A 72,089-nucleotide genomic window follows, 5' to 3' on the forward strand; every position below is an offset into this window, starting at 1 on the left:
GCTGAAAAGCTCTGTCGATTCAGGCCCTCTCTCATGTCCCCTGCTCCGTCCACAGGAAAGCCACAACGGCCCCAGTAGGGCTCAGCTACAAATTCCCATCAGACCTGCGGCGGTTTAGAGGCCAGCATGAAGGTCCGGGTGACAATGGCACTCACCCCCCAATCTGAGCCACACGGCCTTGTATTCCAGGGTGGGTGGGTGAATCTACTGTGCTCACTTACCTTCTTCGATATGCACGGGCTGTGCACAGTGTTGCCAGTATGGCTGGTCCTCCAGTTAATGGTGGTGGATGCATCCCTCAGTATCTGGATCACTCAGGACAGGGTCTTTATGATGTGATAAATTGCGCATACACAATCAGGAATGTTGGGACGTCAGGGCAACACACAAGAAGGAATGATGCGATTTCACAAGATGATGCCACAATGAGCAGCAAGGGAACATTTCGCCTGGGAGCCCGAGCAGGCGGCACTGCCATCAGGCCTGCATTTAAATCACTGGCAACCGCACAGAGTGCAAACTTTTGAAGGTGCTAAATATTAAGGCCAGACAGGGAGCCTGCTTCTGCTTGCATTAGGGCCATGTGCTAGCACAGCTTCAAAGGGTTTGCCACCGTGGGACTCTGCCTATGGGTACCAAAAATCTGGCCCCGCGTGCCATCGAATTTGTGGCTGTCCTCTGGATCATCACAAATAAAAACAGCTACCTGCTGCCAACTAACCAACTTCAGTCCATCATGAGACCATGGCAGACTCACTAATGTCGACAAAAAGATGAATTACTGCTGCTGAATTAGCTCATTTATAGCCAAGGGTCAGGGGAAAGTGAGTACACAACGTTTAGCGACTTCACAATGCTGGAGTTTATAACAGTGTTGGGAGGGAGGTGTCCCCCACGCTACTGGAATTTATAACCGAGTGTCCCAGGAGGTGAGCCAACAGTGCTAACCATGGCTGATTGTACTGGTGGAGGTCTGAGGACTGGGAAGAATCCGCTGGAGTAGGACCCTGGATGGGGCTGACGAGTTGGAGAGAATGGGGAGGAAGTAGGTGGCCCCATGCAGACTGTCCGTGTAACAACAGAGGTGGCAATTCCTTCCTGGTACTCACACACCAACAGCAGCTGCAGGTAAGGAAGGGACGTGAGACGCTGAAAGGAAATTCTGCTGCCAGGGAGACACAGTGGTGCAGGGTCCCCCTTAAGCACAGAGCCCAGGCCAACTGCCCTCATTCTACCATACCCCACCTCTATCTCCATGACAGCCTTGGCACTGAGATTTATAACGGAGTCTCAGGGAGAGGTGACCCACACGTTGCTGGGGTTTAACGGAGTCTCAGGGAGAGGTGACCACACGGCGCTGGGATTTAACGGAGTCTCAGGGAGAAGTGACCACACGGCGCTGGGATTTAACGGAGTCTCAGGGAGAAGTGACCACACGGCGCTGGGGTTTAACAGAGTCTCAGGGAGAGGTGACCACACGGCGCTGGGGTTTAACGGAGTCTCAGGAAGAGGTGACCACACGGCGCTGGGGTTTAACGGAGTCTCAGGGAGAAGTGACCACACGGCGCTGGGGTTTAGCGGAGTCTCAGGGAGAAGTGACCACACGGCGCTGGGGTTTAACGGAGTCTCAGGGAAAAGTGACCACACGGCGCTGGGGTTTAACGGAGTCTCAGGGAAAAGTGACCACACGGCGCTGGGGTTTAACGGAGTCTCAGGGAGAGATGACCACACGGCTCTGGGGTTTAACGGAGTCTCAGGGAGAAGTGACCACACGGCTCTGGAGTATATAATGGAGCTTTATGAGGTCACTATGCAGTGCTAGAGTTATAATAGTGTATTGGAGCGGGGTGACTATGCAGTGCTTGGATTTCTAAGTGCCAGGAAAGGTGATTGCACAGCCATAAGATTTAGAACGGAGCATTGAGCACTGGGTACCCTACTGGTGTTTATAACGGAGTGGTGGGAGGTGCTGGGTTTCATGTTAGGAGCTGGTGACCCCATGACACTGGAGTTTCTGAGTGCTCTTGAGGGGGGAGGTGAGCCCACAGTGCTGGGGTTTATTACTTAGTGTCAGCACTGGGATGGGGTTCCCAGTGTAAGTGGGTGATGATGACTGCACGTCCTGGGTTTCAGAGCTGAGTGTTGGGAGGTGGTGACCCTACCATGTTGAGGTTTCTAGTGGTATTTGCAGGGGAGGTGACAACACAAGAACAGCACTGTGATTTTCTAGAGGTTGTCTGCAGTCACATTCCTACGTCTTTCTCGCCAATGGGGATTGCATTGAAGAGAAGCTCAAAATCCTTGCCAGCAGAAATCAGTTCTGGATGCTATAAAAAGTTTTCCAGATGCATAGATAAAAGATTAAAATACTTGTTCATGCAATATAGAAATCGCGCTCTTGTTCATCGCAGCTGTGCAGTCCCTTTGCACTCCAGACCTGGGGGGTTCACCGCTCAGACGCTGCAGCGCCTGCTCTGAAGAGGACGGTGTTTTTTTTAAGTCAGGCTTCCAAATCCATCAACCCAAGACTGGGTTTAAACCCGAGCCGCGCTTCTTCAGGATCTCGGGGCTGCGGCTCAGGGAGGGAGAGGCGCGGCCTCCTCCCCCCTCCCAGGCTACGCGTCGTTGCTGTAGAACCCCAGCTTCGCCACCGACATTTCCTGCCGCAGTCGCATGATTTCCCAAAACATTAGCTCCACTGCAAGGGAACGCGGAGAGGGAAGGATTAATCAGATGCCCGTCAAGGAAAACGGGAGGAGAAGGATTACTCAAACGCTCTCAGGAAAAGGGGAGAGGGAAGGATTAAGGAGATGCACGCTGAAAGGCTGCAAGACTGAAATTTAGCAAATAAACTGAAGGAACTCAGGGGTGTGTTTAGCGTGCAGTAAACACCTATCCATATAAGCATTCCCCCTCCACCCCCCACCCCGATTACCATACTTGCATGCAAAGCACCTCATTTCTAGGTAATACTATGCAAATAAAAGCTCGGCTTTCCTAAAAAAAATCACAAGCCACTTTACAAGTACAACTCTGGACCTGTAGCTTAACTTTCCTTAGGGAGCATCGGGTCGCTCCCGAGACAGTGTTAAAGGGCCAGAGTGGCCTGAACTCTCATCTCCCCCTTCCCCCCAACAAAGTGTAAAAAAAAAAAAAAATCCCCCGGTGGTCTTGTGAGAGGCCCCATCCCCCTCCCCCCAGAAAAAAAAACCCCCATAAAAACTCTTTTTATAAAGGAAGGACCTGGGGCACTTCTTCACCCATTCAGACTGGCAGAGAACAGTGAGAGCCACAGAGACTCGGGTTGCGATTCCCACTTCCACTCTTCTCTACGCTACCTGCAAGCTTCCTAACCTGCTTTGGGGCAGGAACTTTATAATCGCAGCACTTAGTCTGAGGACTGAAGGATACCCTAAGAAAGTCCCTTACAAATTAACGCCATCATAATTATCTCCAAAACCTTTCAAAAAAAAAAAACCAAAGACGAGAAGCCCCTCCGCCCTGCTCAAATGCCTCGGATCGCGCAGCGTCCTTACCGTCCTGCCTGACCAGACCCTGCTGGATGTACCGAACGTAGGTGAAGAAGTTACACACTGCTGTGATCTAAAAAAAAAATCAGAGAGACAGAGAGAGAGAGAGAGAGAGAGAGAGAGGCTGTAAAGCAAGCCATCTGCAAACCAGATAAAAGTACCAGCGCCTTTGGTTCGCAAGCAGACCCTCAACTTCCTCTTAGTTGCTGATGTCCTTGAAGTCTTTCTATCAGGTTTCCCTTGCACCTTTCTGGCCAGATTTACACCTCTTCCCCCACCCTCCCGATCCTTCACCGTCCTGGTTCTCTCGGATCCTCTTTGGTTGATCACCAAACTCTGCTCTCATGCTTTGGGGGTTTCTGGCTTCGTCCTCGCTCAGTTTGCAGCCTTAGGAGAAATGGCCTAGTGGTTAGAGCAGCAGGCTGAGAACCTGGGAAGCCAGTGAGCAAATCTCACTGAGAGATTGGGACAGCTTCATTGGCCTAAACAATTTCACATGCACTGCCAAAGCAATACATGGGGAGCCCGGTGTTCAAATGCTACCATAATCCCGGGGAAATAAGATGGACATATCTGGCTAAGTGGCAGCCCCTGAAAGCCCAGCTACCAGCTGAATAAATCACTTACCCGGGTTAAGGAGGTAGCCGAATGAGTTGTGGGCGGATCAGGTTGGCGCCACTTATCCAGCTAACTTGCCCAATAAGTAGTGATAGTCCTACTTATCCGGTTAGGTTAATCAGATAAGTGAGACGTGCCCCATAAAGCAGGTTCAGCTTATCCAGCTAAGCAGTGCCAATTACGAGGATATTCAGCAGCATGGGCCATGCTACTGAATATCCCATGTAAGTTAGCCAGATAAGTCTTATCTGGCCACCTCCAGAGTGGCAGAGGGGACAGGGGGGGGGGGGGATCTACACAGACCCCTGAGGTGGTGTTTTCTTAATTTCATAGGAGGAAGCGGTGACTCAAGGCCGAGCGACCCCTTTAAGCGATGTCGGTCCCACAGTCCCGATGCTGCTAGAACACATTCTTGGGGGTATTTTTCCTGGTGACATTTTACCAGCAGAAGAAATACAGCAGGATTTACAAAGCGGTAGGATAAAAATACTGCGGCTTAGTGACTGAGCCCCTTAGAGACTGTAAGCCCTCTGGGGAAGGGACATGCTGCTATACTGTAACGTAACTTGCCTTGAGCTAGCAATAAAAAGGTACAAGCTAAATCTAAAAAAAAAAAAACAAAAAAAAAAACCCCCAAACACACAAACACATGGTTTTGTTCCTTCAAAGTCCTTGTCAGTACCGGTCCCTTCCTCAGTTTCTAACCATCTTCCTCCAAGCTGTTGTTCCAGGCCTACTTCTGTTCTCCAAGCATACCGTCAGTTTGGAGGATTCACCCAGGCGCTCTTCTCTTCCTAGTCCTCTCCCCTGGTATCAGCTCCACTTTTTTCCTGTTTCTCTGCTAATCAAACCGACTGTGCTCTCGCCTCCTCCTCCTCCGAGCTCTCGTGGTGTCTTATCTGGGCTACCGTAACCCTTGGCTGGTCTCCCTGCTTCATCTTTGCGCGCTGCTTTCATCACCGAGCGCACCTCTTGCCTCCTTTCACTGGCTCCCCGTTAACAGTCCCTCTGGCTTCTGAAACTGCTGGGGGGGTCATCGTTCAACGCATCAATGGTTTAGCACTGCCTGTCTTTTTTTGATCTTGTTCAACCTTTGCTCCCAATCAGCATTGCCCAGAACCTCCAGGTAGCCTCTTCCTTTATTCCTGCTTCACACCTATGGGATAATCTCCCTTATAACATATTTCTTCAAATGGCTTTCTTAGATGCTTTTGGCGTGCATTACTTGCCCCTACATCTCCAGTGACTGACACAGCAGCAGGTATGTGCCGCTGACTGGCTCCTCCTGCTGGCGGGAGGACATTCTGCAGGCAGGTGTAGGGGGAAGGATTCATGGAAAGCAGGGCTTCCCAACCACTAAACCATGGCTGGAGCCCAGGTGGGCAGCAAAAGTTTTCCTCCAGCTAGCCAGAGCTCAAAGGGAGGAAGAACTGAAGCAGCCCTGACTCTCCATTATTGGCAACAGCAAAATCTTCCATTTATCCTTCCCCCAACGCCTGCTGAATATCCTTCTGCCAGCAGGGGGAGCCGGCAAGCAGAACATGTACCTGGTGCTGCCGCCGCTGCTTCCTCTGCCAGTCATGCAGGGCCCTGCAGTCTTGCACGACCCGTTGGCCCCACACAGTTCTGATAACACGAAGTGAAGCCAACGGAGAGGAGGAAACAGCAGCAGCAGGTAAGTGCTGCCCACCAACATCTGCCAGTCGCAGGTTATGGGGGTGCTGGAGGGGGGAGAGAAGCTGATGATGCTAGGGGAATTGGTGAGAGGGAAGAAAAGGTAATAATGTCAGGGAAGTGGGGGGAGAGGGAAGGTGATGGGGTGCCATAATAAAGTAAACCCTGTGCCAGGCCCTGGGGTCAAGGCGCCATTGAAAAACCAAAATTATCTTAACAGCCTCTATGTAGTTAATGAGTTACATTTATGTGTTGGTCACAGGGGTGGACTGCAGGAAAATATCGGCTGCCGCCCTCATGCACTTTCCCTGCAGCACATGTGTCAACAGCTCCTAAAAACATGCCAAGTCTAACCTGGAACCCGGCAGAACTGACACACAATATCTCCATCTTTCCTAATCAACTAAGAAGTTGAGCACATTCTAGGCCAGGGGTGAGCAGAGCTTGCAGGCCCCTGTGCCATCCATGCAAATTAGTTGGATCCCCTCCCTCCTACACATCTGCTTATATCTCTTAGAGAGAGAGAACCTGGATTCCCGGTCTGACTCTTGAACCAGTTGCAAGTAATGACGCTGCCAGCCAGCGTCAGACACACCCACAGTCACAAACAGAGTTTATAGATAGTATGTACTGATAAAGTTTCTACAAACACCCACAAAGACACACACTCTTTTTCTCAGACACACCCACACACTGAGAGTGAGTGTGTGTCTGTGTCAGAGAGAAAGATACCTACACACACACTCAATCTCTCTCACAGCCAAAGCATGCATGGGTGTGTGTCTCTCACTCTCTCTGACACAGACACACCCGCACTCTCTCTGACATGCTACTTCTGTACTGCTTACACAGTAAGCGCCCCCAGTCCAGCACTGCTGCATCATGGTGTAAAGTTCCTGCTTGCTGCTAACCCTTCCCCATTCTGCAGCAGCCCCCTCCCTTTCCCAATCCACAGCCAGCTGCTTCTCTCAGAGCTCAGTACAGTCACCTCAGAAGCCTCCCCAGCACTGCATAGGCTCTTCCTCCTGGCTTACCCCCTCCCTTCCTGTGCCTGTAGCTTGCCTCCATTTCTCCACAAGCTTCCCACACTTTGCTGCTTTTATGGTTCCCCAAGCTGTGCTCTGCCTACTGAGTCCAGGGAAGAGGGGACCGGAAGTGATCCATACGGTTCCCTAGGCTTATAAAAAGAGAAAATTAAGCCCTGGCCAAGACTGAGGAGAGCCACTAACCAGCAAATGGAATCCTGCTTTCTCTCGTGGAGCCAGTGCAAGGGTATTAGGTGTCATGGGTGAACCTTACAGCCTTGCACACACTCCTGGACCCACCTTTCCCAGAAATAATTTTAAAAATATGCATTTATAGTAACAGATTTTAATGAAAAATAATATTCAAAGGTAAAAATATCACTTAAAAAGTGTATTATTTACATGCAGTGCTGTGGTACCAACCAGAAAACTCTGCAAAAAAGACACTTACAGTCATGTGGTATTGGGACTATCGTAAAGTATGTCTGCCCTCAGAAAGTTTTAAGTAAACTTAATTAGAAAATAGTAAACCTCCCATACAAAAACAGCACTAACTGCCAGCACTCAAACACTAACAACCCTACCTATGAAAAGGCAATACTGCAAATATTACACCAGGCCCTAAAACATCAATACACCTGATATTAGGAAAACAGAACAAGCCAAGCTGTTAGAGATCCCTACACAGAAACTACATGCTAGCAAAATACCTCACCTCAGTCACACATGCAGACCCTCACCAAATACAGAATAAAGAGACAGTAAAACATAACTAGAAACATGCAGACAAAAAATGAATTGGAAATTGTAACAAGACAAACTATGTATGCAGTGCAACAATGGAAAAACAGAAACATCACCATTCCTCAAACATCAAACAATAAAATCAAGATATAAAAACCAATCATAATAGTAAAACCATAATCATAAAAAGAATAATTATTTCAAAACAGCTGATGAAAAGAATAGCCAACCATTTTTTAAATTATTCACAAATACCATTAAAAGCAGACTATAAACCAAATAAATAAACACAATATTTAAAAACATAATACAGCAAATAACACCCAATTATTAAAACTAATAAGGATAAAAAAAATCCCCTGCTCTCCATACCTGAAAACGTTTTGATTTCTAGTCTCCCTGAGATTATCATGGATTAGTCCGGGAAGGGAGTGGTACAACTTTCTCCTCTCTCTCTCTCACATTCCCATATTCTCTCTGGACTAAAATGATGAAGGTAAGTAATTCTGAAATTGCTAAGTTACTTTTGCCTCCCACTTGCATGCCGCATTATACCAGTGGTTCTCAATAATTCTGTGTAAGAAGGGGTTTAGTAATCCAGTTAGAATTTTGCCACTCTGCATGCAGGGACTTGTAGTTCAGATTCCCTTAAGAAAGGGACCAGGACTAGCTCAGCTTGTCCTGTCTCACAAAGAATTGTGGGCAACTCTATTCTCAACTACTGTCCAAACAGGTCTGCTTTTCAGGATAATCAAAATATGCAAATTAATAAGGGTACCATCATATGTTTAAGATCCTTCAAGAAGGTATTAAAAACATTTTTATTTTCACAGGCCTTCCAACTGAACTCCTAGATTGGCGTCCTTTGACTATAAATATTGACCTGAGTATGATTTGATGTCCATGGAGGCAGTGTCCACATTTTACATGTCTGTTTATTATTGTGAATATAATCCCCCTTTAAACTCTGCTTTGTAAATCAGAGGTATGCAAATTATGTAATGCGCATTCATGGAGTACATCCAGAGAATCATCAAATCTGCTTGGTGACTGCACGTAGCAGCATTGAGAATCGACATACTTTGGGCAGCAGATTCTTTAACTCAGGGCTTCCCAAACTATGGGGGTCAGAAAATCTTCAGCTGGGGTCACAAGAGCCTCAAACGGCAGTACTGTTTAAGCAGCAGCATTAGTAGAAGAAGGCAGCGTGGGGCCTATGAGCCAGGGGCACTCACAGTCCCTGCAGTGGCCCTGCCCTTACATAAGTAGCTGTGGTAACAGGAAGCCCTGTGCAAGGAGGGATTGTGGTCACTACAGGGCCTGTGATCACCACTGGCTTATAGGCCCTGTGCCCACTTTCATTACTAACGCTGCTGTTGCTTGCAGGTCACCTTCAGGCTTAGGACCAGCCATGAGAAGAGAAAAGGGCCGAGTGTGCATGGGCCAGTGGAGACTGCCATGCCTCACTCACCTCACCAACCACTGAATGCTGCCCCTGTCATTAGCCTGTCCTCTCTTCTCACCAGCTTTCATCAGCCTTTGGACCGGGAGCGGGGGGATGTGTACAGAAGGAGCTATTTGAGGGAGGGATCAGCTGTACAGGAAGATGAAAGAAGTTTGTCTGGCCATGTACTAGGAGAGCTGGAGGGTGCGAGGGGATGTAAGAGAAGGGTGGGAGGGGAAGCTGGGAGGTGAGAGGATAGGGTGAGAGGGAAATGACGACAGGATCAAGTTGCGGGAGTGAGAGAGGATCAGCTGGGGATACAAAGAGGGCCAGAGGAGGTGAGAGGGAGTGGGCTGGAAAGGTGAAAGCTGCTGGGGGAATTAAGAGGGCATCAGCTGGAGGGGCGGAGGCTGAGAAAGAGGGAGGGTGGAGGGGAAGGTGGAGATTGAAGGAGGGGGTGGAGTTTGAGAGAAAGGATTGACAAGAGAAGGTGGAGGCTGAGAGAGGAAATCAAGGGGAGGGTGGAGAGGGTGAGAATGGAGTGCTAGTTGATGGGGGACCACGCCCCTGCTAACTTGGTCATCCTCTGGGGTCACTGTGAATTTTCAAATACTAAAATGAGGTCACCTTGGCTAAGAGATATCTGAAATGGAAGTGGAACAGATGCTAAAAACTGTAAACCCCGCCCCACACAAAATTGACACAATACCTACAATTGAACTGAAGAAGTCAGCTAACATAGTCGCCCATACGCTGACTAAAATCATAAACCTATCCCTAGAAGAAGGAATAATGCCAGATACACTGAAAGGAGCAATAATAAAACCAATAATTAAGAAAAAAAAACAGTGATCCCCTTATCCTAAACAACTACAGACCAGTATCAAATCTTCCTTTAATAGCTAAACTAATAGAGAAAACAGTACAGAAACAGTTAGCTGAATACCTGGACAACAACAACATACTGTACCCATCTCAACACGGATTTCGAAAACACTACAGCACTGAGACTCTGCTCCTCTCTCTAACAGATAACATTCTAAAAGGCTTTGATAGGGTAAACACTACATTCTACTAATGCTTGACCTATCGGCAGCCTTTGACACAGTAAACCATAAAATACTACTAAATAGACTGGAGGAAATCGGATTACACGGTCTAACATTAAAATGGTTCAGTTCATATCTAGAAAACAGATTTTTCCAAGTTCAGATCAACAACACATTATCAGAAAAAATTAATCTCAAAACAGGAGTTCCACAGGGATCAGCCCTATCAGCGACCCTTTTTAATATATACATGCTGCCATTATGCCACTTACTTGCAGGGCTAGGAATTATACACTACATTTACGCCGACGACATCCAACCAATTCTACCCATAGAGGACACTTTAGAGAAAACATTAAACCTAGTCAGCATGTACCTAAGCATTATAAAACAACTACTGACACAAATGGAACTTGTAATTAATATTGATAAAACAGAATTTCTACACTTAGAACGAAAAAATTCTGAAATCAGTCAAACCTCAATAACACTCAAAGACAACCAGAAAATTGAACTAACTGGAAAAGTATGTAACCTGGGAATAATTATAGATCCTGAATTCAATCTGAAACAACACATATCACTAAAAGTAAAGGAAGGTTATGCAAAGCTCATGGTACTCAGAAAACTTAAACCACTACTAACTCAAAATGACTTCCGAACAATTCTACAGGCACTAATTTTCTCCAGCACGGACTACTGCAATGCCCTTATGCTAGGACTACCTAATACGACATTAAGACCCCTGCAAATACTTCAGAACACAGCAGCTCGAATACTAACCGGAAAAAGAAGGAGGGATCATATAACTGAAACCCTAGCAGAGTTACATTGGCTACCAATTGAACACAGAATTAAATACAAAACTCTATGTATCATTCACAAACTAATTTATGATGAGAAATCAGATTGGCTGAACACAGCATTACAGGTACACACGCCACACAGGAATCTCCGATCAGCAAATAAAGCACTCCTAACCATTCCATCAGTTAAAACAGCAAGACTGACCCAAGTGAGAGAGAGAGCCCTATCACTAGCAGGACCCATAATCTGGAAGACAATGCCTCCAGAGATCAGACTACAAAGTGATCTCAAGGCATTCAAGAAAAGTTTAAACACATGGCTTTTTAAACAAGCATTTTACAAAGAGACAAAAGAATAGAGAGAAATTACTCAGGAAAAAACAGAAAGGCACAGACACACAGTAAGTAGAACTTTACAATAGATTAATCTATGAACTCTACACCACAATAAGCATAACTATAATACTAGGTGTGATAAAACTACCGGTGTAAGTACCTTGGTACAATTAGTCATGAACTACTTCACTAAATGACTATGTCTAATGATATATTGTAACCGAACCTTTGATGGCACCTGTTAGAATGTACTATAGTACACTTTTACCTACATTAAATATGTGCCTACATGTAAACCATTGCGATGGTATTTAACTTGGCAACGGTATAGAAAAGTTTTTAAATAAATAAATAAATGTTTGGGAAGCCCTAGAAGTGCATGCTGTGAACGTGGAAGACTCACCCTGGCCCTGCAGGATGGTGAGATGAAGTAGTAGGTCCCCGAGTCGCCCAGCTTGATGCGATGCTTGCAGGCTCGCGACATACCGCTCAGAGCACACTTCCTGCCAAGAGATGAAGAGACACGGGCTTCAGACAATGGCAGCCCAGAGATGGAAGGACAAGATCTGTTCAACCACGGGTCTGAGGGAAGGAAAAGGAGGAGAGCTCCAAGGGACCCCACCCCCCTCCCCTCCCTCTCCCAGCTCTTAGCTCTCTCCTGCTGATAGCACGCACTTCAAAACCCATCAGGCAGAGGTGGACGTTTGGAAAGATCATCGCAAGGCAGCTCAGGGTCATCCAGGAGGAGTAAAGGAAACCATTGCAAGGAAAAGTTGGAAATTAAAATATAAAGACATAATCCAAGACACTGAAGCAGCTGCTCGTCTACCAGAGGGTCTCATCGGGGAACATGGGAGTGCCAGCAATAGAGCGCACTGGGGAAGAGAAGGACCCTCAGTATGAAGAAAGGAAAAGGACATGCTGGCAGTTCTGGGATTGTACATGTTGCATTTATTTCCCCAGGGCATTCTGGGACTTCTAATCCTGCTTTCCTATGAGAGGAAGTGGCCTGGGATGCTTGGTGGGGGGGGGGGTGGGGGCGGTGGCAGAATTTCCAACAGCAAGATAATGCCAAGCCTCCCTGAGACGTGCCCGCAGCATTCCCGTGCCGGCAGTACCAGGCGGCATCTTCTGCTGGCTCAGCAGCAGCAGGGAAAGCATCTGGTGTCAGTTTTCCAGATTAAACGAATTATTTGGGTCACTGCAGGCTCAATCTTGTTAATAAATCATTCACAGCTCAGGAATCACTGACACTACAGTCTGCACCCAACACAACACTAAGGGAGAAAGAGAAAGAGTTCGGTAAAGCCTTGGGTGCTGGGACCCAGCTCAGCTCGTGGTCTGATTGGAAGGCGGGGAAAAGATAACCCCCGCTGCAGCTAATATCAAGATTTCATGTCTGGCTGGTGATGCCAGCTGGATCAAGGTCAACCTTGCCAGGTTGATGCAGCCCTTCTTCTATTGACCCTCTCCCGCTGCATTCTGGGAGCTGTACTGTTAAAGAGAGAGCAGAATATCCCCGAATGCAACAAAATGTGCTGTATGGAAGCCAGAACTAGCGTGGTCTAGCGGGGCTGAAGGGTGGGCACCCTCTTCCTGGCTCTTTCATGCCGCTGCTCTGACGCCAAATGATGGAATCGTGTAATTGCTGTACTGCTGCAGACTGAGGCTCCTTCATGCTCTAACCTCTGCTGATTTTATAATCAAGTTGTTAATAGGGAAGATAAATAAAATGGACAAAGAAAGACTGACTAAATGGGCATATCTTGCGAGTGTATACATTGGTATATTAGAATGCTCTAGCTGTTGTTTATGTTATGACTTTGTTTAATAAAGATTTAATAAAAAAAACATATCAAGTTGTCTCTAGTGGGGGGAGGGAATTTCCCTTTCTTTTTAAATTGAGACGTGGGCTCTGGTACTGGAAACCAGTTCAGTACGAGCTGAGCTGCCTGGCGGTAAGGTGGGTGTGACCCGCTGCAGTGCCCTAGTGAAGGACAAATCCTACCAGCGATGTGCAGATATGCAACGCTGGGAAGAGTTTTCAGGGAGGGAGGGATGTGCGAGATATGGGGAAGAGATCCGTACTTGGGCCCGCCGCATTCGATGGCCGACATCTTCACCACAGGAAGGGTCTGCGAGGCTACGGGTTCCACGGTCAACGTGTTATTCTCCACCGCAGCTTGCACCAGCTCCGCTAGCTGCAGACAAACAGAGGCCAAAGGTACCAGTTATTCCAGAAGATTCACCCCCACTCACCGTCATATAATCAGAGATTTGCCCCAGTGAAAAATCAGCGATCCTCACATCATCCTAAGAGATCTGCCCGCTCCCCGAGGGCGGCAGGATCATCCACCTACCCAATTTAGGTTCAAGGGGCATCTCCATCCAGTAACCCAACATCTATACCCAGGGTCCAGGAACCAATGGCACCCAGATACCCTGCCAGTCCGCCCATCTTCCCTAACCCACTGCGGTGCTACAGAGCCCTGCCTACAGCTTTACCTGCACGTCCCCACCAGTGAAAGCCGCCTCCTCTCATGCCATCCCGAGTTCCCCAGGCGCGGTTTTCTAGCGCAACAGCTGCCCCGCGTTTCCTTTCCGCTAGCGGAGGAGCCCAATAATGCTCTTCTGTTCAGTTTGTTAAGGCTGGTCATTTAATCATACCCCGTGCAGAGGCTTTTCACTTTACGAACACTCGCCCTGACTGTGGTGTTCCTGTGCTCCTGTGCTTTCAAACCCTCGGAATAATCAATACAGCAGAGTCAGCAAGCGATCCAGTTTCTGGAGGGAGACGTCAATCCAGTCCTAGTTTTCTAACAACCTCCTTCTCCCAATGCATTATGGTACCTGCAGGGCTGATTTCAAATGGTAGAGGCGGGGACTACAAACACCACAATTCATTGGCATGGAAATTTAAAAAAAAGAACAAACTAGGACAGGACAAAAGTCCCCATCCAGAAACCATATCTTTGCATGGCTTTCAATATCGTCTTTCTGCTGATGATTCCCAGAATTACCTCTCTACATCCGAAACTTTCTTCAGGAATCCAGCCTCAAATCTCAGCCTGCTTGCCTGACATTGCTGCCTGGATATCCCACTGCCACGCAGCATGGCCAAGACAGAGCTTATCTTTCACCCCTAAAGCCCGCTTCTCCTCTTCCTCCTCCTCTCTCCATCTCAGGGGATAACACTGCAATCCTCCCAGATCCCATAGCCCGTAACCTTGGGGGTCATCTTCAACTGCTTCTCCACATACATCCAAGATACTGCTAAAATCTATACATTTCTCTCTCTATATCAGCAAAATCCATCCCTCACTTTCTGAACATACAGCCAGAACCCTTATCCATTCTCTCATCATCTCCCACTTAGACTTCTGCAATCGCTCCTCACAGGTCTCCCACTGAACCATCTCGCTTCACGATAATCCATACAAAATTCAGCTGCGTGACTTCAAAGTCATTACACCCACATAACCCCTCTTCTCAAGTCACTTACACTGGCTCCCTATCCATTTCCACATACAGTTCAAGCTCCTCTTACCTTTCCTCTTTATTTCTCTCTACATTCCTTTACTTGAACTCTGCTCATCAGGCAAGTCACTCCTATCTAGGCCCTTCTCCTCTACTGACAATTTCTAAATTCCGTGCTTTCCACCTGGCTGCACTGTATGCTTGTAATACACTCCCTGAGTTAGTGTGTCAATCCTTATTTAAATCCAGTCTAAAAACCCCACTTATTTAAGGCTTCTCCTAAATCTTAACCCCCGATTATCCCACGTACAGCCTTATTGATTTTAACCATCTTCTTATTAAATGAAATTAGTTCTTACATAATTTCCTTTCCTTGAGTTCACTCAGACCAGTCCAAATGGGTTATGCTCTCTGACCAGCAGATGGAGACAGAGGTCAATAGATTCGCTGATGTCACCCCTTATATGCATCTGTGCTGATCTCAACCTGCCAGTATTATCTGTAATAAGCTAAGTGTGGACAACTTCAATACCAAACAATTAACAGCATGCACATTTCTTTTTTTTTTTTTAAACTACCAGAGCACTTCCAGAAAGACCAAGGAAGTTGGAGAAAAAGACGACATCATAAACAAACATGAAACCACTCACTTGCATAGAAACATAAAACTGCAGCTCTTTTATACCACTGCCAATTAAGACTGAAGAGATACGCAAGTTGTCAGCACAAGAAGGTTCTGAACTGGTCTGACTGGACTCAGAGAAAGGAATTTATCAGGTAAGAACTAATTTCATCTTCCTCTTCATACAGTCAGACCTGTCCAGACAAACGGAATATACCAAATCTACTCCTGGATAGGGCGGGATGTTGCCAAACAACTACACTACGCACCTTGGAGGTGAAAGGAAGCTCCTCTCTGACACAGACATCTATGCAGAAATGCTTCGACAGGGAATGCAAGAAAGACTTAACTTGCTGCCTTGCAAACCCCACAAAGCAGGTACTAACCTAAGCCCTGCCCAAGAAGCAGCATACGCCTTTCTCACACTATACAGCACAAGGGGATAACCGGACAGAGCCAGGAGAATGTTCAAATATTGACCATAAAGGAATCATCTTCCTCTCTGCAATATCAAACGGCACGAAGTGACCGGGAAATTAAGGATTCACGTTATCCCATTTTCCCAAGTAAAGAATCCTTGCAGGCTACCTGCAAAGAGCCTCGAGTCCGTCCACCAGCCAGGCAAGGCGGCATGAAAGGAGTCCTGGGCCTTTTCCTTCTCCAACTCCTCTTCCATCCCCTGAAGTCCCAATATGGCCGCTGATGCAGTCACAGCACTGCCTTCCCAGCTGGAACCCACAAATTTAACTCTCAGACGCGGCTCCCCCAACCGAAGCCTCAAAATCGTCGTCCTGCTGACTGCCGCCCAATTCCAAACAAGAGCAGAAGATGTTGCAGATCTCCGCTCCTGGGAGCTGTTTTCAGAGCAGGATCCTTTCCCCCCCGCGGTCTGCAGCAGCCGCCGTGCAGTCCCTGCCCTGCCGCACCAAATTCTCACCGCTGTGGCCGGCACTGATGAGGAGCCCAAATCAACTCACTCGACTCAATCAAAAAAATAGAGCGCTGTTGTTCCTGACCACATCCTCTGCTCCTCCGTCTTGGCCTTTTTTTTTTTTTTTTTTTTTAACTTTATTGCCACCAAGCTAATAGTCCCTTTCTTTCTTCTGAAACTAAAGAACAAGGTCTTCTGCTCCTTCTGTTGGGGAGGGGAAAGAGAGGAGGAGCACCAAATGCCAAGGAAAACTGGTAGCCTCCAGCTGAGCTCTACCAAGGGAGGGAGCCTAGACTTTCAGCTCAGGAGCTGCCGACTCAAAACTCTAGGTCCTTAGATCAGGGCTATACTCCACTGAGGGAGGGAGAATACATCTTTCACCTCGGGAGCCACCAAGAATTCCAGTTCATCCGGCCTAACCAGGCCCTAGCTCCCAGCACTGGATGCTCATCTACCATCTGCTGGAATCAGAATAGTAACCGGCGGAGGTCAGCACGGATGCAGGTAAGGGGCTGCCATCAGAGGACCCGTTGATCTCTGTCTCCATCTGCTGGTCGGTGAGCATAACCCATTCATCTGGACTGGTCTGACTAGATGAAGACGTCAATGTTTGTCATGATTAGATTGTAAGCTCTAGTAAGCGTGGGCTCGCATGTTTTTGTACAGCAGTACAGAAGTGATAAGTATCAGTAAGAGTAACTGGGTCACTTGGTGGTCTTGCTCGCCGAATCCTGGGAGGTCAGTTTGCAAAGGAATCTAAGTAAAGTCTTAACCTGCAGGATCAAAACTTCTGAAAATCTGGTAGGCTGAGGGGCTAAATTTAGCCACTCAAAATCTGGGCCTGGGTTAGTGCATGGGAAGAAAATGTTACCAAGTTAGTGCTGATTTTCAGTGCTAGCCGCCTAAATTGGACAGGCAAATAGAAGGCCTAAATTTGGCCGGCCAGATTCCCCCTTCCTGCCGCCGATATCAGAAAGTTGGCAATGGGGGTCCCGACAGCCCCCTGCAGCATCTCCCTCCCCATTGCTGAATTTTGGTGGGGGCTGCCAATCCCCTTACCCCCACCCAATCCTCCTCCTTGTCACCAAATTTAAAATGTTTATTGAGGGGGGGGGGGCCGGCAGCCCTCCCCCCTCCCTCTCTCTCCCAGCCCAAAGTAAATCCCACATATATGGTGGAAATACACCCCCCCCCCCCCACCTCCTTCTGCTCGCCCCGCCCATATTATAAAAATATGTTCTGCTAATCCCCCCTCCCTAACATTTAAATAAAAGCCATAATGGATCTGGGCCCCCTCCCAACCCTGTCTAGGAGGCAGCGCGGGCTCAGCACCCTCCCAGCATCCAAGTCTCGCTGCCACTGGTGCTGCAGTCACAGCGTCGCTGGGCACCGGGAGGACAGCAAGCCCGAGGGGGGGGGGGGGGAGGGTTGGGAGGGGGCTCTGCGGCCACTTCTGCCCTTATTTCAATAAATCGGCGAGAAGAGGGGGAACTGGGGCAGAAAACTTTTTTTGTAACATCAGACGGAGAGGGGAGAGACCCAGTAGCAGACATTTGGGCTTTATTTTTGGCCAGGAGGGAGGGGAGGATCCTGTGAGGGTCTACTGGCCCCTCACACACAACTTTCTGTTGGAGGAGGGAGGGACGGAGAGCAGAATGGGGGATGGACCTGGCATCTCACACGGGGTTTTTTTTCCCCATCTTGGTCGGAGGGGGGGGGGAGGGGGAGAGAAAGTAGCTGTCAAGTCTTCTCCCCCCCCCAAACGTACTTGCTTAGTGCCAGCAAGATTTAGGCTTTAAGTCCAGCCGAATATTTCCCTAAAGGCAGCCAATTATTTTATCTGCTCAGTGGGTTTCATTTCTCATCAGGAGTAAACAACAAGTACATCCAGTGAGCTCCCAAATCAGCAGACTCCAGCTAATCCTCATTCCTGGAGGTGAAGGATTTCCCTCGGGCTTTAGTGCGACAGCTCAGCCGGAAGCTGCGGCCCACTCTCCCCCCCCCCCCCCCTTACCTCACATTTGGCAAAATCCAGACAAGGCCTGATGTCTTCCTGATAAATTCTCTCCAGGAAGGGGCAGGATCGGTCAAGTGACGGGGACTCCTTCCAAGTCTGAAACTCGCTAAACAAGACGGCCTCGATCTGTGGGGGCAACGGTGGGCAAAAAAAAAACAAGGAAAGGAGCAAGGTGACGTGGGGGAAGAGCACAGAACGAAATGAAAGGATGAAAGCAATGGAAGGAAAGCATTGGGGACGTGAGAAAGAAATATAGAAACATCACACAGAGAAGGAGGGGAGAGGGGGAGAGAGACCACACACACAGGGAGGAAATTAATAATATGGTTTTCCACAAGGAATGTATCTTCAATAGTTAAACATTTCAAACCCATAGACAGCCCAAACCCAGTGAGAAGCAGTGAAGAGCTCAGAAGAAGCCGAGTCGGCCCCAAAGGAACCGGGCGGGCGCCTCCAGTCTTTCTGCTCAAACCAGGCCTCACGTTTCCACATGAAAATACAGGAAGGGGGACCGGTTTAAAACCTTCCAGCCCATGCACACGTGGAGCGGCTACAAATCCAGCGAGCGGATCAAGGTCCTGAGCCACCACAGAGGGCGCTGGATTGGGGGGGGGGGGGGGGGGGGGAAGAATGCAAACCCTGCAAAATTCCTGACTTGCTAACCAGGCTCCTGTCCAGCTTGCGCTCTGTTATTTTTTTTACCGACTATCCCAAGAGCAATGCTCGAGTCTGAACCTCCAAGCACACAGCACAGCAGCCAAACAGTAAGAGCAGAAAAACTGACTGCACTCCATAACGAGAGGGAAAAACATAAAAATCGCTGTTATTCCTGCACAGTGCGTTGCCTTCAGCAAAGACAGCTCCATGTCACAAGGGATAGGCTGGGCCAGTCCTGGTTTTACACCCCCCCCCCCCCCCGGCTTGTCATTCCATTCGCTAATAAAAGCCGGAGGACAGGTCCACAGAAGTGAAAGGGGTAAAACCAGGTCTGAATCCGTCTGTCCTTGGAATGAAGGGAAACTGGGAAGGACAGCATTGGTGGAATAGTGAGAGAAAGGCCCTCGGGAGCGGATAAAGGGGCCTCGCCGAGAAGCGTGAGGACCTGGTGAGGGCTATGTTTTAAGGATCCTTTAATAACCAAAAGGCTGGGCCTCAATGTGCAGTTCAGCTGTCGGGATGCACGTTAAAATAAAAGCAAAGAAACGATGCATTGGAAAATAAATGCCGAACACAATGCCCCGTCCTACCCAGCACTCATCTTAGCACCCAAAGCCCAACTGCTGCGCACGGGACCGCAGACAGCGTCAGCAAAAGCAAAGAACTGAAAAAAACAGAAAGGGGGGGAGGGGAACACAAGACCCGAGCCCTGCCTCCCCCGCCCCGTACTCCCAAAGCGCAGACAGTAATACCTGCCATGAGGAAGAGGAGGGGCGGCAGGGAGAGTCCGCTCCCAGGACCTGCCAACCTGGCTCGTAGGCGATTTGGATGGCCTTCCCAGGGACGATACAGAGCATCAAGGAGAGGAGAGCGGGGACCCCTGTCTACCGGGGGGGGGGGGGGGGGTCAGGGTGATCAGAGAGAAAACAAAGGCAAGGATGAGAAGGAGAGAGAAAGCATCAGGAAAAGACAGCAAAAGGGAAAGAAACGAGGGAAGAGAAAAGCAGACAGAGTATTAGCTAAAGCTGCAGATGTTTACCAGAAAAAGATCCACCAAGAGCGGTCCCTCCTATCATAATCACAACCCAAAGAGACAGACAAATGCCTCTGCCAGCCCTCCTGCAGCTGGCATCCGGCGCACAGGCCCCTGTGCCACCCAGCCTGAACTCCAGAGCTGGCTGCATCATCTTCTCCAGCACCGGGAGTACAAAATACAGCGGGGTCCTGTCTGGGGAAAACTGGCTTTCAAACTCTGACCGACGGTCAGGCACCCGTGCTCGGGGTCCAGTACTTCATGCAGGCGCCAGCTCCGCCGGCTGGACTCAGCGAGTCTTCTTGTAACAGCAGAGTGACAAGACCATGCCGGGTGCCTGCGGCTGCAGATGGAGGCACAGAGTATCCAGGGTGGGGGGAAATCAGATATAATGAGGCAGGAGACTCGCCTCCGCTCTTGGGGAAATGTGGCGCCTCGAGAGCTGCCGCACCACTAACAGTCCCAGCCTGAAAGGGAGCCCCCGTCTGCCCCCTCACATGAGACCAGAGCTCCCCCTTTCAGCTATAACTCCTCAACCATCTGGTTCGGGCAGGATTTTAGGTCAAATTATTCCATCCATCCAATCTGGAAATATTTTCAGTTTAATGAACTACAAAGTCCGATGCCGGAAGGAAAATGTTTCATCTTTTAGGCCTCTGACACTACCATTTTCTTCTCTTTGGAAGAATTTACCCCCAACTGTTTGGAGGTCAGAATGAGATTTCCTGAATCTGCAGGTGGGCCTGTAGTGCCTGATGGATAGGATCCCTGGGACCTGCGCAGCGGATGACAGGGCCCTGGCAGAGGTGACCCCCCCACCCCTCTGCGTCATTACATAAAGCAGAAATGTTAACAAGACCAATCGGCGTGCACCGCTCTCGTCCCACCTCTCTGTTCTCCTTGCAGACCGGTTCTGGTGGAGGGTTCTGGTTGCTTGGAGCAACGATGGCGCTGCTGGTGCTCTGGTTACGTGCGTGCCCTTTCCTGAAGACCATTTTCGAGGGGCTCTGCAGCTGAGGATGAAGCTCCCGGTTTGGTGAAGAGGGGGTCGATGTGATCACGAGGGTCTTCAGTGCCGTGACTTCAGCCTGCAGCATGTCAATCTGACCAACAGGAGACAGGAAAAATGTTACAAAACCTGCTCCCCCCCCCATACCCAAACACTGCTGAGGCACTCAGCAGTCTAGAGAAAAGCAAACAGAAAACAATAAAGGCGGTCTTTATCTGGAGCAGGCTGTCAGAATGCACTAGGACTTAAAAATACCAAAGTATCAACTTAGTGCCTGAGGGATTAGCGACATGTGCTGCTGGCTGGGAGACTCAGGCTCAACTCCCAGCTCCAGCTCTTCCTCCTTCTAGGCGCCGGGAGTGCTGCTAAGGCACAGCCCTTAGGAAGAAAGATCTTCTGACACCCCTTCCCCAGCCCCACCGAGTGATCACAAAGCAAACCAGAGATAGCTCTTACTTACTGGAGCAACATCCTGTTGCCTTGGTATGCTGAAATTAAACTTACCTGCTGAAGGGCCGGATTTAGGCATAGGCAACACAGGCAAGTGCCTAGGGCACCAGATTTTGAAGGCACCCAAAAACTGGGATTCTTGCTGATAGTTTTTGATTTTTAGGGTGAAGTGAAACCCGTCCATTCATATTTATTTATTTATTTATGGTTTTTATATACCGATCTTCTTACATTATATGTAAATCAAATCAGTTTACAGAGAACAGTTGAATAAGCTTGCTGGTGGGCAATTACATATAACAAAGAAATATTTCTCTGCCTATGGGCGCCATAATCATAGACCTGTTGCTGATTAATTTCCTTTCCTTTAGTCCTGCCAAACCAGTTTAGACAAGTGAGTTACTGCTTCCTGCCAGCAGATGGAGACAAAGAAAAAAGCTCAAGGCTGGCTTTACTTCCCTTATAAAGGTGTGGTACTGCCTTCTACTCTTCAGTATCTGATATCAAAGCTAAGATAGCCGAAGGAATTGTTTTTATTATTTCTAAGATACCATTACAACCAAAGCCGGATACAGACCAACAAACTTCATTTCATGGTTACTAAACCAGCAATAAGAATCCTTATAAGAAGCTCACAATTAGGTCCGCTACCTTTAACGAGAGCAACAACATATTTTCTTGTTAGATTTCTGATCTTATCAGACTAGTCCTTGATTCTGTGGCTTCCTTGGGTGAGTTCTGGACTGGTCTGGCAGAACTAAAGGAAAGGAAATTAACCAGCAAAAAATAAATTTAAATTTCACCTTCCTTATTTGTCCTTGCCAGACTAATCCAGACAAGTGGGATGAAGCAAAGCTCCACCCAGACCAGGCAGAATGAAACCATGACAGCTCTTAGAACTCCTGCATCTAAGGCATAGTCTCTCCCTGCTTGTATTCCCAACCTGAGGTGCTCCAAGCAGGGATGCAATGGGGGTAAGGGCACTTCCTTTTCATTATCTTCTGGGAAGACAGATTTTTTTTTTTTTAATAATTCAATGTTTTACTAATTTTTTCAAACATGCAATTAGCGTATCATTTACCAATCGAATAGAACAGTACAAATGAGTTTGACAAAAAGCAGATACACAACATAATGGGGATTGTAATATGTACATTATGTATAAACCTCCACCCCCCTTGTCACCCCAAAGCAAAATGGTTATAAAAAATAAACCATAACAAGACATGATATGTCAGGTGAAATCCAATTAAGGTGCAGTAAATCACATGTAGACAAGGTAAGTCATATCAAGGGGAATAAGCATCACACGCCATATTAAGACAATAGGATCCCTTTGGAAGCTGGCCCCCAGTAATTTCCACAATCAATCATTCTGACACCTGCCAGAAGTTGCGAACTGAAAGGCATTCCCACCATATGTGAAAGGAGGAGTCCCGCCAGCCCACAGCCACACCAACAAAGATTAGATGCAGTGGGTTAGATCTTAGACAGTTTATCCGGCATGAGGTACCAATGAAAGAGAACTCTGTACCCATTTTCTATCAGTAGGGAGGAAACTGAGCTCCTACCTATTGCCAAAAAACATTAGGACCATATGGTCTCCTCTCCCAGGCCAGGATATGTTTAGGTTTAGATTTCAGTTCCACATTCAATATAGCATAAAGTTTAGTAATAAGTTGGGTGGCAGCATTTGCTCTGTTCAAAATAAGTCCTTCCTTTTAGAAGGTCAGCTTTAAGACCTTCATGCTTGAGAAAATGGGAGACCTGAACGTACTGAAATCTATCACAATCAGCTAAAAGAAATTTGTCTTTCAGGGTCTCAAAAGGAATTAGGTTTTGCCCATCCCACAACCGCTCTATTCGCATTAGTCCCTTTCCCTGCCAACAAATCAAATTGCCTGGGGAGAGCCCGGGGGTAAATCTCTATTGTAAAGGAGCTATATGATTTAAAACAGTACTCAAGTCCCAACCAAAGACCTCTTCCATTTATCACAAAGCTTCAAAGAAAAAACTCACTATAAGGAAAAGAACAAGGTAAGAGCAACATGCCCTTTTAGAGATCCAAAGAAAGCTAGACAATGGAACACCAGCTAAAATGTTTTGTTCACTTCGTATACATGGTTTAATTTCCACAGTTTTATGTCAGTCAATAATGGACCTCAATTGCAATACCACTGAAGGTTAAAGTACCCTGGAAAGAAAATTCTTGCAGGAGTGAGCCAACATGCCCCTCTCCTTTATTACTCCTGAAATTGCTGCCTTAGAACACATTAACAGACCAATCTGAGAATAAACTGGTCACCTACACAGATCCCAAAGGTGGCCTACAATGGACGACCCATCCCAGATCATCTGACTTTCTCACCCTTGCTAATGAGAAAAACATGACTGCAACAGTAGCGAAAACACTACCCACTGAAAAGGAGCATTATTGGGCACAGAGCTATTCTTTCCTTTAGAATTACCAAGGAGACTGAATTTCCAAACTGAGGCCACCTCCCTCGACTTGTGATTTAGAAATTTTGGAAGAAAACCAACTGTTCAAGCTCCTTATAACCTCCCTAGAAAGAGGGAATCTGGACCACCAAATATCACCCTGAAAGGTGAGTGAATTGAGTGAGACACTCACAGCTCTGTACCTACGATACCATCTTCAGGTCCCTTGGCTGTAGAGCCTAGGAGCTGCAGAAAAGACAATGCTGGGGCAGATGTGGTACAGGAGGAATGGAAATTGAGAGTGAGGCCTTGAGCCCATGACCTCCAAAGCCATAAAATCAAAATTTCCTCTTCAGAGACACGAGGGCTTCCTTATACCTCCCCATCAGCGTAGGGTTTCCGCCCCTGTCTAATCCTGGGTTTTCCTGATTCACATCAGCTCTGAATTAGTCAGATGCCTGATTAAAGGAGAAACAAGATTCTCTCCTTGACCAAGAGGTATCTGGAGACCTGGTTAGCACAAAAGAGAGTCTTGGACCTGCCCATCGGGCATCCAGGAGAAAACGTCTGAGAGACATCTGGTCATAACTACTGGAGGGAATAAGCACGAGTGCCCCTGGGGAACCACCTAACAAAAGGTCTGCCACTCTCCACGGGGATATGATTAGGAGAACACATCAACTCTACTACGAGACCTGAAATACCACTACACGCCAGAGCTCCTTTCAAGAATGAGGCAAAGCCCCAAAACCTATGACTGACCACACCATCCTAAAACCTTTGTCCCCCGAGGCCTACACTGAGGGAACATAGCAGTCCCCTATTGGTGTTCCACCACCCAGTGCAGGAAACTTCAAGTGTTTCTGTGAAGGAGCACAGTGGTCCGCTCCAAGGCAGTGACTGTCCCAGTCAGATCCAAAGTCCTGGAGTACAGCCCTGAGGGGTGGGGAGACAGCTGACTGAGCGTATTGCTTTTAGCCTCTGAACTTTGATCCTTAAACTTCCTGAAGCATTCCACAAGACAGTTTTCTTACAGAGGACAAAACCGTACAGCAAGGCCAGGGCTGCAATGGCCGTCACACCGTGGAGGAGGTCCTGTGAGGCATGGCTGCAGACCCTGTGGCCCCATCTTGAATTAGCACTGAGTGGGCCAGATGTATTTATTTAATTTATATTCTGCCTTTCAGGCACTTCAAAGCAGATTGCATTCAGGAACATTAGGTACTTACAATCTAGGTTTGTAGCAGAGGCAATGGAGGATGTAGGTTTGAGAACCCTGGTTTTCCTGATTCGCAGCCCGCCGGATGGGGAGTGTCATGAAAAAGAACTCTCAGCATTACTTACCTCCAACTTTGCAAGACTCACCGGTAGTGAATCTGTCCGGATCCCTGAGGCCTCCCCCTCTGTACATCATTACCTGCAGGCACAGGTACCAAAACCTCTACTGAGAGATGTGGGAACCAATGCAGGCAGATCTGAGTCACAAAGTTACTGCACATGGTAGCCTAGGGGAGAGGGACTATAGAGGAATAAGAAAAAGGAAAGAAAGACTTTTATCGGAGCCTCACTCTTTCCATCACGGGAAACCTTGAGAATTTTGCTTTTACCCCATCTCCTGTGGTCTTAAAAGCTGAGGGCAACTCCACCCTTGTTTGAATCAGGTGTCCCACCCTAGAGATTCTTCCATGTGCAAACCTGAATAGCATTGGAGGAGGAATCCAGGGCTGCCAGACAAGCAGCAGTCATTTTCAGTAGCACAGGCTTCATTTGGACTTGCAGCGCCTTTGGGCAAATCTCCTTTGTATAGGGGGGAGGACAGCCAGCTCCCTCAGGCTATTGCCGGGATCGCTCCATTAGCAGAGAGAGGAAGTCCAACCTGCTTGGATGCCACCTGCTGCAACAACAACAACTCCAAAGCAAATTGGAGCTATACAAAGTCCACCTTGGCTAAAGGTGATCTTCCAATGCGCTTCTCCATTCTACTGTCAGAGGGAAGAACGAGGTAAAGAGTCTGACCTGCTTGCCTAATACGAACAAAGAACCTGATCTGCTTATGTGCAAAAGCATCAATATAAAAAGATGCCAACCCTGCCAAAAATGGGTACCGCCTGTTTGGTCTTCACAGTGTGCCCGATATGTTTCTTACCACCTGTCCCAATATGCACTTTTTGGCAATGGTTCTTCTCCACAGGGACTGTAAAGGAAAAACTGCCTTATTTTTGGTCCCTTTGACTCCAAGCAGACTGTGATACATTACAGGAGGACCTTGCCAGACTGGAAGATTGGGCATCCAAATGGCAGATGAAATTTAATGTGGACAAGTGCAAGGAGATGGTTTAATGGAACAAAGTCAGCATGGCTTTACCCAGGGCAAGTCTTGCCTCACAAATCTGCTTCACGTTTTTGAAGGAGTTAATAAACATGTGGATAAAGGTGAACCGGTAGATGTAGTATACTTGGATTTTCAGAAGGTGTTTGACAAAGTTCCTCATGAGAGGCTTCTAGGAAAAGTAAAAAGTCATGGGATAGGTGGTGATGTCCTTTCGTGGATTGCAAACTGGCTAAAAGACAGGAAACAGAGAGTAGGATTAAATGGACAATTTTCTCAGTGGAAGGGAGTGGGCAGTGGAGTGCCTCAGGGATCTGTATTGGGACCCTTACTGTTCAATATATTTATAAATGATCTGGAAAGAAATACGACGAGTGAGATAATCAAATTTGCAGATGACACAAAATTGTTCAGAGTAGTTAAATCACAAGCAGATTGTGATAAATTGCAGGAAGACCTTGTGAGACTGGAAAATTGGGCATCCAAATGGCAGATGAAATTTAATGTGGATAAGTGCAAGGTGATGCATATAGGGAAAAATAACCCATGCTATAATTACACGATGTTGGGTTCCATATTAGGTGCTACAACCCAAGAAAGAGATCTAGGTGTCATAGTGGATAACACATTGAAATCGTCGGTTCAGTGTGCTGCGGCAGTCAAAAAAGCAAACAGAATGTTGGGAATTATTAGAAAAGGAATGATGAATAAAACGGAAAATGTCATAATGCCTCTGTATCGCTCCATGGTGAGACCACACCTTGAATACTGTGTACAATTCTGGTCGCCGCATCTCAAAAAAGATATAGCTGCGATGGAGAAGGTACAGAGAAGGGCTACCAAAATGATAAAGGGGATGGAACAGCTCCCCTATGAGGAAAGGCTGAAGAGGTTAGGGCTGTTCAGCTTGGAGAGGAGATGGCTGAGGGGGGATATGATAGAGGTGTTTAAAATCATGAGAGGTCTTGAATGAGTAGATGTGACTCAGTTATTTACACTTTCGAATAATAGAAGGACTAGGGGGCATTCCATGAAGTTAGCAAGTAGCACATTTAAGACTAATCGGAGAAAATTCTTTTTCACTCAACGCACAATAAAGCTCTGGAATTTGTTGCCAGAGGATGTAGTTTGTGCAGTTAGTGTAGCTGGGTTCAAAAAAGGTTTGGATAAGTTCTTGGAGGAGAAGTCCATTAACAGCTATTAATCAAGTTTACATAGGGAATAACCACTGCTATTAATTGCATCAGTAGCATGGGATCTTCTTAGTGTTTGGGAACTTGTCAGGTTCTTATGGCCTGGATTGGCCACTTGGAAACAGGATGCTGGGCTTGATGGACCCTTGGTCTGACCCAGCATGGCAATTTCTTATGTTCTTAAGCAGTCTGGGACAGTCTTTTGCTTGGAGGGATTTTTAGTTATTTTATTTATTTAAAAACATTTGATATTCCACTTTTTGCCAGGGATGGACTCAAAGCAGATTACAGTCAAAAAAGTTACCAAGCCCATTAATGAAAGTACTAGTCAGCATTGTGTGCCATTATAATTACATAAAATCTAGGGGTAGAGAGAAATGTAGTCTTCCTGGTTAGCCAATTGAGCGAAGGCCTGACTGAAATGGTTCTCAGCAAGCCATCTGCTCCTCATGTATATTAAACGCCTGAGAAAGGCATCCTAGAAACTCGGCAGAGCTGTGACAGTTCCAGAATTTGTCCAATTAATTACGGAGTCCATCTGCTTACCTGGAGCTGGCTCAAAGTGTTACCAGGCTGTTTGCCGAGACAGCACACCGAGCAGGACCTGGTTCATGTGTACCACAGCTCTGCCTTCCCTCATCACGTCCAGGGCTTTGAACTGGGGAACCCACCCAGTTTTGCTTGCGGTAGGGGTACCAATGCCTGTTCCACCAGGGAAATCAGTCCAAAGATCGTTATCCATTCTAGCAAGCAAATCAATCCAAAGACTGTTGTCCTGTCAAGCATGACCAGGGAAATCAGTCTGAAGATTGTTGACCAAGGAATCTTCTCCACCAGGGAAATCAGCCCGAAGACTGTTGCCCTAGAAGCCCTGTTGGGCCTATTCCAAGCTGTTGCACCAGTCCACACATCTGCACCATTTGCTGGAGACAGAGAAACACTAAAGAGCAGAAGGCAGCACCATGTCTTTATAGAAGTGAAATCAGCTTTGAGCTTTTTTTTCTCTGTCTCCATCTGCTGGCAGGAGGAGATAACCCACTTGTCTTGACTGGTCTGGCATGGAAGATAAACAAGTAACTCTTATGCTTGAGCTCATGTATAAAAAACAAACAAATACTGGAGACTGTGCACCAAGTCTCCTCAGGTGGGGGTTCTTGGTTGAGATGTGGCAGGGTCCCTTCTGTATCCAACTAGTAGCATCTGTTTCTTTAGCTCTTGTTGTAACAAGGTAGACTGTGTGACTTTTCAGACAGAAAGGTGTAGCGTTGTAGCTGCAGTGGACAACCCGTTATTTGTGAGGCACCTGACAGTGATACCACCAAAGTCCATGGAGGCAAATCATGTTGTCAAGAGGGTTACTGGGAGGACTCTTTCCTGGGTCTCGTTCGGTTGGGACATATTTGTGGGGAACAAGTCAGTGAGACTGGGCACAAATACAGAGTCTCCCCACATCATGAACCCACACCCTTGCATACTAATTGGAAATTCTCACAAGGAGGTGAGATCTGCCCCGTCTGCTGGTAGAAAGGAGACGTCCGACACCACCACCACCAGAGCAGCATGCCCAGTCGGCACCCAGTTCCTTAGAGGAAATGGCGCCAGCAGAGGCCTTCAGTCTTTAACCAGGGGAGCACACGCCAAAGCCCGGCCTTCCTCTGGGCCTCGTGGCGCCATCGGCTGCACTGGGCCCACAGCTGCCAGCTGGGTTCTTCCTGGTACTGCAGAGAGCCATGTAGGGAGAGAGAGATGTACTAGAAAGCAGGCTGGCTTGAGGAGGAAGAGGCAAATCGGCTTGGAAATAGACAAAGGAGAGAGTCAGCCTTGAGGAGGAAGGGAAGAGGGAACAAAAACCAGAAAGAGGAGCGAGAATAAGAAGGTTAAAGGAAAGGTTGGAAAAAAAAAAGAAGCAGCGACTGGGGAGAGTCAGAGAGAGGAAAGCATGAAACTCAATTTTTCTGCTTTTCTTACCTCTACACTCCCTGTCACACAGCAAACACCTGCTCTGACCGCCGACAACCGCAGCCTATTTCCCTGTAGACCCCCCCCAGTCGCTCCACTCGTTCCTGCTGCAGACCTCCAAACTGAGGTGTCAGCCTCCCCATCTCGGACATTATCAGAGGCTAAGATTTAACCCCAAGAGAGCTGGGCAGCAGGAAGGAAACATGGGCGGAGGCGCGAGTGGCAAGGGAGGAAAAAAATAAACTGAAAATAAACCAGGCTCAGCGCAGCAGGGAGCTGTGTGACATGTCCGTGCCTAGCAGGCCCCTTCTTTTCTATGCATAACGGCTGCTGAGGAGAAGAAGGACATAGGAAGTGCGGATGAGGAGAAAAGCAGACATAGCGCAGGTGACGCAAACAAACAAAAAAAAAATACAGGAAGTGCTTTAAAGAACACAGATTTCCTATCGCCTGCAAGCTGTCGTGACCACCCAGTAGCAGGAGTCTGCAAAAAAACCAGAGCCTGAAGCCACAGCCGTCATTCTGCCTTAACCTTGAACCTGCTGAGAGACCAAGGGATAGATACACAGCAGACAGGGGGCCTGTGCTGGGCTCAGAAGCAGGAAGAGGGGGGGGGGACAAACAGACACAACCGTCCTGGGCCTCACACTGTGATGATAGCCCTGTCCCCGACACTATGATTTCAGCACTCCAGGGCCCCAGCACCCTCCTAAGGTAGCAAGGACAGCTCTTTCCTGCAGGTGGCGCTGGAGGGAAGGACAACCTGAAAGGAAAGCCCCCCCCCCCTCCTCTAGGCCCATGAGCTCTTCACCTTGCCACGTGCCTCCCGCAGCTGCTTCTCCGATGCCGCCTGTTTCACGTTCGCCTCTCGAACCATCTTGTGAGCCTCCTGCAAGGGGAGAAAAGCACAGGAGTGGGCCACAGTTAGGGGGAACCTCGGACGTGTTCAATGATGTTTTATCCATCTGCACTGGGGTGTTATGGGGTGAGGCCGCCCTGGATAAACTCCCCAGGCGGCTCCAGGTCATCAGGGACAGGCTGAGCCAGAACTGCTTTTATTCCCCTGTCTTCTTTCAAGCTTGTAGTTCCCTTGTCTGTAAGGACAGCCAGACTACAGATGCAATGAGGCAAAAACCAGGATTGCCTCAGCCTGTCCCTGATTTTGGAATTTAATTATTCGCCTTCCCAAATGCAAGTTAAACATTCAGGTACAGGCCTAGAGAGCTCACAATCTAAATTTATAGATTTCTGCAATGTAAGGTGAAGGGTATCGCCCAAGGTCACAAGGAGCATCAGTGGGAGAGGCGGGATTTGAACCCTCCCTTCCCCCGGGGGGCTCAGGCCCACTGCTCCAACCACTAGGACCCTCCTCCACTCGTGATGAGCCAGAGCTATTGAGTCACTCTAAGCTTTGGGTCTTGACCCATGAAAGGAGCAGTACTAAACATCTCTTTAATAATTCAGTCGGTGGGTAGAACAAATGAAATCACTTAGGGCTCTACCTTTTCCTTCTGATTTTTAGTTGGTGGCGAAATCAAATTAACACATTTGAAGTTTTTGATAGCTTCTCCTCCAAAAGATACTCCCTTTGCTACTCGTTGCGCTGCGTGGCATCAAAAGACCACAACGGTGGCTCTACCCTTATATTAACACGACTGAAAAGCAACTTCAGGCCAAACAAAGCAAGCCTAGCAAAGCAGGTAAGCGTCAGGCAACTCAATACTCTGAACACGAGGGGCTGCCGTAGCTCTGCCAAGAATTCTTTGGAGGCCAAACAGCAAATTGTCCCCTTGCAATGGAAGAGGTCTTAGGAAGGAGAAAAAAATATTTCCTATGCGAGGAGGGGATCAGACATTGCAAAGGGCACAGGAGATCCCAAGCATGGGAGGTCCTCTGTCTACAGCTGATAATCTACAGAACCTGCTCCAACAACAGACCTTTGTACTCCGCTTAGCATCCAGCCCGAATACTGGGCTCCCTTCTCTATAGCCAACAGATTGGCAGCCAAACTCTTTGGTAACTGATCCTAGGGATTGGTCTAGCAGAATCTGACCCAAACACAACCCCGCATTTCAGTGCAGCATCAACACAAACGTTTCTCATATTGCTCTTGTTAATATAAAATAGTTTATAACTTAGTTTAAAAGTCGTTTCTTTTAGAACAAAAATAATTTCGGTTGTCCTACAACAGCTCCGGTTTTGCTATAAAACATTTTAAGATCTGACTTGACTGTGGATTGTTCTGTTTATCTATACAATTGTTCCCTTTTCCCTTGAAGATGTATTGTGGGTGTACACAGACACTGCCACCTTTCACTCCTTCCACCCGGGATGTTTGGCAGTGGAGACGCTCAGTACACCAACCCATATTATCCATGGTTTAGCATTCGTTCAATATACCGAATTATAAAATAAAGCAAGGCCACATGTCAGAACATGTGGACTTTGATCATTTATTACTTAGTTATCCAGGCCCATATGGCAAGGGCATACACACCCAATACATATATATCTCAGCTCCTAGGACAGGACACACAAGCCTAGTGATCAGACATAACAGCATTGATAAAGTCATTATTGAAACAATGACGCAGCATGTGCTTTCCTTTTACAATGGAAAATTAATCGGACATCTTTTTTCCCAGCTCAGCTCTCATTCCCCAGCTGGAGAAATTCCTGAAATCGGAATGATAAGCGAGGGGGAGGAAGTGAAGTCACGCGGGCGAATGGCTGCCTGAGACCAGGGTTCCCAACACTGATAATTTGAATCCCCCCCCATCTGCACTGCAATCGGGAAGATCCAGAAGGTTGGCGTTCACTTTTCTGTATCCCCAATCATCCAGGATGTCAGCGCATAAAAAAAAAAAAAAAAAATCAATCGACTCGAAGCACTTTTTCTTTTGCTCCAAACACAGCAAAAAAAACCAAACAAACAAAAAAAAACCCCAAGGGCCCGGTGGAAGAGGAGGAAGGAGAAAATGGCGACAGTGCAACTTCACATCCTGCGGGGGTGGCCTTCCGACGCAGCAATACTAAAGCCAGAAATGCCTCTCTCTTGGGGAGATTTTGAAAATTGGTTCAGCAAACCGAGAGAGGAAATTGGCTCGCTGAAGAAGGAGATCAAATCCATAGCTGGTGAGCCGAGACTAGAATGTGCTGAGTTAGGGGATCGAGTGGATGCCATTGAGCACAGACTGGATGAACAGGAGAGTGCATGTGAGAGCAATCGGCAAGTGCTGAAACAATTACAAGAAGATAATTCTATGCTTAAAGACTGGGTGGAAGACCTGGAGAATCGATCTCAAAGAGGGGAGCCTGCGTTTCAGTGCTGGCCCTGAAGAAGCTGCTCACTCTGACTGCACACAGGTGGTCTCCAGTATTTGTGCCCTAATTTTGAAAAATGCTGAGGGCCTGGAGGAGTCACCTAAAAAAAAGTGTTGGATAGAGCACACAGACCTCTTGCCCATCCAAGGGGAAATCTGTCCAGAGATATCATGGTGTGCTTTCATGAGTATGCTGTAAAGGAAAAGCGATGAACCAGGTGAGAAAACTAAAAGATGCTCAATGGCAAGGAAACAAAGTGGAAGCTTTCCAAGATCTTTCTCCAATTACGATCACGAAAAGAAGAGACTTCAGGGAAGTGCTTCAGGTTTTGAGACATGGAAATTATTGCTACAAATGGCTGGTCCCTTTCGGATTACAATTTACTGTCAATGCTGTGACTTCAAGTTAAATCTGTGGAGTCGTCGATGAAGATACTTCAAGTAAAGAAAATGGATCCCAGCACGGGGTCTTCACCCTCTATGTCCAGCAGAGAGTACGGTTCAAGATGGCAGATTGCACAACAGAAGGGAAGCGCCTGAGAAGGGATTTGGGAGGATCGTCGACTTCCAGAGACGCAGTGACCTGAAAGATGATCCGGAACAATATGGTATTGGTGAGTCCTACGGGATTAAATAATCTCTAGCAAGTTTGAACTTTATGGACATTTTAGGCCTGAGTTTTTTATCTTGATTCCAAATGGGCAAATAAACCAGGTTGCTCTTGAAAGATATTGCTGGATGAAGGATAATTAAGGCAATTTTTCTAGAAGACCGTTGGTGGGAGTTTTGTGAGAGGTGATGAGGAGCAGAGTATCGTCATTCCTTGAAGAGGGGGCTGGAGTGATAAAGGAGGGGATGGAGGAGGGGGGAACTTGGGAAAGGAGATTGGGTGACCATCAGTGGGATAAGGAGAAATGTGGGAAACAGATCCTGGGGTGAATACCAGTCCCCAGGTGTCAGATTAGTGACGAAAATGGAGTAATTGTGGGGAAGGGGACCAGGTTGTAATCCTTATGAGGTTAGGTGGGTGTTATGGAGAGTTTTAAGTTTTCTTGAATAATGGGGGCATTAAAGCTTGTGTCTTGGAATGTTAAGGGGCTAAATACATTCACGAAGAGGAAACAGCTGTTGCAGGATGCAATTAACATGAAGGTTGACTTCTTGTTAGGCCAGGAGACCCATTTGAGAAAGAAATATGAAAGGTTGTTAGCATCCAATCATTTTTCACAATTTTTTTGCATCAGTGACAGCAACTCACAAGTATAGTGGGTGGAAATCCTTTTTTCTAAAAATGTGGCGGTAGATATGATCTCTATTATGAAGGATTTGGAGGGAAGGTAGATCGTTGTAAAATTCAAGATGGGTAATGTTCTTAACAACATAAGAATTGACGTTGGTGTAGTTGCCAAATAAGGCTAGAATTTTGCCCGAGACCATTTCCCCGAGCACAGCCCTCACCTTGAAGGTTTGGGATAGGTGGAAGAACTTTCTGGTAGGAGATAGGGGCTCTATAAAAATATCTCCTATTTTTCTGAATAAGGAATTTATCCCTGGCTGCTCCATAGCATTAGCAAAGCGACGGGCGGAGAAGGGATGCTGTAGGCTGGAGCACATCTGGAATGTTCCGCGGCCGCTGGCATCCCGAGAGGCGACGCACATCTTTAACCTTGCGCCTTCGGATTATCATCATCATCTGCAAGTGGGTGATTTTATTAACCAGAGGCGAGTAACAGAGGCCCTTGGGTAAGGGGAAGTCTGTTTTTGAAGGATTTTGTGATAAGGCCAATCGGGTGACGAGGGGGGGGGGGATCTCAAGAGCCTACAGTTTACTGAATGAGGATCTTAAAAATCGCCCCCTTCACGTATTGTGGGCTGGGAGAAGGGTTTGTAAAGTGTATTGGCATTTATGTTTCCTACACACTAATCTCCACCTCGACAGCTGAGAATGGTTATAAAATACTATACCGTCGGCACCTTACTCCTTTTATAGCCAGGTTTGGGAGACCCTTGCTGGCGGAAGTGCGGAATGTCAGGCACTTTTATTCAGATGTGGTGTAATTGCCCAAAGATTGCTTTATTTTGATATTTGATATAACAGGGGAGTGGATCCCCAGAGATCCGTTATTTTTCCTTTTACAGAAACTGACAATGAAGCTGTATTTCTGTCACAACAAGTAATCCTTGCAGCAAGGGGGGGGGGGGGAAAGATTGCATATTTTCAGAGGAAGGTCTCAGTCCCTCCCTTAAAAATAATAATCCAAAAGGTTGGATAAGGTTTATTATACGAATAAACTAACTGCGGTTAAGTGGAAACAACTGGGCACATTTGAGAGATTGCGGCATAAAACTATAGAGGGGAAGCGGAGGATGATGGGGGAACAACTGGTGCCACTAGAGAATGGGGGGTGGTTAACATTAGGTGGTGGAGGGGGCTGGGAGGAAGGTTGGGATATATGTAATGCAGTAGTGTCGTAAAAATGTACAAGTCTGTGTTTAATTAATCTGGGAGATGTATCGTGTAAAGTGTTCGTTCTGGGATGCTTTATTTATTTATTTAAAAACTTTTCTATACCGTCGCTAAGTTATATTCCATCGCAACGGTTTACAAATAGGCACATAGACTAAGGCAAGTAAATGTAGGATATCTTACATTCTAACAGGTGCCAATAAAGTTCGGTTACAATTTCATAAATAAAATCATTATTTGAGTAATGTTGGTCAAGTCCAGGTATATTATGGAATTACTATCGCTTTGAAATATTACTTCTTAAATGTAGGATTGATTAAATTCATTCTCATCTGCATTACACTGTACTTTCATTCTCTACCCTCCACACTCTTTAGTGAAGGCTTTTTTAAAGAGCCATGTTTTTAGATTTTTCTTAAAAGTTTTGAGATTATTCTGTAATCTGAGTTCGGGGGGCATCGTGTTCCATAGTATGGGCCCAGCCAATGATAAAGCCCTTTCTCTCACTTGGGTTAATTTTGCTGACTTTACTGAAGAGATTGTTAGTAGTGCTTTGTTTGCTGAGCGGAGGTTTCTTTGTGGAACGTGTACTCGTAAGGCTGTGTTTAGCCAGTCTGCTTCTTTATCATATATTAGTTTGTGTATGGTACATAAGGCCTTGTATTTTATCCTGTATTCGATGGGTAACCAATGTAAGTGTGCTAGAGTTTCGGTTATATGGTCCCTCCTCTTTTTTCCCCGTCAGTATTCTGGTGCAGTATTTTGATGATGATGCTGTATTAAGGGGGAATAGGAAATAATGAGGGGCTCGGGGGGGTAGACAAACGTTTGGGTAAAAGAATTGTGGTTTTTGGATTGTTCTGTTATATGAATGTGCTTTGCTTGTTATTTCCACAATAAAATCTTAAACTTAAAAAAAAAAAAAAAAGGATAAGAGAGTCTCGGATGAGGCTAAGAACAAAACCAGAAATCAAACGTTGGAAAGCAAAGGTTGAAGATGGATGTGCACGGCGAGCGAGTGCATGAGGGGGGAAGGGAGGGAGGCCGTACCTCAAACAGACTGGCTGTCAATTCCTCCAGTTCCTGCTCCAGCTGGGCTCTGACCTTGGACAGTCGCTCACATTCCTCATCCTTCAGCTTCAGCTCCTGAGAAGGGAAATAAAATGAAAACAATTTATACAAGACTAGAAAGAAAACAAGAACCCACACATTCACAAACACAACCTAGGTGGCATAAGCGTGTGTGTCCCCCCCCCGGAACAAGCTTTCCCCAATGCATGCTGGGCTGCACACCAAACCCAGTACCAGGAGCTCTCTATAAAAGCACTGACTGCTCCACACTGTAATTATTCCCCACAGCGGGGGGAAAGCCAAGGTTTCAGGCAGCAAAAGCTCTGAGCTTCACTTTTTCTTATATTCCTCACTCCTCTGTGAAGCTGTTGGTCTCCAGCTCTCTCCAATCTCCTCCAAACACCGTGCCTGTCCCCAGCTGGTGTCACGCTGCAGTGTTCTCCTGGTCTCAGCACCAAGGCCCCCAAACCCAAGCAGTGTTCCTAAAACCAGGCTTGCACTGTAGACATCGTACATAACACTCACCCTCCTTTGTTTCCAGGCTTCAGTGGGATCACTCTCTTAAACGGCTCTCTCCCCACATCATTCACCGGCATCACCCTCTTAAATATCCTGCGCTAGTGGCTCAGCAGGTAGAAGCCCAGAGGGTGACGGAGCCAGCTCGGATGTGTAAGTCTTCTATTGTGTCTTAATCCTCCATCTCATGGACATTGCCAGGATATATTTTAGACATGATTCTGTGAGGAGGCCTAGATACTGGTTTACACAGAGGTGCCTTCTGATACATACTGTGCGTCAGGATCCTAAACGGGGGGTCACCAGTGACGCAAACGACAGCGTGCGTCATGCCTGACGCACGCTGTTGTGCTGCTGATGCCTCAGCAGCAGCATTAACAATGGAAGTCAGCATGGGGCCTGCGAGCCAGCATGGACTCAAAGGCACTGCAGTGACACTGCCCTTGCATGAGTTTCTGTGATAACAGGAGACACTGGGGGTCGCTGCAGGGCCTATGAGACTGAACCAGACCTCAGGCCCTATGTTGACTTCCATTTCTAACGCTGCTGTGGATCAGTCAAGGCTTTGGACCAGCCACAAGGAGGGGAGGGCCGAGTATGCGGGGTCCGGTGGAAACTCCCCTGCTCCTCTCTCAACTACCACTGAACCTTCCCCCAAGAGAAAAATGTTGCCCCCCCAGTCATCAACCTGCCCTCTCTTCCCAACAGAGGTCATCCAACTTTGGCCCAAGGCCTAAAGGAAAATGTTGCTGCTGACCCTGGCCAGGGGGGATGTGTGGAAGAGAAGCTGTTTAAGGGTTGGATTAGGTGGGGAGAGATTGGCTGTGGATGGTGAGAGAAAGGGAATGACAGAAGATCGACTGGAGGATATAAGAGAGGAGCTGCGGGGGGGAGGGTTGGAGGGCAGAAGGTTAGAGAGGGGGATGGGAAATGAGAGTGAGGAGAGAAGGGCTTGGGGGTGAGAGAGGATCAGCTGGGAGGGGTGGAGGGGGATGAGAGAAGGGACGGGTGGCAGTCGAGAGGGGGAATCCGCTGGATGGAAGGAGGTCAGGAAAGGAAGTCCTCTGGATGGGGTGGAGGCTGATCAGCTGAGGTTTGGGAAGGGTGAGGGAGCCACGTTTGTTAATCTGTTTTGGTCACTCTCTGGGGTCATGTGAGACTTTTGAAGTGCTAAAATGGGGTCACTCAGTCTAAACGTTGGGAAGCCCTGCCGACAGAACACTTTATGGACAATTCTGGAAAACCGCACTTTAGCTGAGCAAATGGTTAACTGACGGAAATGCTTTCCAGGTCTTAACTCTCTTACACATTTATCACTTTGTCAGTCATTTGAAGCACGCTCCAGCCCCGGGTGACCCGTGTGCATCTGCAGCAGGGGGTGGGGGGGTCAGACGGCAGCCAAGTGCAGAGCACCCAGAAGAAAGCTGCAAGCCATACACAAAAGAAAGTATTTTCTACACCTTTCAGGAAGTTTTGCAGCTTTCTGGCTCCGGGTGCTCATTTCACGGGACTCAGCAGACCGTGGCAGATTTAGATTTGCGCCGCCTCGTTGCCGTTACACTCCCCTCTCCCTTCCTGGAAAGGCAACGCAGGGCTCACACTGGGATAACCCGACAGCGCCTGGTGTCACAGCCTCCAGCACAGACAGAAAGCGGACCGATACCACCAAGAACCTCCCCTGGCGCTGCGCCCCCCCCCCCTCAATGGGACGAACGGCGGTGCCATCGAACAGAGCAGGTGACGGGAACTTCACCGCTCTCAGGATTTTCTCAGCCGGGGCACAGACCCAGTAGCTCTGGGCAGAAATCAAGACACCACTGAGGAGCCAGCCATTTTGGAGTAAGGTGGCTGACTTTGCCGGACTGTTTCAGAAAGGAGAACGAGTGATTTTCTCGAGGTGCAAGGCGGAGAACATAAAAGCTTTTTTTTTGTTTTGTTCGGAACAGGCCCATCTTAAGTGAAACAGGTGGCGCACTCAGCAGCCACTCCAGTCCCCGCGACTTCTCTACCTTTTGGGCTCTGAGCAGCTCTTCCTTGAGGATCTCCGAGCCCTTCTCCCGGATCTCCACGGACGAGCTCCGCAGGCGGGAGACATCGTAGCAAGGTGGCTCGCAGTGCTGGCTCTCGTCTATGCCTGGGGACCCTCTGGATCCGGATTCCGGCAGTTGGGGGTCGCCTCTGCCTGGCGGGGCGGCTGAGGCCTTCCACGCGGTCACCGCTAGCGGCTTGTGGAGCTGCGGGCTTCCTCCCTTCAGGGCAGGCTGGCTGCAAAGAGACACACAAGCTTTCGTGAGAACCGACACCACCACCCTCCCCTCTCCTGCTCCCAGCACAGCAGCACAACCCGCGTACATCCCTGACCACCAAGCAGAGCCAAACAAGGAGGGGCCCCTCAGAAGCTTTAGAGTTAATCTGTGGAATTCAATGCCACCGAACACTACGGAGGAAAATAGCATAACCAGGTTAAACAAAAAATTATGAATGAAACAATTTTATGGCAGGCAAGTCAGAAACCCATGAAATTCACATTTTGCTTAGTTTGAATGGTGAGCTGGCATCAAGTCTCAGTCAATCAACACAACTAAATTGAAACGTGACAGCAGAAAATGACCATATGGCCTACCTGGGCTGTCCATCCACTCAACTAGTTCAGCTTTACAATCCCTATCACTTCCCTCACAGATTCCCCTGTGCTTATCCCATGCTTTCTTGAATTAGGATATTGTTCCCGTTTCCATCACCTCCACTGGGGAGGCTGTTCCATGAATCCATCACCCTCTCTGTACAGAAATATTTCCTAAGATTACTCCTGAATCTACTCCCTTTCACCCTCATCCCATGACCCCCTCTTTCTAGAGCCTCTATTCCTTAGAAAGAGGCCCATCTCCCTTGGAGGTGTTTAAATGTCTCAGTCATAGCTCCCCTATCCCGCCTTTCCTCTAGGGCGTACATGTTTACATCTTTAGGTCCATCCCCATCTGCTTTAGAATCAAGACCACTGACTACTTTAGCAGCCGCCCTCTGGCCTGACTCCATCCTGTTTATATCTTATTGAAGGTGCGGTCTCCAGAACTGTACACGGTATTTCAAGTGAGGTCTCACCAGAGATCTATACAGGGCAATATCGCCTCCCTTTTTCTGCTGATCATTCCTCTCCCTATGCAGCCAAGCATCTTTCTGGCCTTCACCGTCACTCTGTTCACCTGTTTGGCCACCTTAAGATCATCAGATACATCCATCCCCAAATCCAGCTCTTCTTTCACGCTTACAAGAATTTCACCTCCTATACTGTACCTTTCCCTTGTGTTTTTGCAGCCTAAATGCATTACTCTATACTTTTTAGCATTAAATCTTAAATGCCAGATCCTAGACCATTCCTTGAGCTTTGCTAGATTCCTCCTCATGTTTTCCACACCTTCCTGGCTGTCTACCTCGTTGCAGATTTTGGTATCAACGAAACACCTCTCCCCCCTGCATAAGTCGGGGATGTTCAGGGGGGGGGGGGGGGGGGGAGGGGTTAGCCACATAAGTTATATGGCTAACTCCAATATTCAGAGTTAGCTGCATAACTCATGCAGCTGGCTCTGGTCATGCCATGGGCCTATCCTAAAGTTTGCCAGATATTTATACTCGCCAATCTCTCTACCATAATCTTAGCTATAAGCTTTGTATCAAAATTTAGCAGAGAAGGTTATGGGGGCTGCAAAATGGCGCCGAAGAGAGAGGATGCATTTGTTTAAGCTCCCGATCCGTTACATTTGAAGCTATTTCTATTTGCCTGCAAACAGATATGCCACATACGAAAAGAAAGGGGAAGGTAAGGGAGGGAACCTCGACCCCCCTTGGACCTAACCCTGCTCAAACGAGGATTCAGGAATTCTTCAGCGCTGTGGGGGAATCTCCAGGAGAGTCGGCTGGGATACTGGAGCAGGAGCGGACTTCAGTGTCCATCGACGAACTATCTTTGAGCCCTGGAGCTCCGGCTACCCCTTCCCACCCTGCCCGTGAAGGCGCCCTGGAGCCGGTGGATCCTTTGCTGCTGGAGTTGCAGCAAATGGAGGGAACGTTCGAGGTAGGCTCTGCAGCAGGAGCGACCGGGCAGCCTCAGGGCGAGAGGACCCTAGCCGCCCTGAGAGAGCTGAACATCGGCGTGTTGAGCGGTGCAGGCAGTTCTCTGCCGTTGATCACCGCCTCTGGAAGGACTCGGACGGACCTGGATGGATTGGGACAACCACTGAAAAATACCCTGGTAAATCCTATAGAGATTAAGCTCCTAAACAAGCCTGAAAATGTAACGTTAGATTCTTCATGGAATGGAATAGCTACGCTTGAAAGTGCCATTATTTCACTAACAGTGATGGTAAAAGGATTTCAAGAACAGTTTAACGTAGTGAATCCTGTTGTGTTATCCAATTCAACTAAAATACAAGAAATGGATCTACAAATAAATCAAATTAGGCAGATTCAAACAGATTTAATTCAAGGAGACTCTAGGCTAGAGAAAAGAATGGAATCTCTGGAAAACAATCTTAGATACAACAATCTAAGATTAATTAATTTTCAAAAATGCAAATTAATCTCACCCAAAGAGCAACTTAAGAAATTTTTTTCAGGAATCATTGTCCATTTCCAGTGGAGAATTACCTAAATTTCATAAGGCTTATTTTACAACTGGGCCACAGAAAAGAAACAATGCTGGAGAGACGGGGGGACAGTGAAGATCGAGGTCGGCGTCCGGAGTCTTCCTCACCACTGGAAGATCTGACGGGATCTCTTGAGGCAACTCAAGAAGAGCAAATTGAGAAAAGAGGGATACTCTTAGTGAAATTTGCAATGTCCGAGGAAAGAGACACGATATTAAAAAGTTTCTTTACAAACAGAAGTAAGCTCTATCTTGGAGGAAAAAATCTGGATTTTTCCAGATATTACAAAGGTAACCCAAGTGCGCAGGAAGAAATTTCTTCTCCTATGTCCTAGAGCTCGCCAAATAGGCACTAAAATAATGATAACATTTCCTTGTAAATGCATTCTAAATTTCGAAAATAATAGGTATGCTTTTTATGGAGCCAGATCAATTAGAAATGTTCCTAAATTCTAAAAATGAATCCATACCAGATCCGTCTAGTAGTACCGGAACAGATTAAGTAAACCCATTACTCTCTTTTTCAGATTTCGTTTATTGTTTAAGACTTGTAATTCTGCTCCTATAAATTTCAATTTTGCTCTCCCAAAATTGCATAGTAAAATCAGATAGATAAGAGAGGAATTTGTATTAACACATATTTAGATTGAATACTTATGGATAACATCTAAATATCTTTTTGGATGTTTCTTGTATGTTTGTTTTTTTTTCTTTTATATGTTTTGTTAATATTTTCATTGCCTACAGGAATGTAAAGCTCTATCTGAAATGTATGGCATGTATTACTGCTTACGTTTAATTTGAAACTTAATAAAGAGAAAATTAAAAAAAAAAAAAAAATTAGCAGAGAAATGGGATGGTATGACTCAGATAAGACCAGGTTCTTATTAGGCTTCAATAAGAGCGTAATAGTTGCTTGGTTTTTAGACAAAAGATAATACTCCTTTAACGTCATATTGACAGGCATTTTCATCTAACAGCAGCACAATCTTTTACAATATTCTGTGGGGAGATCATCAGGTCCTGGTGGCCAATATCAATTGTGCCTGCTGAATTGTTTGCTGGATGTCCTGTAACCGAATGGGATGGCTCAATGTAGACGACTGCTCTTCAGTTAACCTAGGCAACTTAACAGATGCCAAGTGCGCCCTAATTCTCCCCATATTGGTAGGTTCAGCAGTGTATAATTCTCGATAGTAATTCTAAAATAGCTCACTAATGCCTTTATCAGAATTTACTGAATTCCCAGCCTTGTCCCTCAGAGTTCTAATAAAATGTGGGCCTATCCTCCCTGTTTTATTACCATACAGAAAATCTTTACATTAGCAATATAACAGTCTCTTCTTTGCCCTTTGATGCAGGAGTGCGATAAGAGCGGTCTGCACCGTCATGTACTGTGTTCTATGTGCAAGTAGGATATTTTGTTCATATGCTTTCTTAGTTTCTCTAAGCTGGGATTCCAAATTCACAATTTCTTTAGCTAAAGTTTTCCTCTCGGCACTCGTACAGGAAATGATTTCCCCAAATAGTACTGATTTTGCTGCCTCCTAAAACAAAATCGGGTGGCATTGATTATTGCCTTGGTAATCCTCCCACTTTTTCAGCAAAAAACTTTTCTGAACTCCATATCATGGTACAAGTGCTTAGGGAATCACTACACTCACCGAGACCCAGAGGGACAGAAAGTCTCCAGATCAATCCACACCACTGAGTAGTCAGAAATGGCCACAAACCCAATTTCAAATGTGGTTACCTTAGAAAACAATTCCCTCTGTAAAAGCAAATAATCAACGTGCGAGCAAGTGTTATGTTCTCTGGACAGATGCATATACGTTTTCTCCAGCGGGCATAGCATCTGCCATACATCTTCTAGCTCCAATGCTTGACAAAGATATGAAACTCCCTTCATTCTGCGTGGAGGTGGAGGAGGATCTATCCAGGTTTGGATCTTGTACACAATTCCAGTCACCCCCAACTAAAGATAAGAATTTCTCATATTCTGCCAAAAGATTAATAATGTCAATGAAAAATGCATGGCCATACATGTTCCGTGCATACACGTCACACAACACCCAGCGCTGTCAAAAGAGAATGCCTTCCACCAATAGAAATCTCCCTTCAGGATCATCAATTATTTTCTTAACCTCAAAAGGTATCATTTTTCCAAGTAATATCGCCAACCCAGTACTCCTGACTGTGAGGGAAAAACCTCCCCCAGCCACTGCTGTTTTAACTTCTGATGTACAAAGTCATAGCAATGTGTGTCTATGCCCTCTGTATGACGCTTGAGTACAGAATTTTGCCTGGCACATTCCAAGTTGTACAGCAAATACCTGATACACCCATTTAACTTGTAGTTGGGATAAGAATAAATTGAGAACGACACTTCATTCCTTTTCTCACTGATGAAGACCGAGCTTCCCAGCCTAAAGCTCAATGAGCTGTAATTTTAAATTCAAATCTGTTTTTATTGATAATAAAACAAGGTAACATAGCATTCAATTGTTCCTTTTATACGCCATCAAGCTAAAAGGCAATATAGACTAAAGTACAGGCAACCATAATCAATAATAAACCAACCCTCTGCTTCCCCTTCCCACCTAAACTGTATACACTAAAAGTAACCTTGTGCTCTCACATCCCTTCCAAATGAATTAAACTGCTCGTCCCATGAAAGTATGAGCTGCAAATAGCCAAATCAGCAGTTAAAAGTTCCATAAGAAGATGAATATGCACTTCACTCCTCCACTCTGTGACTAATGGCGCCTCTTCTTTGCTAAAAGGAAGGACCTGGCACCCATCTCTTCTTCCACTTAATACCTGGAGGAAAACACGAGAGATCTCCCAACAAAGCAGAGTCAGCGGGAAATCGTATCCGAAGAGCCAGAACCCGCTCCAGGGAATGAAACACTCCTTTCCAGAATCTTGGTACAATTTTTTTTTAATTATTTTTTTTTTTTTTTTTTTTTTTAGAAAGAACAACCCAAAGAACCCACAGCTTTACCACACTTAATACGCCAACTCAGGTGATGCATTCTTACCAGGCACGCTCGTCTTTCTGACAAATAAGATCTTGTCAAAAACGCGTATTACGCTTCTCAATGCCACGTTCGTTCAACGTAATAATATTAATAGGAGTAAAGCATGCGGGTCCTGCGTCCATTTTTAAAAAAAAAAAAGACCCTATAATCCCACTTCATCTCCAAAGATAAGAGCGATTTATGCAAAGCAGAAAGTTTTTTTGGGCATGGAGTTTGCAGCCTGAGCTGCACAGTAACCTTATAACATCCAAGCACGTACGGCAGGTTTGTTTGTGGTATAGTTTTTTTTTTTATGTAACTGCGTGTTTTTACTGTAAACTACCCAGAACCCTGGAACTGGCAGCATATAATTAAAATAAAAATAAAAAGGAGCTAGGAGGGGCAAGTGGAGGGGGAGGGGGGGGGGAGCAGGAAGGTACCTGGAGAGAAGGGAACAGGCTAGAAGGGGGAAAAAGGACATGGAGAGAGGAAAAAGAACCTGGAAGACTGGGAGAGTGCCCAGACAGCTGATTTGGATACTTCATCGCAGAAATTTGTCTTTCCTCCACATTTTTCAGACCTTTCTTTGCAAGATGAAATGTCTTCCTGGAATAATAGCCCTAAAGGTATCCCATGCCCCCCCCCCCCCCCCGAACTTATCATTAAATAGGGCTTTTGCTTGGTTCCGCTGGGGTTTAAGATTAAAACGCCAGATTCGGCAAATGGAGCGGAGATGGCGCCAAACAGAAACCCCGGAAACCAAGGCTCAGCTCAAAGCAGCGCTTAAATTCTTGCTTTCCGAGATCAAGCAGGCTAAGAGAGAATATTTCAGCAAATTGCTTGAAAACGCTAGGTAAAGACCTCATCTTTTATTTTAAGTTCGTGTCCCAGTTTTGTAATTCTTCACCGAATGCTCCTCTCCTGCCTGCTCAGGCTTTGCTACAGCTTTTCAAGCTCAAATTCAGCTTAGTCGATCTTGCTTCCAACCGGTTCCAGCTTCTTCTGCTCCTTGGGCCTCTTCTGATCTAACTCCATCAGCCGATGATTCCACCGGTGCGACAAGCAAACTTGTGGCTTTTAACAAAGACTCAGTGGCTGGGCTTCAACTTCTGCCAAAGGAAATGAGGCCTCCACAGATTTGTTACCATTCAAACAGATTAAGAATCCAGACTTGGGCCTGTACAGAGCTTGGCTGATATTAACAACTCTAGTTTGGAACAAGGTTGCTTGCCCACAGCATAAAAATTAGCCAAGGACCATCCGAGCCCTTAAAGAAACAAAACTGGGATGCGACACTTTATAAAAATTGTAGGCCTCTCTCTCTAACCTTTCTGGGTTCTCCAAGATCATTGAGAAAGTGGTGCTTTTCCAGTTTTTATTTCTTCTGGAGGAGACCCTGATGCTCCATCCAAAGCAATCTGGATTTCAAAAGGGCTACACAGTACAGAAACTGCCCTGACCGCTTTACTGAATGACAGATAAGGGGAAGCCTGCACTCAAGTTATTTTTTTTTTAAGACACAAGGGCAGCCTTCAATGCCACAGATCACAAGCTTTTGGTAAAATGCTTCATCCACCTCAGACTAAGGAATCCCACGCTGCAATGGTTTCTCTCTTTTCTTACCAACAGATCATATTATGTGGCTTGGGTCTTGGTACCATCTCAACACTGCTCAATCTCACATGGAGTCCCTCAGGGGTCAGTTTTGTCTCCTACCCTCTTTAACCTTTACCTTGCCCCTTTGGCAATGCTTATCCAAAGCCTAGGTTTTTACCTGTTACCTCTATGCCGACAACGAACAAATAATGGCCATCGCTGATTTGAACGTGGACAATTGTATGCAAATTTTAACAGTTGTCTCACTGAAGTAGCAAACTGGGAAGGCAGGAAAAAGCTAAAAGGGGAAGGAGAGTGCCTAGAGAGAGAGAGAGAAGGTGGGAAAAAGCTAGAAGGGAAGGACAGTGTCTGGAGAAAGAGAAAGCGGAAAAAAGCTAGAAGGGAAGGACAGTGCCTGGAGAAAGAGAAAGCGGAAAAAAGCTAGAAGGGAAGGAGAGTTCCTGGAGAGAAAGAAAGCAGTAAAAAGCTAGAAGGGAAGGAGAGTTCCTGGAGAGAAAGAAAGCAGTAAAAAGAACATAAGAACATAAGAAATTGCCATGCTGGGTCAGACCAAGGGTCCATCAAGCCCAGCATCCTGTTTCCAACAGAGGCCAAACCAGGCCACAATAACTTGGCAATTACCCAAACACTAAGAAGATCCCATGCTACTGATGCAATTAATAGCAGTGGCTATTCCCTAAGTAAACTTGATTAATAGCCATTAATGGACTTCTCCTCCAAGAACTTATCCAAACCTTTTTTGAACCCAGCTACACTAACTGCACTAACCACATCCTCTGGCAACAAATTCCAGAGCTTTATTGTGCGTTGAGTGAAAAAGAATTTTCTCCGATTAGTCTTAAATGTGCCCCATGCTAACTTCATGGAATGCCTCCTAGTCCTTCTATTATTCGAAAGTGAAAATAACCGAGTCACATCTACTCGTTCAAGACCTCTCATGATCTTAAAGACCTCTATCATATCCCCCCTCAGCCGTCTCTTCTCCAAGCTGAACAGCTCTAACCTCTTCAGCCTTTCCTCATAGGGGAGCTGTTCCATCCCCTTTATCATTTTGGTTGCCCTTCTCTGTACCTTCTCCATCGCAATTATATCTTTTTTGAGATGCGGCGACCAGAATTGTACACAGTATCCATGGAGCGATACAGAGGCATTATGACATTTTCAGTTCTATTAACCATTTCCTTCCTAATAATTCCTAACATTCTATTTGCTTTTTTTGACTGCTGCAGCACACTGAGCTGACAATTTTAAAGTATTATCCACTATGATGCCTAGATCTTTTTCCTGGGTGGTAGCTCCTAATATGGAACCTAACATCGTGTAACTACAGCAACGGTTATTTTTCCCTATATGCAACACCTTGCACTTGTCCACATTAAATTTCATCTGCCATTTGGATGCCCAATCTTCAAGTCTTGCAAGGTCCTCCTGCAATGTATCACAGTCTGCTTGTGATTTAACTACTCTGAATAATTTTGTATCATCTGCAAATTTGATAACCTCACTCGTCGTATTCCTTTCCAGATCATTTATATATATATTGAAAAGCACCGGTCCAAGTACAGATCCCTGAGGCACTCCACTGTTTACCCTTTTCCACTGAGAAAATTGACCATTTAATCCTACTCTCTGTTTCCTGTCTTTTAACCAGCTTGTAATCCACGAAAGGACATTGCCTCGTATCCCATAACTTTTTAGTTTTCGTAGAAGCCTCTCATGAGGGACTTTGTCAAACGCCTTCTGAAAATCCAAATACACTACATCTACCGGTTCACCTTTATCCACATGTTTATTAACCCCTTCAAAAAAATGAAGCAGATTTGTTAGGCAAGACTTCCCTTGGGTAAATCCATGTTGACTATGTTCCATTAAACCATGTCTTTCTATATGCTTTACAATTTTGTTCTTGAGAATAGTTTCCACTATTTTTCCCGGCACTGAAGTCAGGCTCACTGGTCTATAGTTACCTGGATCGCCCCTGGAGCCTTTTTTAAATATTGGGGTTACATTGGCCACCCTCCAGTCTTCAGGTGCAATGGATGATTTTAATGATAGGTTACAAATTTTAACTAATAGATCAGAAATGTCATTTTTTAGTTCCTTCAGTACCCTAGGATGCATACCATCCAGTCCAGGTGATTTGCTACTCTTTAGTTTGTCAATTTGGCCTACTACATCTTCCAGGTTCACAGTGATTTCTTCAGTTCGTCTGACTCATCACCCCTGAAAACCATTTCCGGAACTGGTATCTCCCCAACATCCTCATTTGTAAACACGGAGGCAAAGAATTCATTTAGTCTTTCTGCAATGGCCTTATCTTCCCTAAGAGCCCCTTTAACCCCTCTGTCATCTAATGGTCCAACCGACTCCCTCACAGGTTTCTTGCTTTGGATATATTTTAAAAAGTTTTTATTATGAGTTTTTGCCTCTATGGCCAATTTCATTTCAAATTCTCTCTTCGCCTGTCTTATCAATGTTTTACACTTAGCTTGACAATGCTTATGTTTTATCCTATTTTCTTCAGATGGATCCTTCTTCCAGTTTTTGAAGGATGTTTTTTTGGCTAAAATAGCCTCTTTCACCTCACCTAGAAGGGAAGGAGAGTTCCTGGAGAGAAAGAAAGCAGTAAAAAGCTAGAAGGGAAGGAGAGTACCTGGAGAGATAGAGAGAAGGTAGGAAAAAGCAAGAAGGGAAGGAGAGTGCTGGGAGAGAGAAAAGATGGTAAAAAGCTAGAAGGGAAGGAGATTCCTGGAGAGAAAGAAGGCAGTAAAAAAACTAGAAGGGAAGGAGAATTCCTGGATAGAAAGAAGGCAGTAAAAAACTAGAAGGGAAGGAGAGTGCTCGGTGAGAGAAAAGGTAGTAAAAAAGCTAGAAGGAAAGGAGAGTGCCAGGAGAGAGAAGCAGCAGCTGGATGTGGGGAGAGTGCCTGGCTGAAAGGGAGGGGGATATCAAAGAAAAACAAAATGCAAAAATAAACTCATAGGATGTGAAATAAAGAAAAAAGACAAGAAAATAAGCAAAGAAGTAAAAAAAAAACAAAAACAAAAAAACCACCCAAGAAAGAAGTAGTTTCCCTGGCTGGTGCCAAAGTTTTCTAAATATTTTTCCACCCTGTTCATGCTTTTAAACATTAACTTGACATCAGAAATGAAATAAATACCACACAGAAAAAAGAAGGAATCTTAATGACTTTGTTTTTTGGTTCCTGACTGAATTCTGGAACATTTCTGGTAACTCAGCTGCTTTACGCTCCAGGACGCTCTGAAACTTTACTTTCCTGTAAAGAGCACCCAAGCCTCCCTCCCCCTCATCAGATTCCATCTGGAGCCCGCAGGAGGAGGAGGAGGAGGAGCAGCGGGGGTCTCCTCGTGCAGCAAGGCTCCTCCATGGATCCAGCATCTCCATGTTTCTGGAACCGAAAACCACAGCACAGGACCGCACCCAAAAACTGCGCCACGCCCGAGGGTGAGGTCACTAAGCTGGCTAGAAATATCAGATCCGTTAGGGGTGGGGGGGGGGTGCCACATCCTGCTGCCTTTGGATAACCCAAGGAGACACCTGAAAGCTCTCATGAGGAAGTTCCGACCCCGGATGGGATTTTATATAATCGCACAGAAACACAGGGCACGACGGCAGATAAAGTCCGCTCATCCTCCTGGGCCTTCTCAGCACTTCCCTCCCGCCCTTTTCCCCCGCGATAATCCTCGTTTGCCAGGCGCGCTTGTCTTGACGAGGCTGTGAGCTCCGTGGAGCAGGCACCGTTCTCTGCGTGCGTCTGTACAGCGCTGCGTGTGCTACACTAATGGCGCTTTAAAAACGAGCAACAGCAGCAGAGCAGTCAAAGGTCCTCTGTGGCTTGTCCTGGGCTTCCTTCAATTCTGAGGTCATTTTTTGTCTCCATCACCTCCATCGTCATTTCTGGGTAGAAATATTTCCTAGGATGACCTCTCATTCTACCCCTTGTTCGCCCTCATCCCGTGGACCCCCCTCCTTCTAGAGAATTTCCTTTCCGCTGAGAGAGGCTCGCCTCCTGCGTCTTTACTCCTTACAGCTGCTTGGCCTTCGCTTTCATATAGGATATGTTTACATCTTCAAGCCAGGCTTTATGATGAAGACCATTTATCATTTTGGGAAGCTGCCATCCAGACCAACTTCCATTTGAAGGTCTCCAGGATTGTACACAGTGCTCTAAAGGAAGCCTCAGCAGAGCCCTGTACAGAGGCCACATCATTCCCATGATTCCTTCTGGTCGTTTATCTCCCTATGTGTTTCAGCATCCTGCTGGCTTTGCCTTATGAACCTGTTTGACTACCTTAAGTTCATCCGGTAGGATCGCCCCCAGATCCCGCTCTAGTTTTGGGCACAGCACCCCTTATCCTGTACCTTGGGATTTCTGCAATCTAAATGCAGGTGATAAAAACAGGAAAAAAAACGCCAGGTACTCTGCTGGCTGGTGGTGTTATTGCCCAGGCTGCAGCTGTATCGGGAGAGTGCTATTGGTGGGGGTCGTTTGCATCCTGGTCTGGGTGGTAGCTGGGTTCTTCTTTAAATATGAATGTTTCAGGGGATGGAAGGAGGAAAGAGCACGGGTGCCTCCTTGGTTTTACTGCAGGAGCGGTTTAAGAAAGAAAGGGAGGATCTATTTGCATATTTTCACAAAGAGGACTTTTCAGAATCTGGGCCTGCCTTCTTGTTCAGTTCCTCTAAACCTTTCGGGTGTGGGAGGGAGGGAGGGCCTGGCCGTAATCACAAACAGGACTGAACCCATGATACAGAGTATGTGGCTGAAGCAGTGCAGTGCCCAATCCCCCTTACTCAGCAAATCCTGCAGTCCTAGGGATGCAGGAAAACCAGATGCTAAACAATCCATTTCCTGCCTTTTGAGTTTTCTCTCCACACCCCTGACTAGGACAGAGCGGTGGGGGCAGGGAGCGCACTCCTGAGGCCCAATTCCTGTCAAGAGCTAAGGGTCACCACAAGGTTTTCCCAGGGAAAATCATCCCGCCAGGAAGAGCGCCTGAAAACGTTCATGCACTGTTACTGGTTTTTTTTTCAGCCTCACTGAAGCTCCTGTAATACCCGCCCCCCCCCCCCCCCCTCCCTCTGTTTCTGATCTGTGGCGCTGGTCTCCGAACCACCTGGGCCTCAGTTGAGCAGGAGCACCGCCCCAGATTCCGTCAGCCATGCATTCTGCCTGCAGCGCAGTCACACGCGCTCCGCGAGCTGCGCACCGCCATGCATTCTCTGTAATGCGGAGGGACCCTTCCTGTTCAGTTTTTATTTCATTTCAATGTTTAAAACAAAAAATATATACACCGTACTTTGTTATAACGCACAGGGAAAAAAAATATGAGTGGAAATGTCGAGATCCATATTCAGTCACTGCCCGGATAACAAAGTTAGCCAGATAAAATTATCCGGCTACCTCTGGGGGTATATTCAATAGTGCAGCCACGCTACTGAATATACCCCGGCTAACTTTACAACAAGACTACGGGCCGACTAGACTTAGCAGGTTAAGACTTATCCGGCTAACTCAACACCCCTAACTTAGCCGGCTAAATTCTGGTAGAATCTCTTATTAATCGGCTAGAATTTAGCAGAATAAGTTAACCGGCTAAATGCTTCTGAATATGGACCCTGTCGTTTTTCCACAGATATTTTTTGTCATCACACTGAAATCCCCAGGAAAAATAAAATAAAAACTGAAAACAAAGATCCCCAGTAACGTGGCAGCCTCTCTTGTGCTCTGTTTGAGCTGAGAGCGCCTCTCCTTCCCCACTTTTCCAGAAATGCTGCTCGCTCTGCCCTGCACATGCAGCCTGAAGCCCCTTCTTGATTCCTTAATGCTCTGATCTCTGACCTTTTTACTCTCGTCCCCCCTCACACTTTTACTTCCTCTGCCCTTCTGCCACCTGCAAACACTCTCTTCGTCTTCTCTTTCCATCTTCTTTCCTGCCTGTGTTTAATTTGCTGCTCTCTGTCCCCTCTCCCGCTCCCATTCCATTTTTTTCCTCTCCAGCGTTATTTCCTCCATGGTGTTCCTCTCTCGCTCCTTTCTTCCTGTATCCTCTACATCCAATGGGCCTGAAGCTGAACTGACAAAACTCTTCCTGCCCAGAGACACAAGTCAATGACATCCCACCCCCACCAGTCTCTCTCCCTCAAAACCCCCCCCCCCACCCAGCCTTGTCCCTCCAGTCTCTCTCCCTCAAACCCCCCCCCCCACCCAGCCTTGTCCCTCCAGTCTCTCTCCCTCAAACCCCCCCCCCCCCCCCCCAGCCTTGTCCCTCCAGTCTCTCTCCCTCAAACCCCCCCCCCCACCCAGCCTTGTCCCTCCAGTCTCTCTCCCTCAAACCCCCCCCCCACCCAGCCTTGTCCCTCCAGTCTCTCTCCCTCAAACCCCCCCCCCACCCAGCCTTGTCCCTCCAGTCTCTCTCCCTCAAACCCCCCCCCCACCCAGCCTTGTCCCTCCAGTCTCTCTCCCTCAACCCCCCCCCCCACCCAGCCTTGTCCCTCCAGTCCTCTCTCCCTCAAACCCCCCCCCCCACCCAGCCTTGTCCCTCCAGTCTCTCTCCCTCAAACCCCCCCCCCCACCCAGCCTTGTCCCTCCAGTCTCTCTCCCTCAAACCCCCCCCCCACCCAGCCTTGTCCCTCCAGTCTCTCTCCCTCAAACCCCCCCCCCCACCCAGCCTTGTCCCTCCAGTCTCTCTCCCTCAAACCCCCCCCCCCCACCCAGCCTTGTCCCTCCAGTCTCTCTCCCTCAAACCCCCCCCCCACCCAGCCTTGTCCCTCCAGTCTCTCTCCCTCAAACCCCCCCCCCCCCACCCAGCCTTGTCCCTCCAGTCTCTCTCCCTCAAACCCCCCCCCCCACCCAGCCTTGTCCCTCCAGTCTCTCTCCCTCAACCCCCCCCCCCACCCAGCCTTGTCCCTCCAGTCTCTCTCCCTCAAACCCCCCCCCACCCAGCCTTGTCCCTCCAGTCTCTCTCCCTCAAACCCCCCCCCACCCACCCTTGTCCCTCCAGTCTCTGTCACAATCCCCCCCACCTCCCATCGCTATGCTGTCCCCACTGCAGAGCGACTAATGTTCTCTGCAGCTGCGTTACGGCTCCTTTCCTGAAGCCCATCTCCTGCCAGTTTCTGCCCCACAGCCTCCCTTCCCCCCCACCTGTTGGGCTCTGGTTGCCCGATTCCTTTCTTGACCACGCTGCTGCCTGTGGGACTGCGCAGACTGCCGGAAGTGGAGCAGGGGCTGGCAGCGCACGCAGTTCGCTGCTTTCCCTATGACATCCCCCATGCAGCCAATTACGCTGCCTCCTCCGATAATGGGGCGGAGGGCCTGACTAGGCTGGCCATACTGTCTTTCTCTGCTGTTAAACAACACAAATTATCAGTTCCTATACACAGTGAGGGAATCGCTCAATACTGGGGGTGTTCAAGCACCCGCAGGGCTGGCATCTAGGCTCCGATTCAGCTTGCATGGATGGGAGATGCCGCTTTCAATACTAGGAAGAACTCCTGCCACGATAACATTCGGGAGCGCCACCGCAGAATGGAGAAGACTGCTTTACCATTCCGCCGTCTTTCACAGTCATGCCTTCTATTGGATCAACAAAAACGATGCGTGGCATGAAATGCCAAGCCCACAGATTTCCTTCAGATGACAGTACAATGCCACAGACACTGTGGAGGCACAGGGATTCCTGCAAAACAGCTGGCTTGGCATTAAGTAGCAGATAAACACTGGCGATGGTATCGAAGACTTCCATAATGCCTTGGGAATCCAATTTCTTGGGCTGGCCTATTCATTTATTTCATCTAAGATATGAATATATTTCATGTCCCACATTCCTGCACATTTTACAATTGTCTTTAAGGTATAAACACAAACAAGTCAGAGGCCAAGTGCCCTGCCAGGATAAACCAATATCTGTTTACTACGTCTGACAGCACATCTCCCAACCATCTCTGAATCATCTGTCTTAAGCCTCAAAAACACCAAAAGATCTCCTCCCCTCTCCAAGCCATTCTCCCACTCCACAGAGCTCATCTCATCCTCCCAGCCCGCAAAGGGGATCTTCAGCCACGGAGCAGAGGCCAGGCCTGCGTCTGACCATGGAGGCTACAGCCACAAGCAGTGAGGGCCAGGGACTGAGCCAGTGCATGCTCCGTTCCAGGCTCTGCCTCCCCTACTGAAGGAGGGGCCACTATGGGGCTTGGAAGTGGAGCACTTGCTGGATCAGTTCACAGCCTGTACGCCCTTACAGCCTGACCTAGGTCCAGCCTCCGCTCCATAATAAAAGGGAAGGAAGTGATGGTGGTGGTGGAGGGGGGGTTTGTAGAGACAGAAAGGTCCAAATACCACATAAAGTTACAGGCTCAGAGAAAATAGGAGAAAATATTTCTTTACTTAGAAGGTGGCGGATGCTTGGAATAGCCTACCGGCGGAGGTGGCAGTAACTTAGGGGGCCTGTTTATTAAGTCACAATAATGCAGCACTGCGCATTAAACCCAGTGAACATGTACCGGCCTCCGCCACATTGCCACACCTGACTGGTTATACTGAGGGGCAGCACTTCTGATTCACTGCAACTCTCATAACACTGGAGCAGGGCTTTCTGAGTTTTGACTGGAGAGTTTCAGACACTGTGCTGAAGATCTGACTTTGCTGGAAGCTCAGCTCTAGGATGGACTGTTAAGCACTTAACAGGCTGGAAGGCTCTAGAGAAATGAAGAATGTGTATGTTTAAAGAGCTAGGGCAAGTCATCCCTTCTGCTGTAATCTGATTATTCCCACTCCCTCTCCTTTATCAAACCATCACTGAGAACACGGGGAGCTGTGGTACGTAACTGGGCCTCTTTAACATGTCTCTGGCCCATAGAGGAATACTTCTGGGGATGAGGGGAGCCTTGTAGTACTATCTGCTCTAGCAGCTGTGTGCATGGAGTGAGATAAAAGAGGGAAAGAAACCAGATGAATTTTAACTGGGCACTGAATTTCAGCGCACAAGTTTTCTTCATGTACAAGCTAATTATTTTTTTTTTTAAACTCCTGATGCAGTAAGCTAATGGCATGCTAATGAATCGGGAGCCTTGAGTCAGCCAATACCATTTTGGATTTCAGGATCGGCAAGGAAGGAGTGACGGGACATGGGTCTTGCCCAGGGAGACTTGCAGGTGGCCCTCAGGTAAGGGGGCCACAAAGAAAGGGTGGGGGGAGTTATTGGATAGTGGCTTCCTACAGGGACGGCTGCTTGCGGAGAGATGGAGTTCTCTCTTGAGGGTTTGGGGTCAGATTGCCTTGCAAGAGGGGATATGGTGAAGGGGTGGGAGTCATCTGGGGATAGATGTCCCATTGCTGATTCAGCTGGGGGGGTGGAGCCTGATGCTCTTGGGGGTGATGGCAGATCATGAGGTGTATAAAGATATGCATTAATCCATTTTAAGGTAATACAGCTCAAGAATATTTTATTTACATTGCACCAAAACCTTTTGGCGTTATCAGCAGCACTTACATGCACATCGCCAGTATGCAAGAGTTAATACCAGGATGTTGGATAGCTCATGTACTAAAAGCTATAGGGCAACACCTGGCACCTGACACCCTGCAAACACAGCAAAGGCATAGGCCAATCGATAAATGGTGTTCGCTGCAAGGCACGTCATGTGCCGATGAATAAACAGTGCCCAATGCCAGGGCCCATCAGGTGAAACATGCACAGTATGCACTGCAAGGGCCCATCATGCACCAATCAATAAACAGTGCCCACTGCCAGGGTCTGTCATGTGCCAGGAGATCCCCAGTAGACACTGCCAGGGCCCATCATGTGCCAAGCAGTGCCCACTGCAGGACCCATGTGCCAATCAATAAATAACTCACATTGTCAGGGCCTGTTGTGCCAATCAATAAACAGTGCCCACTGCCTGAGCTGTCATGTGCCAAATAGTGTCCATTGCCAGGGCCCATCATGTGTCAACAGATACCTAGCACACAGTACAAGGGCCAGTCATGTGCCAATCCATAAATAGTACACGTTGCCAGGACCCATCATGTGCCAGGGCCTGCCATATGCCAATCAACAAACAGCACTCACTGCCAGGGCTCATCATGTGCCTGGTGATACCTAGCATGCAATGCAAGTACCCAACATTTGCCAAGAGATACCCAGCATGCAGTGCTAGGGCCCCTCATTTTAAAAGAGATATTCAGAATGAATTCCTGGGCATATCATATATCAACTAATACATGAGCTGGTCTCTAGCCAAATGGCATAATGCCAGGATCTCTTGTTCCCCAAATGGTACATTCTGCCAGGCCTCTGGCATGTGCCAAGAGACAAAAACATAGTGTCCCCAGTGAGTTATTTTCCTTTTACCCTGCAAAGCGTGCCATGCGCTACATGGCATGTGCTCCCAGTTCAAGGAAGGTGCCCAGCAGAAACCAGGCACTGAACACTTGGTGTGTGCTGCCTAGATCTCAGATGCCATCTTGATCACTTACCTGCGCACAGTGGTGCCAGCTCTGTCACCTCAAGATTTGAGGTGCTGTGAAGGACAGCAGAGTCCTTCACAGATTTGAGGTGCTGTGAAGGACAGCAGAGTTGTCTGACATCTCAGGAAGGACAATATAAGATAAAACAGAACAAATATACAAACGAAACTCCTGGCACTGAGTGACAGTGACTGAGAGGGCCCCTGGGGCTCTCTGCTACTGAGTGGCCCCTGGGGCTCTTGACTGCAGCCAGCGTGGAACTCAGTGACCCAAAGCGCCTCTGGGGCTTTTGGGTGCAGCCGGTGCTCTGCGAGTGGCTCTCGGGAGCCCCGGCGCCCGTTTACCGAGCGAAGGGGCGCGGGCTAGCGGAGCCGTGCATTTCCCTCATTAAAGCCCAGGTCGGGTCCTTCTCCACTTGACTGCAGCCAAACTCCCAGCTCCGGGGAAAGCAGCGCCTTACCTTCTCCACATGCTGCCTGGCTCACGGCGCCAGCGCCACCGCCACCGTCTCCATCGCTCGGCTCGCAGCAGCGCGGCCGCCGCAGTCTCACCCTCTGCCCGGGCCCGGGGGGACTGCGCTCACGTGACCAGCCCAGCACGAGGCCGGCCCCCTTCCATCGCGGGTCACGTGACTGCCACACACGCTCCTGCCGCGCGCCACACAGCCCCCGTCCTCGCTCCCCGCGCTGCTCTGCCCGTCTCTCACCCATTGTCTGTTTTAAGTACATTCCGGTCAGTAAAGACGGGGTTTCATGCACCATACGATCATGTGATACATATTCAGACCGATTTTACACATGCACACGGACGCCGACCTCCTAAACTGATAGCGTATACGCTGCACATATCCCAGTATCACACATGCAACATGCACTATGCTAACACACATGTATTCCACATACGTTAAACTCACCTAGGTACATAACTGTCAGCTGCAAAGTGACTCATTCAGGTCATGCACGTTATTTGCCACCGTATTTTTTTATTGGTCTCACCCTGAAAAAGAACTGATCTTCTGTACTAGGACTGCAGAGGACACTGGTGGGGAAATTTTCCCCTGGAAGTAAGCAGCAGGGGGAGGGCTAGCTTTTGGGCACCTATGCCTATCAGGCTGTGACTCTGTGAGAGAGGGGAATGTTGGGCAGCAAAGGAGTCGGAACATCATCTCCTTGGCAGAGCCAGGGGAAAGCAGCATCCGTTAAAATTCCATAGCTTTCCTCTGAATAACGTGTACTTATATCTCAGTTGATTCTAAATCTCACCCCACTCCCGGTAAAAACACAGGTGGTTTACAACACATTCAATAATCAATATGCAAACAATAAAAACCATCATCAATCAAAAATCATTTACAGCATGTTCACAACATAATTTAAAAATCAGCATTTCACAAGGTTACATAAAACATCAGTCAGTCAACCAAATTCACTCCAGCTAACTCAATCTGACCAGCATCCATAACCTTCCCAACCCGTGTTCCTTAATTGTAAATAAGTCCCAGCAGATATATCTGAAGCTGGAGTACAATAATCAGTTATTTGTCTTTTGACCTGTGAAACTAGGATCCTAATATACTCCAAGCTACAGTTATACTAAAGAAGCCTTTAATGGGAAGGCAGGAGGAATGCCAATCACCTCAGGAAGGCTAGGAGCAGCAGAATGCTGAATAATCCTGACATTTGTCCACGAGCTGAAACCTACGGTCTCCATGGGTTGTATAAAACTGACAATCTGATTTGCTCTGCACATGAACTGAAAATTCTGATTCTCTTTGCTCCTGTGAAAAGCAGGTTATAAACACCTTTCTGTATGTCTCTATTGGCAAGCCGACTCAAAAACAGAGAAACCTAGAAGTGATGGCAAAAAAGGACTAAATGGTCCATCCAGTCGGCCCAGCAAGCTTCTTAAGGTAGTTACTGCCACTCTGTGTAGGTTACTCCCATGTTTCTCTTAAGGGTAGTAACTGCCGCTCCGTGCAGTTATCCCCAAGCCTTAAAGATAACCCATAAAAATTGCAACTAGCAACATCTTTTACTGGGTGATGAGCTTTCTTGAAAATTCAGATAGTGTTGCTTGCCTTGCTTTGCCTATGGACTTGGCCGTAGAAGCAGGCATGTGCTTTTTTCCTTTCTGTCTGTGTATCAGTATCCCAGACCATAAAAGTTGAGGCCCTTGTTGGTTGTTGTCTGAATCCAGTTTCCCTTTTCCGCTGCCATCGGAATGGGAAGAAATGTTGCAGATTCATTAAGAGCATCAAGCCTTATTGGTTAGTAATCTCCATGCCTTCTGCTACTCTGTGTAGGTTACTCCCATGTTTCTCTTAAGGGTAGTAAGTGCCGCACCAACAAGTTACTCCCTTGCATGCTTTTCTCATTTCCCACAGCGTTTATCCCATGTCCCTTTGAATTCTTTGACTGTTTTCATCTTCACCACCTCCTCCGGAAGGGCAATCCAGGCATCCACCACCCTCTCTGTGAAGAAATATTTCCTGATGTTGGTTCTGAGTTGTCCTCCCTGGAGTTTCATTTCGTGACCCCCATATCTATTGTTTTCTTTCCAATGGAAAAGTTTTGATGATTGTGCATCATTAGAACTTTTTAGGTAGCTGAAGGTTTGTACCATATTTCCCCGCACCTCCTCTCTTCCAGGGTATACATATTCAGATCCTTCAGCCTCTCCTCCTAGGTCTTACGATACAGACCCCACACCATTTTGGACACCTTTCTCTGGACCACCTCCATCCTGTCTCTATCCTTTTTGAGATATGGTCTCCAGCACTAAATACAGTACTTGAGGTGAGGCCTCACCAAGGACCTGTACAAGGGCATTATAATACAGTATCTTTTTCTTACTGGTTATTTCTCTCTCTATGCAGCATTCTTCTGGTTTTAGCTATCGCCTTGTCACATTGCTTCACTGTCTTCAGATCCCCAGACATTATCACACAAGGTCCCTCCTAGTGTGGGCACATTAGTCTCTCACCCCTTTATCACATAAAGCTCTTTTGGATTACAGCACACCAGATGCATGACTGCACTTCTTGGTATTAAATCCCAGTTACTAAATCTTCAACCACTCTTCCAGCTTTCTTAAATCAGTTTTCATTCTCTCTACTCCTTCAGGCGTGTCCCCTCTGATGCAGTTCTTAGTATCATCCACAAACAGACAAACTTTACTTTCTGTCCTTCCGCAATGTCGCTCACAAAGATATTGAACCGAACCGGTCCCAACACCGATCCCTCTGGCACTCCACTTAACACCGCTCTCTCTTCAGAGTAGGTTCCATTGTTTCCTGTCAGTCAACCAGTTTGTAATTCACTCCACCTCCTTGGCACTCGCTCCCAAGCTTCTCATTTTATTCACAAACCTCCTATGTGGGACCGTATCAAACGCTTTGCTGAAATCCAAGTAGATCATATCGAACACTCTTCCTCAATCCAATTCTTTAGACACCCAATCAAAAAAATCTATCAGATTCCCAGGTGAATCCTCTCGGATCAAGCAACCCACCAGATTGTAGATAGTTCACTATCCTTTCTTTCAGCAGATTTCCAGCCACCTCTCTGCTACCGCTCTTGTGAAGGGGGACCACCACAGCTCTTCTCCAATCCCGCGGCACCATTCCCTTTTCCAGGGATCTATATTAAACAGGTCCTTCAGCAGGCCCACCAGCACATCTCTGAGCTCCCTGGGATATACCCTATCCGGCCCCTTGGCCTTGTCCACTTTCAGTTTGCCTAGCTCTTCCCATTCATTTTCTTCTGTAAATGGAGTTTTGTTTTTACTCCATCCCTATCAACAGTCTTGTCATCTTAGGATGTGCTCCTTTAACTATGTGGGGATAGTCTGGGCATTTTGACACTGGCCCCTAAAGTAAAATCACTCTGGTTTACCCTTGACTTGGAGTCTGGCTGGGATACCATTATTTCTCAAGTTCTACAAACAGCTTTCCCGATATTGAGACCTGTGAGGAAGCTCTCCTGCACCTACCTTCTTCTAAAGAAGTGGCTCGAGTGAGGATGCAGGTTCGAATGTTGAAGTGTTCAGGCAGGAGTCTGAGTTGGTCAATTTAGAAAACACCTTAAGACTTTTCTCTTTCTGGCTTATTAATCTGCCCAGGTAGCCTGCGTAATCTGGGAGTTTCTCTGCTGCTGCATTTGAGCTAGGTCTGGTGTCGTGATTTGTAGGGATGTGCATTCCTTTTTTAACAAACCGCACATCTGCACCAAAAATGACTTTGCATGAAAATATCTGAAAATGTGGGGGTATTTTCTTTTCGGTTAAAAAAAGGGGCCTCCCACCCCACAAAGACAAGCCCAGGGCCCAGGCCTACCCGGCTAGGATGAGCCAGGGCCTGCCCTGCCCACCCCCCTGCCTTGTAAAAAACAAGTCTGAGGCCCGGGCCTACCCAGTTGGACTGAGCTGGGCCCAGCCAGGATGGGCCACGTGGAGGCTGGGGAGGTAACCGGCCCTGGCAGTTTTTTAGAGGGTGGCAGTAGGGGTCGGAAGAGCCTGAGGAGGCCCCAGCTGAGAGGGTCAGAAGGGTCTGGGGATGCCACACCTGAACTTGGTTCTATCCAGCGGGATAAATCCAGGCTCCAGGGTTATCTTGCAAGGTAGGAGGAGGATTGGAGGGCCTTGGGTGTTTTGGTTTGGTTTTTTTTGCTTGTTTAATGGGTTTTTTGTTACGAAAACAAAGTGAGCTGGAAAAAAAAACAAACAAACTGATACACAACCCCTCCACCCCCCACCTCAGCAACAAAATTAACATTTTTGCCCTGCACATGGTCCCTAATGATTTGTTTACTTTGCATGTTTGTTTTTATTCTGTGTGGTATTTCTTGTTCTTGCTTTTATTGCACACTGCACACTGCTTTGGAACGTGTTCCGGAAGCCCAGTTTTTGGGAGTTGTGTGGGCTCATTCCTGGGTCTTAACACACGATCTGGCCGATCACTTTGACCTCTCCACCCTGATCAGGATGAGCCCCTGACAGAAGGGTTCACTTCCTGATTACCACCACATTCATTGTGTGAATTTCTGTTTCATAGCTGCATCATTAAACATTACGCAAGGTCTTTCCCTATAGCAAGCAAAGCAAGAAAAGCAATGGGCAAGGCAGCTTTAGAAATGCTCACTCAGGCGATGGCAGGGCAGCTTCCCAATTGTTGCTGTTTCCCTATGGAAAGAAAACGAGCACATGAAAGGGGGTGGGGGAAGGGGCGGAGTCACTAAGCGTCCTGATCTCTGGCAGAAATCTGAATGAAATCAGATCCACCCTTCCAAAGTTATTGGGGGGGGTGCCTGATGACCTTGAAGCGGTCTCTTCCTCCCCCTTGTAAAGGAATATATTTGTAAGCATTAAGGAAAGAAAGTAGAAGGAAACTGGTAGAGGAGAATGTTATCCCTAGAAAGGGGACAGGTCTGATTGTGGATGTTAACGTGGCGTTGCATTTTCTCTTACATAGTTTGGTTACGTAGCCTGAAAGAAGACCGTGGTGTCGAACAGCAATTGACACATTAATCCCACGGGAAGTGAAAAAGACAAAGCAAAACTCTGCATCGGTAGCCAATACCGCAGCAGTGGAACAATGCCCACCCAACCCCCAGATCTGGGTTAGCTCTTTTCCTATACTATATTCACCGAGACGTTTTCTCAGGAAAAGCTTGTCCAGTTTAGTGTTGGATTTGTGGTCAGGTTTCACCTCTGGCGACGCTTCACACCAGACTGCATTCAGGCGCTGCAGGTGTTTCCCCGTCCCCAGAGGGCTTGCCGCCTTACAGGCCGATGCAATATCCGTGCGCGAAAGACAAGGAGCTCGCGATCAGGCGCCCGCTTTCCTAACGCGCGTCCAGCCACCTCTCCCGGGTGTGCCCGATGCAATAGGCGAATCATGAGCCGCCGCACGAAAAAGGACGCGCTAGGGATACATTGAGCATCCCTAGTGTGTCCGTGGCATCGGACGCCCAGAAGAAGTGGCTGTGCGTGGGTTAGGAAAACGGAGGCTCGAAAACTGAGCCTCCGTTTTCCTAACCTCACCGCCGTCGAGACGTTTTGTTTTTTTCATGTCCGTGCTTTCCGTGGTTCCTCCGACTTAATATCGCAATGATCTTAAGTCGGAGGAACCACAGAAAAGGAATATTTTCTGTTAAACCTTTGGGGCTCCTCAGGACTTAATGCCAGCTCCGGGGCTGGCATTCATTTTTGAGGGTTAAAATGTGCACTTGGGGTGCACGGTTATTTTTACAGCAGGAGTACTGGCTAATAGCCTCATCAAACATGGCATTTTCTTGTGATGAGCGCTATTAGCTACGTTTGGACGCGCTGATCCCCTTGTTTGCATCGGGGTTAAGGACACGCGTCCAAAACGCGCGTCCGACCGCGGGTTAACCTGTGCGCTACCCTGAGCGCACGATATGGCATCGGCCTGTGAATCTGTACCTGAGGCAATGGGACGTGAAGTGGTTCGCCCAAGGCTACAAGAAGTGTCAGCACGATTTGGCCTGATGGGCTAACTGCTGGGCTACCCCTCCACTCAATGGTGTTACATCCATAATTCTTTCTGCTGGCAAAATGTTCCATACTTTCACCACTCTTTCAGTAAAAGAAATCCGTTCACTGACGTCGATAAAATCAGTGGCACAGCTACCACTAGTTATCATTGCTATAGCGCGTGGCTACTAGGAGTACACTTAGAGGATGCCCCCTTGTTTTATTTTTAGCTGCTTTGATATAAAGGTAACCATCTCTTTTTAGGCTCCCTTGAAATATTTGCATAGTAAGAACATAAGAAATTGCCATGCTGGGTCAGACCAAGGGTCCATCAAGCCCAGCATCCTGTTTCCAACAGAGGCCAAACCAGGCCATAAGAACCTGGCAAGTACCCAAACACCAAGAAGATCCCATGCTACTGATACAATTAATAGCAGTGGCTATTCCCTAAGTATAATTGATTAATAGCCGTTAATGGACTTCTCCTCCAAGAACTTATCCAAACCTTTTTTGAACCCAGCTACACTAACTGCACTAACCACATCCTCTGGCAACAAATTCCAGAGCTTTATTGTGCGTTGAGTGAAAAAGAATTTTCTCCGATTAGTCTTAAATGTGCTACTTGCTAACTTCATGGAATGCCCCCTAGTCCTTCTATTATTCGAAAGTGTAAATAACCGAGTCACATCTACTCGTTCAAGTCCTCTCATGATCTTAAAGACCTCTATCTTATTCCCCCTCAGCCGTCTCTTCTCCAAGCTGAACAGCCCTAAACTCTTCAGCCTTTCCTCATAGGGGAGCTGTTCCATCCCCTTTATCATTTTGGTTGCCCTTCTCTGTACCTTCTCCATCGCAACTATATCTTTTTTGAGATATGGCAACCAGAATTGTACACAGTATTCAAGGTGCGGTCTCACCATGGAGCGATACAGAGGCATTATGACATTTTCCGTTCTATTAACCATTCCCTTCCTAATAATTCCTAACATTCTGTTTGCTTTTTTGACTGCCGCAGCACACTGAACTGACGATTTTAAAGTATTATCCACTATGATGCCTAGATCTCTTTCCTGGGTGGTAGTTCCTAATATGGAACCTAACATCGTGTAACTACAGCAAGGGTTATTTTTCCCTATATGCAACACCTTACACTTGTCCACATTAAATTTCATATGCCATTTGGATGCCCAATCTTCCAGTCTTGCAAGGTCCTCCTGTAAGGTATCACAGTCTGCTTGTGATTTAACTACTCTGAATAATTTTGTATCATCTGCAAATTTGATAACGTCACTCGTCGTATTCCTTTCCAGATCATTTATAAATATATTGAAAAGCACCGGTCCAAGTACAGATCCCTGAGGCACTCCACTGTTTACCCTAATTCGATCTCTTTAATATCTTCTTCCTTAGGTAAATCTCCCTAGTTTGAACTTTTTTCAGCTTATGTAAGTCCCTGTGTCCCCTTCTTTGTATTCCTTTCCAACATTCGGATCTCCTGTTTTGAGGATAGATGCCCAAACTGATCCCCGTACGCCAAACGGGGCCTGAAGAGCACCTCAGGATGTTTCTAAGCCCAGGCTTAATGCATGCAGCCGTCAGTACTAAGAAAATGATGAAAGGTTGAAAGGAATCAGAGCCTCGCGGCACAGGCCCAGCTTGTTTTGTTTCCGAAACAGATCAGATTACAAACTTCAAGGAGCTCTGCTTGTTTTTCTCGCCCCAGGGATCATTCTTTGCCCTTGAGCCAGAAGTACAAGGGGCATCCTCAGTTTTTTTCCAATCCCCCAGACCCGCTGCTGTCCCATATTTCGTCCCTGCACCTAATTAGCATAGGAAAGGCAAACATGGAAAAAAGGCTGCGGGGAAACTTTCTGTCAAAGAGAGGGATCCTGCATAATTCTCAGCGAGAGGAAACTCCAAACTTATCGGAGAATCTGCTTAGAAGCACAAGGAAACCAGCCTTTACTTTTTTTTTTGCTCTAGAATTCTAGATTTCTAACTGATTGCTTGCTTTTTTAGATAAAAATCCAAACTTGGCTCTCTGAGCAGGTAGAAGCCACCTTGGGCCCCACCCTGGTCCATTTAGGGTTATTAGGAATTGGGAAATGACCACTGATCACTTTTCCCTCCTCAGAGCGAATTCCAGTTACTGCTGCCCTCCCTTGCCCATCACGTTGACGTCCACTCTGCCACCCGGGGGGCCCAGAGCCACTGCTCAGTGGGTTAATGAGCCTCTCACGCAGGACAGCGTCCAAGGCTTCGCTGAAATCCAAGGAAACCGCATCCAGCGCACGCCTTTGCTCTCAGTGCGGAATCCATGGACAGGATCTCCATCTCAGAAAGCAGACTCAGCAGACTTAAGTAGGCGATTGGTCTTTCAAGATTCAGCTCCTCTTGAAGCTCTAGGTTCACTGAAGTCGATGGTCACTCTCTCCCTTCAGAGTCCAATGGTGGGAGACGAACTCCCTGGTTTCTTACAGAGAGGGCCCCAGCAGCTTCCTCTTTCTCTTCCACCCGCTCATCTTCTCCTCCTTCTGCCTCTTCTCTCTTCTCTTGCTATCCTTTACGTCTGATTTCTCTCTGTCCTTTCTGTCTCTTTCTCAAGTTCCCTTTTTCTCTGCTCTTTTCTGTACTTAAACAGGATTGTTCACCCCCTTAGGACACCGGGGTGATCATTACTCTCTTGTTCTCCTTGCGGCAGCCGGCATGATATTCAGCACAGACACACAAAACATTCTCTTAAATCTTGTAATAATTAACTTGCAGGGATTAATACTTCAGTGTGCAGAATACTGGAACATTGCGTCAAGAAACCCTGCACAGAATCCGACTGAAACAGACACTTCAAATGAGGGCTTCTTAAAGAAATAAATACTGATAGGGCCGAATTTCATTGTAAATATTATTGCTTTCTAGAGCATTTTTCAGGGTGTCGAAGTCAGAGGAATACAGCATAGGTAGCACCATATAAATCTTCAATCACCCTGCACTGATCCACCAACATGTCTCATTAGCTTTCTAAAGAGACTTTCTGCATGATGAACTGATCCACATGAGACTGGTTGTCATGAAGACGGTTTTTTGGGGGACACCTGTCCAGTGGGAACTGGATTGAGACCACCAACTCACTGCTAACATAGAGCATTCACATTGTAATGACTTTCATTCATTCATTCAGCCATCCAGCTCCCTATAGATCTCCCAACATCCTTGCCATGAGGATGTCCCCCTTCAGTTTAAGGCAGTCACTCTCTGCCTCACACTATTGTCCACTTCCATGCCATGCTGGGCTCAATAAACCATTGATATGACTCAGCGTGGCACCTCTTCTGTTCTTAATTGCAGCATCCTTACGAATATTGGATTTAACTTAGTTATATTTATTTATTTATTTAACAGTTTTATATACCGAAGTTCTGGTAACAAAGTTACTAATCACTTCGGTTTACATTACAACAATAGATTAACAGTATATAGAATAATGTCATACAATGAACAAGGTAAATAGAACTTGGAAAACATAAATAATAATAACTTAAAAAGGGGAAGGAGAGTAATTATATACAAAGTAGTGGACCATCATGGAGATCAAAACTGAGATATTGAATTTAAGATTAAGAGAATGCTTGGTTAAACAACCAGGTCTTTAGTCTTTTTTTAAAGGTGGGAGTCGATTGTTCAATTCTAAGGTTATAGGATTAAATGCCCTCTTTCGATCTGCAAAAGGCCCTCTCATTACTCAGCCAACTGACTGAAAGATCTGTCCATAAAATGCTGAACTTTAAAGATGCGCCTTTAACCTAATAGTGCAAAAATTAGCAAGGTTTAATTGAAAACACCCCCCCCACCCCCCCCCCCACCCCCCCACACACACACCCCCCCCATGAGCATATAGTGCTATTCATAGTGTGGTACACATCTAGTGGGGAGATCAGTGAGTTGCAGAGTGCTTAAGCACTGCAGGGGAGAACAAGAGTTCCCTTATTGCTTATCAAGCCCCAAATCACAGATAAACAGTTTGGTCCTGGTATGTCACAACTGAGTCTGATTTTCAGGATATCCATAGGGGGTAATTTTCAAAAGGAGTTACGCGCATAAATGTAACTACTATTGTAGCAATTTTCAAACGCTATTTACTCACGTAAAGTGCATTTATGTGAGTAAATCCTATGGACAATTCAATGGCATATATTGTAGCAATTTTCAAAAACCCACTTACTCGAATAAAGCCCAGTTTTACTCAAGTAAATGCTTTTAAAAATCAGGCCCATAATGAATACACAGGAGGTACATTTGCATGCACTGTCTCCATTGTATGCAGATCTATTTCGTGCATATTCCAGAGCCAGATTTAAGATTATGACACTCATAGGTAGGGGATGGGGGATGGGGTATGGGGGGTTTCACCCCTGGAAATCATACAGCAGCACGGGGAGTTCTGGTTTTTGGATGCCTTCAGAATTTGGCACCATAGGCACATGCCTCTGTTGCATCTGTTTAATGTGGCCCTGGCATATTCATTGTGGATGGCCTGAAAACCAGACCTGATTGTGGCACTCTAGGGCCGGAGCGGCCTACTTCTGTTTTACTCAGTACTTATTTTCTCCTTTTGAGGTCGCTGGACTCTTTGAACCTGCATTGGCAGAACGTTATAGAAGGGCAAAGTTTGGTTTATCAGGCAAGGCAGGTGACAATCTTCCTGCACGGAGGTGGGACATCGTGAGAAGGTGTTTATACTAAAGGCTTCAGAAGCCGAGAGCAGGAGGGATGGCGAGGAGGAAGGAGGGGAGGGGAAGAGTCGGGCGACAAACCAGATCCCATTTTCAGACCCCTTCCCGATCCCATACCAGACTCTCGGGCCGATACAGTAAGGAGCGGTAGGAAGAGCTGCGTTAGTGCCGGGTGCACCCGCGTTTGCCGCACGCACAGTCCTGCTCACCTACCGCTCGATACTGTATTTAAATAGCTTGCAAATGCAAGCCGCATCCAAGAAGTGTCTGTGACGCATTAGGCCCGCGCAACCCATTTTACTGTATAGGCGCTTAATACAGGGCCTATACAGTATCCTGGGTGCGCTGGTACCTGTCATTTCAAATGACAGGCACCAGGAAGTGGATCCCAACTTTAACCCATGAAAACTTACTTTTTGTTGCTTTCAGCCCCTTCCCTTCTCTGCCGTCCTCTGGAGGGGGCAGCCGGCGGCGAAAGCAGCTTGCAGCGGTCCCCCCCGCGCAGGTCCCGGTTCTCCTGGCTCAGCCCTCATCTGAAGATTGTGAAGTCAGGTAAGAGCCCACTGTTCTGTGCCCTCTCCAGTCACAGCGCGAGCGGAGCGAAGCGAAGCGTACTTTCATTGGCTTGAGCGCCCGTCAATTTGGGCACTCAAGCCAATGAAAGCACATGGACGGGCGGGCGTGACGTCATGATGTCGTGACGTCACGCCCGCCCGTCCATGTGCTTTCATTGGCTTGAGCGCCCGTCATTTCGGGCGCTCCACCAAATCCCATTATCATGTCAGATCTCAACCAGGGTTGCCAATTGGCTCCAGATTTTCAGGACTTGTTACTCCAGTCCTGGTTTTACTCCCCTGCATGCAGGTACTTATAGTCTCGATTTTCTTAGGGAATGCAATAGGGAGAGCAGAATAAATCCCAGCATGCAATGGGGTAAAACCAGGACTGGATCAACCTGTCCTGAAAATCTGGAGCCAGTTGGCAGCCCTAGATCTCACTCACATACCAGCCTCCTGTCGCATTTGGGCACATATTCCCAAGCCTTACAGTTTAAACTGAAAAAGGAGAACTTTACTGGAGGGACCTTAAGGCCTGATTTATCAAAGGCACACAAGCAGAGATCAGGCTCCAATTTTTTTTCTGAACAGAAAGAGACAAAAAGCATTCTAGATACTCTTGGCTGCTATTTGACAATTTAACTTTAAAACACAGTGAAATAGTACAGAGACCATCTAGAAAAACAATGGCTTTTAGCAGGCTTCTTAAACCACAAAGATGGATTCTCTGCTTTTCACTTAATGACTGCATGGCTGCCAAGTCCATCCCGTCAGACTAGGACGCCCAGCCACCTCTGCTTAATATAACTCTCTGGCAGTGTTTGTGCTCTTGAAGTATTGTGGTAAGGGAGAAATACACAAAATCCTTTGAAAAAACACTGACCTTATTTCTGTCTCTTTAATCCTCAGACCTTCTGCTTGCATAGACAAACAGGAAAAGCGAGCCAGATGCTGACTTTTTTTCTGCTAGCTGGAGGAAATACCTGCGGAATGAGAGAATGTGAGCCTCTGGCTGACAGTGCGCTGTCAGAGTCTCTCTAGCTGTGCACAGTGGCCCCTACGTCACTCCTGCAGCCCTGACTACCCTGCATGTGGCTAAAAAGGGGGATCTGAAGGCAGATAAACCCAGGCTGCAAGCTTCCACCCACTCAGCCAGCTGTAGAGAAAAGTCTGCACAGCGCAAAGGGGAGAGAACTCTCTCAGGGGGTCTTGGCTTTCATTGGAAGCAGAAAAGTCCATCACTGGCCAAGCAGAAGGGATGTCCCCAAGCGACTGCGGACACCTGTGCAAAACATTTTCAGAAGAGAAGTGCTGGGGCCAGAGGCTACCAGAGAGGCACAGCTAGAAGGCAACACAAGGGCTGACTCAGCCAGGACCAGAGCCCTGTGTTTATCCCTTGTCTGTTTACTTCCCCTGATTATGCTCCTCTGATTCTGTGGGAGGTGTTAGGCCTCATCCACCCTTTCCCCTCTCTGCACCTGGTTATTATCCCTTGATTATATGGTTTGGGATATACTGTCAAGATTGCAGGGATCTAGAGGATCTCAGCATGGAAACCATGCCACCTACACAGTTGCCAAGGCTCACCCTGTAGACGACAACGTCAGCATTCCTCTTTTTTTTTTTTTTTTAAAGCCCAAATGGTTTCTATTGTTGCCCAGTCTCACACATAATTTTCATGCATTTCAATGAGAAGATACGAAATCTTTGTTGCATGATGCGAGATGTTATTATGCCTTCATCTTCATCTCAATTATACAATAAGTACATCAAAATAAAACTCCAAAAGGAGCTGTGTTCCTGGGGCGCGAGCGGTGGTTCCTGTAGTCTTGGGGTGAGCATGGCTGGCTCCTCTATACTCTGAGTAAGGTTGTTGGTTCCTGCATCCCAAGAATGAGTGCTGCTGGTTCCTTTATCCCGTGGGTGGATGCTGCTGGCTCCTGTATTCCTGGGGTGGGTGTTGTTGGTTCTTATATACTGGGCAAGGACCTGACAGAGGCAGAGCAGGCCAAGGGTTGGGCAATACAAGGACAGGACAAGGGTAAGACAGGACAAAACACAGAAGGCCCAAAGGCTGCAAGGCGAAGGCCACTAAGCAGAGGGCCTGGAGACCACTAGGCAAAACAGAGGGCCCAGAGGCTGCAAGATCAGGTAAGGCAAAAGACCTGGAGGACATAAGGCAAGTAAGGCAGGAGGCCCAGAGGCCACAAGGCAAGGCACAGGAACAAGGTAAGACTGGCCAGGTCAGAAAGCCGAGGTGACTCAATGAAGAGGCACTAAGGTTTTAGACAGGCTGGGTTAAACAGGGCTGGGGCTGAGACATCAGGTGAACAGAGAGGAGGTAACAGGTAAGGCAGTGAGCAGGGCCCACTGAGGACCCCTGGTGGAGGGAAGACCTCAGCGGGCTGATCTTTGGCATGGAGAGACTGCACCGCAGGCAAAACCATGACACTCTCTCTGCCCCATATGCAATCACACACTCTCTCTCTCACATGCAATCACTCTCTCTCTCCCACATACAATCACACACACTCTGTCTTTCTCCCACATGCAATCATACATTCATGCTCTCTCTCACATGCAATCACAAACTCTCTTTCTCCCACTGCAATCACACATGCTCTCCATCTCACATACAATTACACACATGCTCTTTCTTACATACAATCATATAAATGCTCTCTCTCCCACATGCATTCACACTCTCTCTCACACATGCATTCACTCTCTCTCCCACATGCAATCACACACTCTCTCCAACATATGCAATTACTCACATGCTCTCTCTCACATACAATCACACACATGCTCGCTCTCCCACATGTGATCACACACGCACTCTCTCTTTCACATGCAATCACTCTCTCTCTCTTCCACATACAATCACACGTGCTCTCTCACATATGCTATCTCTCACATACAATCATACACACGCTCGTTTTCTCTCCACCTCATGCAATCACACACATGCACTCTCTCTCTCTTTCCCATATTTAATCACGTATGCTTTCTTTCTCTCCAACATGCAATCTTACACACACACACATGCTCGCTCGCTCTCTCTCTCTCTCTCTCTTCCACATACAATCACACAGGCTCTCACCAAACCACACTGGCTCACATAACCACCAGATCACACATACACTCTCAATGCATGGGCCTCAGCTGCCAATGGGATGGAGTCTGCTGGCGGCCACTGGGTCCTCCATCTCTTGTTGGCCTCTTAATCTTCAGCTGCCAGTGGGAGGAGATCTGCTGGCAGCCACCAGGTCTTCTCTCTGTCTCTTCCACCATGGGATGGGGTCCACAGCGACCTTCCATATCATGGAGTGTGGGGCAGTAGGAGTCACATTTAAGCAAATTTCATTTCCTGATGCTGCGGGGCTGGTCTTGCAATAAGAGCTGCGAGACTGGCCCTGCGTGCCGCAGATGATGTTTGGTTAAACTCAACCTCTGCTGCCGGCATGGGGGAGGAGGGCTACATCTCCACACCTATCCAACTCGGGGCTGTGTGCACACTGCGATGGTGGTTGTGGCAGCAGCAGCCAATCAGCTGCTATTTAGTGCTGCTGCTGCCATGCCAGTAAAAATGGCCTTGCATGCCGTACTTTGCTGGCCCCTAACCTAGAGGAAAGGAGGGCAATGGGAGATTTGATAGAGATATTTAAATATCTCCAAGAAATAAATGCACAGGAGGCGCAGGAGCAAGGGTTCATGAGATTAGAGTGATGGAGGTAATCTAAGGAAATATTTCTTTATAGAGAGGGTGGGGGATGCATGGAACAGCCTCCCCGTGGAGCTGGTGGAGACAAGGACAGTA

At 47.2% G+C, this 72,089-nt stretch overlaps 1 protein-coding gene across 2 annotated transcripts; it reads right to left on the minus strand.

The window, feature by feature from the left end:
• Positions 1-774: 774 nt before the first annotated feature.
• Positions 775-57,160, minus strand: RAB3IL1 (RAB3A interacting protein like 1). Of its 2 annotated transcripts, XM_029582589.1 has the most exons (11): positions 56,951-57,160; positions 38,729-38,984; positions 36,183-36,278; positions 30,154-30,231; positions 20,851-21,066; positions 19,683-19,814; positions 18,271-18,399; positions 13,315-13,427; positions 11,630-11,729; positions 3,537-3,603; positions 775-2,698 (listed from the first exon to the last, which is right to left on the minus strand). In XM_029582589.1, the coding sequence occupies exons 1-11, from the start codon at positions 56,959-56,961 to the stop codon at positions 2,616-2,618; spliced, it is 1,281 nt and encodes a 426-aa protein (XP_029438449.1). In that variant the 5' UTR covers positions 56,962-57,160; the 3' UTR covers positions 775-2,615. The 2 variants fall into 2 exon arrangements, with proteins under 2 accessions (XP_029438449.1, XP_029438450.1); XM_029582590.1 differs by lacking the exon at positions 19,683-19,814 and having other exon boundaries at positions 56,951-57,157.
• Positions 57,161-72,089: the final 14,929 nt, after the last annotated feature.

The sequence above is a fragment of the Rhinatrema bivittatum genome, chromosome 17 (assembly GCF_901001135.1).
Source record: "Rhinatrema bivittatum chromosome 17, aRhiBiv1.1, whole genome shotgun sequence".
Lineage (NCBI taxonomy): Eukaryota > Metazoa > Chordata > Amphibia > Gymnophiona > Rhinatrematidae > Rhinatrema > Rhinatrema bivittatum.

Excerpts from the sequence above, each read along its gene's own strand:
- RAB3IL1 (XM_029582589.1), bottom strand. Across the intron at positions 13,428-18,270 it reads TGGATTTTGCCAAATGTGAG|CTAGCGGAGCTGGTGCAAGC; the intron begins GTAAGGGGGGGG and ends GTTTGTCTGCAG. Across the intron at positions 11,730-13,314 it reads ATCGAATGCGGCGGGCCCAA|GAAGTGTGCTCTGAGCGGTA; the intron begins GTACGGATCTCT and ends ATCTCTTGGCAG.